Raw genomic sequence first — 71,879 nt, forward strand, 5'->3', positions numbered from 1 at the left:
TTATTTACTAATTATATATATATATATATATATATATATAATAAATAAAGATAGATAGATAGATAGATAGATAGATAGATAGATAGATAGATAGATAGATAGATAGATAGATAGATAGAACACCAACTGAGAATTGGTTAAAAGCACACACAAAGGCTAATGTATGAAAGACCTCATCACAGATAATGCTGAAATAAAAAGTTCTGAACAATAAAATTGATAAAAATTAGCCTTTAAATTCTAGACATTTCCAATGCACATAATGTACAGAAGTCTGTTCCACATGATCAACTGTCTGTAGTTGCTAATCTTTTCATCTGTACATGAGAATTTGTACAAATGATCTGCCATTTAATAATAACATAAAAGTACATATGTACAATACAAGATGAAGCCATTGAGTAGGGGAACATACTAAAGGCCACTTTGCAATATTAGTTTTATTGAAAGGGGGTTAAAAGCATCCAGAGCTTTTCATTTTAAAGTCATTTAATGCAGAGAAAGTCACCAAAACAAGCTGCGGTTTGCAGAGGGATGAAATGGACTCAAGTAGTGATTAAATACACTACTGCTTGTACCACTAGTCTTAGTATGGAGAAGAAATTAAATGCACCATGCTTCAGAAACAGGGGCAATACCAGTAATGAACAAATTATTGGTGATTGGATTGTTTAAAAAAAAAAAAAAAGGCCTGTGTGAGAGCAAGGTAGCTGTATTTACAATTTGCACATTTAAAACCAAAACATCAACCAATTAATGCAGGCCAAAGAGAGAGAAAAAAAAAAAAAAAAAAAAGAAGCAAAAAATGAGCACTTGCATGACCCCCCAGAATGTCATGTTAATGAGCTTTTCCTCAGCTCGTCACTTTACAGAGAATGGAAGTTCAAACAATGGTTCAGATTAAGGAGTACAAACTGGGGGGAGGGGGGGCATTAAAGCAGAACAAACCCTTCTGTCCTGTGTTCTAATGATAGGCCAGTATGACCTGATGTGCTCAGAGGCCAAATGGTTAAGTTTTGTTTTTCAAGTTTTATCAGGAAGTGCTTTCTCTGTTGTTCACTGAGGTTAGTACAGGATACATAGTTATGTATTGACGCCTGCAGCCACTATAAAAGTCTCGCCTGGCAGCTTAATAGCTTTCACCCAAATCTCATTCTTTGTCAGAGGATGCTGGATGCAAATATGATAAACTCCTCTGGGCAGATTTTGTAGTGGAAAATTGGTGTGGAAGTCTTCTGATATTTAGATGAACAAGTTCACCTAAAGCAATATTTTACTAAGGATTTGCCATCTAAAGGGCACTCTATGCAGATAAAGGCTTTATTTTACATTGTAATGCAACTAGAACTGGTCTTTCAAATCTATGACTAACTTATACAAACTGAACAACTTATAAATGAGGTCTATAGCTAGCTCTCCGGAAATTTGGGAAAAAAAAGGGAGAAAGGAGACCATTTTCAAAGTTAACACAACAAGATAACTTGAAGCCTTGACAATTAGCAAAATTGCTAATGCTAAAATATGGTTCAAAGCCAAAAATATAGTGCAGTTCAGAATTCATTACTTTAGGTACTTCAACATGCCGGAGGGCCATATTTAAACTGTCCATATCAGACCAAAACAGATTATGAAACAGAGACCCAAAAGCATCCAACCATTCCCCATTGTTTGAACAACCACTCACTCTGGGAAAACTTATTGCCAGCTGTGTCTTGTAGTATCTAAAATGTACTACAAATAAACAAATTGGCACAAAACCTAATTTCTAGGAATATTCCATTAGAGATTCAGTAAACATGAAAGCCACCAAAAGCCAGGCAAGCTAATTTTAAAAGAAAAATACAGACTTTACAGTCTGTTTCTGTTGCCAAACAGTGACACTTGGCTGACAGTCCCCATTGCTGGACAAGATAATGCTTAAAACAAACATCAAATTACATGAACCACCAGTCTGAGGCACCAAACTGGAGGCAATAGCAGCTGTTGTAGCATTGGGGGTGGGGAAGGGGAGAGTGAGATTGAGTGAGTTCAAGATGTACACTTTTCTATCCCAAATCTGTGCCCATCCAGAGTTGAGAGGTTTTCACTCAATATAACAACAATTGGCAGCAGTTAGACTGCAAGTGCTCCTGTGTACAAAATGTCTCTTCCTCCTAGTGGCTACTTTTTAGTAACAACAAAAATAGAGGGCTTGGTGAGGTGGGGAGGGTTGGTGGGACTCAGTGCAAGACATGACAAGAGAGATTCGTGGGGCAGGGGGCATAGAACACCACCAAAAAACCAAAAACAAACAAACAAAAACAACCACTTCTGAAAAAGTCTTTAAAAATTTAAATAAACAAATTACCAGCATAGGGGGGGGTCTGGATTGTGGAGGGTCACTGTGGCGGGAGTCATGGGAGCACAGTCATGGGAGCAGAGCCGGGTGTGCTTCCAGGTCACACCTGGCTGTCCTGTGCTGCTGCCGCCCTCCCACTGCTGCTGGGCCACTTTGCACTGGGCATGTTGTGCCCAGCCATGGAAGGCTGGGCTGAGTCTGGGCTGAGTCTGGGCTGCTCTGGTCCTTTAGTGGCTATCATGGCTGGCTATAATGTCATCCGCACGCCGGTGTGTTTCTAGGGCCTTTACTGTGGCTACGTCCTGAGGCAGCTCAGATTTGCGGCGCATGAGAGGGCGCGCTGTCCTCTGGTCCCTGTGAAGCTGCTGCAAAAACAAGCAGTTTGTGGAAGAAAAAAAACAAAACCTGGTTTTAACGATAAGGAAGAAAGGACAAAAAAAATCTATATGTTGGAATGTTATTCTTATGTAATAAGTATATATAAAATTTCAAGATTACAAACTGGTGCACAGAACTAAAATTGCAAAAGATTTTTGTTACTACTAGTTCCATCCAACTGTCTAGAAAGGTAATGCAGTGTTTTTATGTGGTAAACATCTCATCAACTGACATAAGAGGTCTCAGAAACTTGGTCATTTCCAGGATTAACAAAAACAATCAATGTACAAAATGTATATTCAGAATTTACATGCAATAACAGTTAAAAATAAGACTGGATTACACCAAGTTCAGTCAGGTTTGCAAATGAGATTTCCACGGGACCATTTTCGTCAAATTTTAACATCCAGTTTCAAAATGCTTTTAGTTATTGTCTAACCAATTTCAGTGTGCCTATATTGACTTCAAGTTTTTGTTTGACTGAGGTACAAAAGGCATCCTTCTCAGTAAAGCAAATAAAATTTTAAATGTTTCAGGAAGAGGTTTTGGAAGACAGTTAAAAGTAATTTATTAGGGGGAGAGGGTTTAAAAAAAAAAAAAAAAAGAAAAGGGAAGTACCTCTTCCAAAACAAGTCAGTTGGGCTGTGTAGCCTTTAAGAAATTGAAAGGGAGCCAGGTATTTACCTGAGTAGCCTCCTCTTCTACTGTCTTTTTAAGCATCATGACATCATCAATTACTGTGCCATCTGTTTCAATCTCCATTGGACTACACAAGCTGGTGGAGTCAATATACACGAGGAACTAAAACACAAATCAACACAAAAAATAAATGAAGTCTTTAAAAACAAACAAACAAAGATGGCCAGAAATCAAAACTAGCGAGTTCTCAATCCACACTCTGTGCCCACTTTTTAAACATCAAGTATAGTCAGCAAGTTATATAATTGGGCAGTAACAGTTTGTGTTTTTAGATCTGTCGTTTAACATACTGGCACATATGATATGAAGCAAAGACTGTGGTCAAAGTGATTTATTTAAAGGATGGCATTTTACATCTACACTGGATAAACTACAGAAATAAGCCCCTTTTATACACAAACGTATAATATAAAACTTTTAAAGATGTCATTTAGCACTTATTTGCAACTTCTTCGCACTTCATAACTACCGTAAGCCTGCAATCCACAGACATTTCTATAAGGAACATTTCTAGACACCGAGTATATTCCCTGGTGATGCTCTGCCAGTTCGTGTTTGTTTCAGGGACATTTTAGTTTTGGTCATGATTAAGTGAACCTTACAGTGTACAGTGTGTCACTGAGGTGTTTGGTTGGATCTAAGAATTTTGAGATTTTTCTGTACATTTCAGAACTACAATTCAGCCTACCACTGTTATCAAATCACACAAAATTCAAATGTAGCTGATTTTACAGGGGGCTGGAAATACCCATGATTCACACATGCAGGGGCATGCTTTGGATCATGAGTAACACCTTTCTTCCTGTGGTGAAGGCAGAGGGCAGCAACCCCACCTGGGATTCGAACACGGGTCCAACAGGTGATAAACATGTACCCTAACCAGCTGACATGCCCAAAGAGCCAGCTCCCTGGGATAGCAGCCAGAGCACCCATATCACCACACATCCACTCTCCATAATCTTTCTTTTTTTTTGACTACCTTTTAGCAATAATAAGCTGTTTTGGGTCTGAAGGCTTATCATTGATTTACATCAGTGAGAAGTTGATGAAATGTGACAATGACAGTGTCAATCACTGCTCTTGCACATGCATGCTCATGCTCTCACTCGGTCAAGCTCAGTCAGTGAGTGCCTTCCAGAGCCTTGCAAAGGCAATGATGGATAAACAACCACCATCAAAGAAAAAACTGCTCATCCCTCCTTTGCAAACAGTTGCTTAAACGGAGACAAGTAAACAGAAAATGACAAATGAAGAAAATCGAGTTAAAACAAAAAAGAAAAAAAAGAATTAAGCCAAGCCAAAGATAAAACAAGGATAAAATCTGAGTGGCTTTGCAGATTCAGGGATGAAAGGAGCCATGTGATCTGATAAGATTGAAAACTGATGCATAGCTATATTTCCGCTTGACAGGTAATTTACCTTGCTTGACTCATTTCTGATTTGTTTAAAACAAACAAAAACAAAAACAAACAACCTCTATAAAGTATTTATTAGCTTGCACCCAATGCTAAGGCTACTGGTTAGTGTTTTATTTAGATGTTGCTGAAAATATCTTTGTCAAGTGCCTCAGCACTGGTATCAGTTTGGTGTTTGTCCTGATATTTGTGTGTGCCTCTGCTCTCAGAACCAAATGTTCTCATAAGTGTTTTACTGCTTATTTCAGACTATTCATGACAATTTCTGCTATCAGACAAACATCTATGCACTGAAATAGTTTTTACTAAATAGATATTGCTGTAGATTACTTTTAATGTCAAAGATTTCTTTCTGATTGTTTGTTGATCAGAAATATTGACACCACTACATTCACGTCCAGCCTCTGTAGGGAGGGGCTTTGGAGGCGGGGCTAGAACATAGAGAGAGGACAGGCCTGAAAATTGAACTCACTTGAATTTTTAAACCAAGTCCATTCACTTCTCATTCCTACCAACTTCAGCTTTAATGTACCAAACAGATGAAACTGCCAGTCCACTCACTGAGCTTTTCTTTTACATCTCATGATTATTTGGTTTACTTGCATTGATGCTTTTTTGGTCTTCTTTTTGAAAGTCAATAGCAGCAGACTCCATATGTAAAAGCCACATTTAGAATGAACTCTAGACCTTAGTTTTAACCATACAGTACTTTACATATTGATCCAACAGCACACTTCTGGCCAAAATCAACCAAACAGCCAACTGTGCCATTATTTCTGATCCCCTGAACTTGAGACAACTGCTGTGTATAAAAGAGGCTGTGATTCCAGAACAGATCAGCGAATACTCAAATTCTACATTTTTATTTTATTTCAAATCTGTTTTCTAGTACAGATCCAAAAAACTGTCACTGTCCTTAGTTACTCAGTGGTTGTAAATGATGTCTCTCTGACAGGCACACTGAACTCTTTCAGCACCACTGTGACAGGTCCCATCAGACAGCCAGTACTATTCCTGAAGCTATGAATCCTGACTTTACATATGAGCAATATACAGAAAAGGCTCCCACCTGTGGGTTTGACTTGGCAAGGTTCTCTATCTTTATCCAAGCTTCTTCTCGCTCCTTCCACTTTAGTTTCTCTCTGACAGACAAAAGATAAAAACTATTCAGAAACAAGTTTGTGTATAATTTTTCAAAGGAGTCTGTGCTTAAAGACATACTTGTTTTTCTCTGCCCTGAACTGTTGTGTGCAGTCATCAAAGAGTTTCTGATTCATCTCCATAAAGAGTTTCAGCGCATTGTAAATCAAACCATGGATTGTCCTGAAGGAAATACACATGATAAAGAAAAACTAATGGTCATACTTTGACCACTCTTTACATACAATATTAGGTAAACTGTTCAACAATTTGATAACAAAACTAGGGTCAGTAGTTAGCTATATCTTTCACACTGGAAATACATTCATTGCACCAGGATGAATAAATACAACTGCACTGAACAGGCATGGAGCAAGTAAAAGGAGCAAATGAACAGCTTATTTTCCATAGCTATAGCCCTTGATCATCTTCAACCCTCTGAAACATGTGTTACAGCAGAAATAAGCACTCACTTAAACACACAAATGCATCCATTACCAGAGATTTTTTAAATATTGACCTTCATATAGCTTTCCAAATATAAAATGTTTTTCCCCCTCCACAAACCTATTTTAAACTGTGTGAGCAGAATGCCCAAGTGTTTCCTCATCAAAAAATAAGTTTTCACTTATTGTAACAGAATATGACTCACTTGTTCCAATGGGTTTTGGAGTTACGGTATAGAGAGGGGAACATGATGGGCAGGATTCTTGCTGCATTGTCACTGATAAGACTCATAATGTATTCATTGTTCCAGTAGTACAAAGCCCTCTCAGCAACCTGTGGTAACACAGTAAATCAATATCCATTTGTAGTGAGATGTTTTATATATGCCACACAAAAACACATTGCAAATCTACAGTTGAATCAGAACTACAATTTTTGTGCATTTTTGTTTGCCCTAGAGACAGATGTTTGAAAAACCCTTTTTATAAGGAATAAGAGTATGATGTCAAATTAATCTCTTTACACTTTTTTTTGGGGGGGGGGGGGGGGTGTCTGGTCTCTGCACTTTAAAACACATATTTGGGGGTTTGGGAGCCTTTACAAATGGAATAACTTCCAATACACCAAACTGACAATTCCACCGCTTTGCTCAAACATCAGTATACCGTTTTAACCATTCAATGTTCAATTTCTGACCAACAAAAAGGTCTGTGCCTAAATCCAGTTTTGGTTCTACTTACCTTAGAACATCGTTACAGAACTTTTAAAAGGGTATTTTTTAAAAAAGGAGTATAATATTTCATGAGGCATCACCTAAAGGAAGGAGGTTTCCATAGCACTGATGCGGACATAGAGCTTTTAGAAATTGCATAAATCAAATTTCACAACCATGGCTCAGCCATAACGTACTACAATTACAAAAACAAACAAGAGCCTGAAACAGAATAATGTTTAACAATTCACAAAAGTCTTCCCAAGGCAGAAGTGCATTATTCCGTGTCTTCCAAGTTCACCACAAGGGAGAGCTATCTTTGCACAGATGTTTTTGTGTCTTTTCCCCACCCTTTTACTAGTGCCACCCACCAAAGCACGTTAGAATTCAATACTCAGAAACTGAAACAAGGGCAAACATATTTAACAGCTTTGCTCTTACAGTTTCCCTTTATTCAAGAATTCTGCAAACAGCATCGGCTGACCTGAAAGTGTGGACTGGAGACACATTTTGCTAGCTGCCTGAAGAGTGGCTCCATTACTTTGACAAACTCAGAGGGTTCAATGACATCCAGGATCTCCTCCAGCTCATTGAGGAACATCACCTCCTTTGGACTATGGGTCTTTGGCCAATACTTCAGAAGAGCCATCACCACCTGTTTAAAAAATATGGTATACGGGGTGGAAACACTGATCATATTTTGTTGTTGTCTTGTAAGAAATTTCAAACGACTTTTTTTTTTAACAACTGGAAGCACCACTACAAAAGATCCTAAAATGCATTTGTGTGTGTCAAAGTTTTAGTTATACCGCAAACAGAGGCATAACATACCGGCTGAGTGAGTGTGCTGTCTTTCTCTAAAAACTGCACTACACAGTATGCCAGCTAAACAGAAAGCACACAAAGAGCACATGTTTAGTGTTACCATAATGACCAATAATTCCATCAGTTTCTCCTTTCTTTATGATACACAGCTTCTCTGCATTGATACAGTAATTAGACCATGTACATTTAGCACTATTTTAACATTTCATTTGTTACCTCCTGAGTGCTGGCACTTGTTACAACTAAAGAAAAGCCTATTCCCACTTCCCACCTCACCATCTAGTGTCAATCATTTTTGTACAAAAAAAACCTTTTTTTTAATGGAAACTATGTAAACTAGAACTGTCTTTTACAGATAAAAAGGCAGAGATGACACATAATTCATACCTGTGGGTGGTAAACACTGAGAGACTTGACTTTATGCAAGGGCAATAAAACTTTCAACAGGAAAATCTTATGCTCTTCTTTCAGTGGTAAGGCAAAACCATTGATTATGCTTAGGGAAAAAAAAGATGGCTTCAGATAAATTAACATACAAGCTTGTTTAATACGTGCTGTAGCTTTATTGCAGTGTTTATCATATGAAGTGTCTCTTTGCAATACAACACATTTTCCTAATATCAAAAATCTTCAAGACATCAGCTGTAATGGATTTTCTTAACAATAAAAGGCATGATTATTGTCTATAAAAAAAGAAAAAGGTGTAAGCATACCTTCCTAATATTTCCAGCAACTCGGCTATTCCATTATGATGTTCTGTTTCATAAATGAACCTGAAAACATATGGTTTAAGGGGATCTTTAGTTTTTCAGTGCCATTATCAAACACAAGACAATGCTGGGTAAAGCAACTTTTAATATGCATCATATATACATAGAGTCTCACCTATAGAATATGTTATTAATTTGCTTCCTGATGTATGCTCTGAGGCCTAGAAATTTGCCATAAATACGATGGAGAGTAGTCTTCAGGAAGTCTCTTTCTCGAGGGTCTTCACTGTCAAAGAGTTCTAAGAGCTGAAAAGCAAACTGAATTACTGGGCTTCCTTTTTAGCACATGATAATGCACAAAGAATATGCATGGCTGAATCTTACCTGCATGACAAATTTCTGGTCAATGTACTTTTTGGCTATGTTTGGTTGGAAGTCTGGAGACTCTAAAAACCGTAGGAAAAATTCATAGACGAGCTGAGGAAAGAAAAAGACAGCATGCAGCATAATGAGTGTGTATGCAGAGTTCACTGCGTATGTGCGTGTGTGCGTGCATATACCTGTAGGTGTGGCCAGGCTGCTTCCAACGTGGGCTCATCCTCCTCTGGGTCAAATTCGGCCCCCGTTGGGTTGGATGAGGGTGGCAACGTCCTAAACATGTTGACTGCAAACTAAAAGGACAATATTAACAAGTTAATCATAAAATGTTACATTTGAATAATTCAACAGCACTACACTTTACATGGCCGCAATCAATAAACCATATTTATTATTTAAGCATTTTCATAAATGAACATGTTTCAGTGGTACGGTTTTACGATTTTTGCCCAAATAATGTAAATTACTAGAACAACAACTAAAATAAAGTAATGTATAGTATAGGATGTATAGTATTTAATAAAAAAACTGGAAAACGGCATGTTTCAAAATTGACTTGGTCCAAAGTTGTTGATTGGTAATAAAATACCAAGAAATTAGTTAAGCTTAGCAGTTAATTGCAAACAACCTGGTAGATGTACATGAAGGTAAGAAAATTCACTTAAAACAATTGTCACGAAACACTGCTGCCATCCACAGGTTTGACAGTTAGCAAATCAGGTTTTTAAACAGCAGGATCTGAATGTCATGTGGCTCAGGGAATTTGATCACCACATTACATAGTATAGCAAAGCTGAAGTTACTTGAAGACTTTTATAGCAAATAGTTAAACATAAGCACATTATTCAGTACAGAAAATATAGCATGAGTGGGATTTACTGAAGCTATAAAGACCACTTATCAGTGAAAGAAATCCTCTCTCAGCTGAATTGGCTACTGCAATTTATTATTAATGTTTACATACATCATGACAATTTTATTATCCAATCTGACTATATACATGGTCCATAAATGTGGCCTACTATCTTTAGCACTTAATTGGCTTCTTTGCTACCACCCTGAGCCTTAATTACTGCCTTGTCACACAAAAGCAACATAGTATACACACAAAGAAAAACACACAAGATTGCACTCTCCAGGGTTCAGACACATCTCTATACTTTGATGATAAAAGAAGGGAACTTCAAAGTGTATATGTTCTAAAGAAGATAGGATGAGAGAAATCTAGGATAAGAGTTATGGTGATTTTGCAGGGTTTTACATTTTTTATTGTCCTGCACAGATTAAATATGAACAAAATTAGACAAATGAATCAATTTGCTCATTGGTTTTCCACTTAACAAAACTCAGTGATGTTCTTCAGCATTAAAAACAGCCAATGTTGGCACCAGAGAGTTTTGGCCAACTTCACTAAGCATGCCTCTTAAGTGAAAAGCACTTGCATACTCACACAACCCTAGGTCATTATTTAATATGTTGCAATCTTCCAGGTCACTTTCCTTGGCTACATTTAATCCTAATCTGCTATAAATGATATCACCCCATCCACTGGGGATTAACCACTGGAATTCCCCTGTACATTAGCCCTATGTTTCTTCTAAGACGAAGTGATATCCCTATTACTGATCATATTACCTATTACTGATCCCTATTTTACTGATTTTCCTACAGTGTGTTATAATATTTTCTCCCTTTGTCAAGGACACTACATGTGATCACTGATGTGGACAAATCTGTGAAACCATTTCTAAAAATCACCATGATCTAAAATGCCACTGCTCTGGTTTTCAGTGAAGGCACTCAGTATACCTGAGAGGAGAAATCAATACCTTAAATATAAAATCAAGCAGAACTGTTATCAGTTGGATTTCATGCTGGCAGAAGTCAAAGCAGAAGATGATGACAATATGCTCACCATGTGCACCACCTCTGGGTAGATGGGCTCTGTGATGACGTTTCTGTTGTGCGTGATGTACTCCACCATCTCACTGAGTGCTGCCCGCTTAACCTCCTTCCATTTCAAGTCGCTCAGTGGATCGGACACGAAGTCAAACAGCACACAGCACTGCCGCAGCTTCTGCACAAACAGCTTCTCTTGCTCTACTGGAGGAACATCTACAGGAAGAGAGCACATAGGCAGAAGCTGAAAATGCATTGTGACCTTTCAGTCATTTGTGTCAGTATTTACTAAAAAGGCTTACAGCCTTAATTACAAGGGTGGACGTCACATATGGAATAGACAACATATGACTGAAAATGAAGTACCCCTCAACAATACATGAAATGCTTTCATCTGTTTACAGTTCTGTCCTATAATGTTAATTGTTAAACTCACTGTATCAAGTCAAAAGGAATTACTGCTTCATGTTCTGCTAGAGCTTGTTCAATTCACACTATAATGAAAAGGTCATAAAGCTCTCACAGGATGATGGAACAGACATTCACAACTGACATGTAAATGGGAGTGGCCCATTTGTATAGTGTTACGTGGTTAACATGGTAAGATGGGATGGAAGTTGTTTTACACCACTTATAGATGTTTGAAGCAATATCTGTATTTAAATTAACTAAACAACCAGTGGCCTTCCACTTCACTAAGGCAAGGACGTCAAGAACACAAACCAGGAACCACTAGGGTTAGATTTCATAATACATTTCCACTGGGATTTGGCCTTGCTGTCTGTCACACACCTATAAACATAGAAACACGAATGCATTTGAAGAGACAGTAACAAAAGCAACAGCTCATTTACTTTAAAAAAAAAACAGCAGTAAAAGCTTTTGAAATTCTATCAGAGTAACTTTAATGGGTTGTCCTTTAAGCACAGAATGTAAAGAGCCTTCTACCCATATAACGATTTTCTCCTTGTTCATTAGCAACATCTTGTTCCTGATCATTCACCAATCCCCTAAACACTTCCATGAATTACAGTCATGTTTCTCATATCAATGAACTGTATTACATTACTTATATCATATTTATGCAGTAGAATATGGTCTAGGAACAAACTTTTAAAAAAGAGGACTTGACCAAAGTCCAAGACAGCGAAATTCACACTGTGGAAAAAGATGACCATTTAATGAGACATGGCATTGTAGCAGGCTACTATGTCACTTGAAAAATTCAAACACAGGGGGGGGATTGTCCTAAAAGATAATCCAAGATACATTTGGAAAATTACATACAAGTTGTAGCCATATTGCACTGAAGTGCTTTGCAGTAGTAAGGGTTTTAAAAATAATACATATAAGCCCTGGTGTGGTTTTATGTTACCTTCATGCTAATAGATTAATGCAAATAATTAAACACCCTAAATTAATAAATAAAAAGGACACTTGCTTTGATACAATATTTACATGATTCACATTATTCAAAAGCACTCCTGATTATAACCATGATGAAAATAAAGATTTTACTTCACTAATGTGTCAGAGTGCTCAACCCACCTCTATACACAGCAGTCTGACTTGTTTTTGCACGTTTTCCCGCCAACATACATACAGAATTGCACGAAGAGATGAGGGGTCTAGTTACAAACTTCCAATGTAGGGCGTGGGCTACATACCAAAGAATTCGAAGACTTGAATGTCTTACATTAAAGTGGCTTCATTTTTTTATTTTCTGTGCTTATTTTAAAACAGCATTTTTATTGTGTATATCTTTCAGTTAAACAAGTGATTAGTTTTCTTTTGCTGGAATATTCAAGAACAGATACAATACTTTTACTGACTTTTTTATTGACACAAGGAGAGCAAGACGACCCAGTATGTAAATGACAGGTATCCTGACAAATTTGAGTACAACCCTGTGCCGTTTGGTCATCAGAGCTCTCTGTATTGAGCCTGTTAATGTAGATTTGTCAAAATCAACTAGAACAACCTGCAAAGGGTCAGTCACGGATGCCTACTGTGTGCTTTTGAAAAGTGTGAACTGAGAGTAATGAGCCTTTTCTAATTCTGAAAAGCAATAGAGGTACACAGAGATGACCGAGAGTATCTCCAGCCATATAATATGCTCGTGCGCCCTCTCTCTCACACACACACACACACACACACACACACACACACACACACACACACACACACACACACACACACACACACACACACACACACACACACACACTTCCCTAAGCTCTGACCTCACTTCCTTTGACATCAACAGTCTCAGTGGGGGATGGGAGAGGCAGTAAAATAGTTCTCTCCCCTCCCTTGTACCTTTTTGCTCACAGTTTCAACTATGCTTCAACTGGGGCTTGTTCATATTTATTTGCAACATGCAATGTGCTCCCAGTCTCCTCTTACAAAAACTAACAAAACCTAAAAGGAGACAAAGAAAGCTATTCCTTTCCAGCCCTATTCAATGCATTTATTTCAAATCTCATGATACAAAAACACCTTTCTACTTGAACACACAGTGTGTGTGCATGGTAACATTCTACACACCATTCCCCTCCACGGACAATGAAACAGAACAGCTCACCTCTAAAGTGCATGAGGGCCACAGGCTGAAAAGGCCCATTTGAGCTTGGTGCATCCAGAACCATCCTGCTCTTGTCCTTAGAGCATGTCAACATATATAAGTCCAGGAGGGTGGGAGAAGATTGCTCAACTAAGGTGAGAAGCTAGCCTCCATTTCAGCACCAACACTCTCAGCAGAAAATGAAGCTCCACTGCCGCTGGAGGGAATCAGCTAGTTAGTGATGTCATCTACTTAGAGAACACTCATCATTGGCTGACCAGAATCATGTGACATGGCCACAGGACTGCAAGCAGAGAATGCTTGCGATTGGCTTATAGTTGTAATAGGGCGGGACATTTACAGATACTAAAGAAATAATTGCATTGAGAGGGCATGCAGATTCCAAAGGAAAGCACAGATGCTAACCTTTTTCAGTTCCCCTCACATTTTGGACAGACCTACCAACTTAAAGGATACAAGTAGGAGGGAAAAGGTGTGGAGAGATTATTCTTTACTAAATATTTGTATAGCAGAACTTTATAATCATTTAGGCATTTTGCTTAACACAGCACTCACTCATTTTTGATATACTGCTGCAGATCAGGTTAAGCTCATGCAGTATACATTTTTCTACCTTGCTATGATGCCATAAGTGATAAATTCACACTTGCACATGTGCAGGGAGCTCTCTTGCCAGAATTACCACTAATACTGTCACTGTGAAAGAAAAATGATGACAACATTTTCTGCCTGAGTGTCACTTCTGACATAGTTTCAAAGATGCATAACCAAGGCAAACCACACAAAAGCAGCAAAGCGCTGACAGGAAACCACATATCATCATGCTCTTGGCAGAAGATCTGAAGCTGCTATGTGTTGCTTATTTGAGCTGAGACACAGAGACAATCAGATGCAAAAAAAGACTCCCACTCCTAGCCACTGAGTGGCATAATAATTAATTATACAGCTCTATGGGATATTTCAGACGAATTGGAAGGCTAGAGTTTAACATCTGCAATGATTTGAATACCTCAACAACATCTACCAACAATAAAAGTAGATACATATATAAAAGTAAATCAAACATCAAGAGAATCATACATTTCACATTATCAGGTAGTCATTGTTGTTGGCAGTTTTTAAGGACTTAAGTGGTAGTCACAGTAGATAAACACAAATTTTCAAGCATCTTAGCTCTTTCTTGAAGTGAGAACAGGAAAATGAGAACCATGATGGAATCAGTGAGTGTACAAAGTGAAATGTACAGAACAGGGTTACTTAAGTTTTTTTTTTTCTGTTGTTTTTAAACAGCAGGTATCTTATAAGGCCAATGCTTTATTTGAAACCCAAATTCAAACTGCTTTAAATGTTAAGGAACTCCTAAAAATAAATAATATATATTTGAACCCATTTCAGGAAAAAACAAACAAACAAACCCAGAATTAGGAGAAAATTCACTGTCTCCACTAGAGGGAAGCATTTCAAAAAGCTACCCTAAATTAATTAATATTTAATATTTTTGATATTTAAAAATATATAAAAATAAATTAAACTCCAACGGTACATCATTATTTCTAAGGATCTAAAACAACTATACCAGTTTTACTAAATATCACTTGAAGAAAAAAAACAATTCCCAACAAAAACAGGTAGTACCAGAAACACAGGATAAGAAGTGGAATATGGAAAACTTACAGTACTCTGTTACTAAAAAAGGCATCTATCTGCTGGTCAAATTTAACAGATATGAGCAGTTAATTCCCTCAAGATCCAATTGTGAGAGGGACACTGAGTTATATGTTAGACTAAGCAAAATATAAAGCAACATAAAAGCAGGCTAGCACTGTATTCAAATACGTATGAACATGCCTATTTAACCAATCAAATGCAAATTCTGTTAATTAAATCACACTGCTATTCTTCCAACAAGGTTCTATTATATAGGTGTTTAAAATGCAAATGTTCAAAGCAGAACAGCATAAACTACAAGCAATGTGTTGTACAAGTTGCAAGTGACTACCCTTTATGAATATTTCATAAGGTTTACAATTAGACAGCGAGTTCATAACCTGCCACTTGTCTAAGAACCACCACATCCAAAACCACAATTATAGAATAAATAAAGTTATAGCATTGTTAGTCCTAAATATAGCTATTTGGGCTAAATCCAGGAGAATATCTTATCACTTATTATTATGATAATTTCATGAATTTGCATTACATAACAACAGAAAGGCATAAGCAAATTCCTCTGATCTAAAAAAGGGGGAAGCAAATCTAATGTGAATTTTTTTTTTAATCTAACCTCATTTTAAACCATTTCCTTCTGATATTGTTCTACTAGCATTAATGATGTAATGGTCCCAAAGAACTACATGAAACGCAAGGACAAACATTCTTTCTAATGGCAAGTACGTTCAAGTGAATGTACTGAAACACCACCGTGCTTTCACTGAATGCACCACAGCGTGCCTTTCTGGAATTTTTAAAGAAAAATATTTTCACAACCTTCTTTTAGGAACTAGAGCACATTATGAATATATCCACCCCATTTTAGCAAAACAAAGACACTGGGAAAATTGGCTTTGCAACCATTTCTTGTTAGACAGGTGTGTTCATTTGCTTACAATGCATGTACAGGCTAGTCATCATTGCTGACCCACTGGAATGTGACAACATACAGAACAAGAACCATATAAGTGACTAAACCATGCTGAATAACTAAATCTGGAACAATAGTATTACAAATTAAATCAAAAGCATATTTTTCAAAATACAGTCAGTTCTCCAAAACAACATAAGCTATATTCCAAATGATTAATCTATAATAGGTGGTAAAAATGTTAATTCATAGATATATTCTACCTAGTCATCTGTCAATATATTATTTCAAAGTGCAACAAAACTCAAAACTTTATAACTATTCAACCACTTTCAAAACTAATTGTAAAACCATGACACTTGAGTACCTTTATTCAGTTTGTCATATCTAAATGCATTATTACATACTCATAGAAAACCTTAAGTTTAGTTTTCAGGACAAATGTGGACAACAAATCTATTGCTTAAGATTAGGTATGTGTTTATGAGCCCAGTTCAGCATATCTTGTTCACGTCTGAATGAGCTCAAGCCTCATATCAATATCCTAAGTTTTTCAAGAGATAAGATCCTACAATGAGCCTAAATGAACATTCCTCAGCTCAAAATAACAAATCAATGGTGTAAAGCTCATCAACACCAAGACTCAACTAAATTTCAGTTCATGTTTTACTAAGAGCTGTTCAGAATTCTCTGTAGTAAAACATCTGTAGACCCATTTTCTTTCATCTCCACCCATAAAAAAATCATGCATGACAGTTATTTTGAGGTGATTTGAGTGTGTTCTGTGCCAGTTTGTATGCAGGCTTAATTGATGTGTGGGCACCTAAATGCATAGAGCAATACCTTTGAAGGCAGGCAGTTTCTGGAGCTCCCTGTTATTGCTAAGGCTGAAGCGAGAAGAGCTTTGCCTCTTTTCCTTTTTGACAGTGACCTGAGATCCAGACTGCTTCCCCTTCAGCAGTTGTGTGGTGGGTGGCATGCTACTGCTGCCCTTCCTATTTGATCCCTGAAGGGACAAAAAAAGGATTATTAAGACTTTCAGAGCCCAACACACCCTTCATCACCCAAAAGTGAAAACTAACTTTGGTCATACAAAAGAAAGATCATCCCAGATCTGCACCTGGTTAACCTGTATTTTAAGATAAGTCAAACCTAGACCATATTTTGAAAACGTCTTTACATTGTATTGAAGTTTGCTGTACTAGTTGTGCGTCCCCCCCAGCATATTATTTTGTTGTTCCTTCTAGTATTTTAGAGTTGATTAAATGTAGCTTAAGTGTCTAGGTCAAGGCTTCTATGACAACGAATAATGTAGTCCGATTCCGTTATCTGGTTACCATCAGCTTTTCTCAGTTTATAATGCTAACGATAGCCATAAAAGAGAAGGATTACCATTTGCCTTTTCTTCATAAGTCTCATTCCTGACCATTTTGTACATAACAGGCTTTGTCTTATAGACACGTTAAAATGATAAAACTTTAAAATAACACAACATATAACTATTATTATATGAAAAGCCTTTTAAAATGTAGAATATATAGCTAGATAGCAATCACCTAATTACGATAAACTTCAACGATGGGCTAAAGCTCAGTTCAGGCTCAACGACAGCGAAGCGAATGTTTACACGGTTATATTGCTCTTTTACTTCTTATAACTATTTAGACAGCTATCTAATATTAATATTATATTAAGTTACCTCATGATCCGAATGTTCTGGTCCTGTAGTTTTACCTACTTTTCCAGACTTCTGAAATTCCTGAAAAAGATCACAAGTCAGGAATTAAGTTTAAAGTTAGCTAACCACGTCCTTCAACAATGTAATGAAAATACACAGCGTTAGCTAGCAACTAATTTAGTAAGATAAACTGACATCAGAAATAAGATTGGCAGATAGCTAGCTGTAAAGTTGCTAACTGATGGCTGGCTAGCTATATGCCTAGCGCCTTCGCGCAAATGTACACCTTAATACTAGCTAGCTAACTGCACAGCTAGTTTGAAGTGAATGTTTCACCCAAATAGCTAACTAACAATATAAACTTCAATGTTATAGCTAGATAGATAGGTAACCTAGGTAAGTCTCTAGCTAACGTCTGCTAGACATCACTAATTAGCTATCCGGTTAAGTTATTCAGCAACTGCCAGTTCACCAAGGAAATCGTATCGCTAGGTTAGCTAGCTAATTAACAGACTACCGACCATGATGGGCTTTAGAAATATCCTGCGAAACTATTCAACTTATTGTGGGGTTTTGTCCAGTTTGGAGCCACCTGTAGTTCAAACTCAAGACAAAATTCAGTAAGCTAACGCAAACAAGTCATTTAGCTACATAACTAGGTAAATGTCAAACTAACTTAGCAAAATCTAACATTAGCTAGTTAACTTAGCATACTTCCCAACGTTCTGGTGAGAAGCCTACTACTTGTGCCTGATCTGAGCTTTTGTTTTCTGGTACATCTAAGATATGTTTACGAATCATTAAATTGTTTTCAAATGCAGACGACTGTCTCAAACGAAAGCTTACCTTGTCTTTTTTCGTTTTGTTCGGCATTGCATTCATATGTCTGACCCTACCCTCACTCAAAGCCCACTCCTCGACAGTAGCTAACTAGCGCCTTGTCATTCCCCTCATATCTGATAGCTGATAGGTTGGAGATAGCCAGCTAGGACTGTCAGTGTCGGGCTGAATTTTCCCCTGCTTGGCTGGTAGCTAGGTGAAAATATCATTGTGAACCTACAGAGCTAGCTAGAGACCGCAGGCTCCAGTGCTAAAATACTGTTTCTTCTGATAGCGGAACTGAAAAGGTCTGCAATGTAATAATTATTCTAGTAGCGCAAAATTAAAATGGAAACAGCATTGGGGTATCTTCATCAGTCGAATGATCTAGGAGATACATGAGGCAAGCTAGCGAACCCTGGACCGAGCAATTTATCCCACAGAGAACGAATCAAATTTTCCGTATTACGCTAAATAACTTTAGATCATTCCCCGCCCCACGCATCATTATGGTTGTACTTTTTTCATTAATTCATGCAACAGTAAAAGCATAAAAAATGACTTATTCTACCGGTAATCATTCCTCAGGGACAAGAAAACCTGCTGCCATCTGCTGTTGAAAGTAAGGAGCTCAAGCGAATAATTGATGTACAGTATTTCGTCTTAGGTCATTAGTCGGTTAATTTACCCAACTTGTGACAAGGTGCTGCAACAAAAGTAGCAGTGAAGTATTGAAAATGGGGGTTTATTTTCAGTAGTTTGATTTAAAAATTAAGAATGCATTGTGTAGGAATTCAAGCCAAGCACAAATGATGTAGTGTGGCAAACTTTATTTTCATGTTCAACCATTAAGTTACAATATCAGGTTTAAGGTTTTAAAGATGCACAACAAAGTTATTACATAAAAAAAAAGTGGAATGTAAATAAATACAAAAGTGCATATGCACTTAAATAAAAAGGGGATGCCAATGGAATAGTATGGGAATAGATCTGTATAACAAAAAGACCTGGATGACCAGTATCAACATCAAGTGGGCTCTATCTGCACCCATGTACATAGCCAGGTATGACTGCATAAAGACATGAATGACAACTCTCCCTTCCCCATATATAAATTCCTGGTGTAGCCATCACTAGCTTATCCTTTATACATTTGAGGTGGATTTCCAGACAGGTTATGTCTAGCCCAATATTAAACGAGATATATCTTTAATTCAAGACTACATTTGGTGTCTGGAAAACTGTACACTAGCCATTACTTCTTTGGATACATACAATCTTACTAATAGATGCATGCGTCTATTGACATAAGAAATCACATCTTTTCCAAAGGCCACACACAGTATACTCTGATCTCACTGTAGCCACCCAAGTGCAAGCCAATCCCACCCATTAAAACCCTGTAGATTTGTATAACTGACTTTAGTCAACTTCCTCCATGCGGGATGTGTCATCATCCCCTTCCAAGGGAGGCATGTCCTCAACTGGAGCAGAGGTTGGTTCTTCAATGGACAAGTCATCTTCATCAATGCCTGAAACAAGAATGTTATGGCTTTGACAGTCTGATCTTTAACTTTATTCATGTTCCAAATTCTGCATCGTTGGCATTTAAACCAACCGTGCTTTCAAAATGGACTTCTACTTACCCAAGCCCAACTTGATCATCCTGTAGATGCGGTTAGAGTGTGTCTGAGGGTCATCGAGTGTGAACCCAGAGGACAGCAGTGCTGTCTCAAATAGCAGGATGACCAGATCCTTCACAGATTTGTCATTCTTGTCAGCCTCTGCTTTCTGCCTAAGGGTTTCAATTATAGGGTGATCAGGGTTAATCTCTAGGTGCTTCTTAGCAGCCATGTAGCCCATGGTGGAGTTGTCCCTTAGAGCCTGGGCCTTCATAATCCTCTCCATATTGGCTGTCCAGCCATATGTGCTAGTAACAATACAGCAGGGGGAGGACACCAGACGGTTTGAGACAGTAACCTAGAAAAGAGACGAGTTAAGCCGTCAGGGGTTTGGTCATGACCCAAGTTTTTCAGTTACTTCTCAACCATTCCTCTCACCTTCTCAACCTTCTTTTCAAGAATGTCTTTCATGATTTTGCACAGATTTTCAAACTGTGACTTCTTCTCTTCCTGCTTCTTCTTTTCTTCCTCATCCTCTGGGAGTTCCAGACCCTCCTTGGTCACCGACACTAGGTTCTTGCCTTCAAATTCCTTCAACTGCTGAACACAGTACTCATCAATCGGCTCAATCATGTAAATCACCTCCAGACCAGCCTTGCGTAGGCGTTCCACAAAGGCAGAGTTTGCTACCTGATCTTTGGTCTCACCTGAAACAAGCACACACCAATATTAATAAGTTTACAAACGTTTCCTGCATGTCCACAAAAAGCTCATAGCACTGAAAGCTATATATAGTGTCATTAAACTTAGTTGGAGTACTTACCGGTGATGTAGTAGATGTGCTTCTGGGTGTCCTTCATGCGGGTCACATAATCTTTAAGGGACACCATCTCATCACCAGAAGCCGAAGTGTAGTAACGCAGCAGTTCAGACAGTTTTTTTCTGTTCTGAGAGTCCTCATGGATACCAAGCTATTGGGGATGAAACAGTACAAAACTTGAATACAAAATGTTTTTCCTTTAACCACTTTCAAATGTGTATTATGGGGATGGATTGCAGTTAAAGCAATTGTAGTCAGTTTTAGGGGATCAAAATGGAGAACAGGTGCCAAGCCAATAACATGCAGTTAGTGGGGTGTATGGTAATATTTTCTAAGAGCACTCTATAGATTAGTGTTTCCCTTGCAACCGCACCTAGCAAATACCTTGACAAAAAGCACAGCTAATGATGGCTCTGATGCAGTGAATTTGCATCAGGTGTTGGCAAAATCCACCTCCCAGTGACAAGTTTTATATAAACATTACCTTGATATTCTTAGAGAACTGTTCATAATACTTTTTGTAGTTGTCCTTGTCCTCAGCAAGTTCAGTGAAGAGCTCAAGACACTTCTTAACCAGATTCTTTCGGATGACTTTGAGGATCTTGCTCTGTTGCAGCATCTCTCTGGAGATGTTCAGAGGCAAATCCTCAGAGTCCACCACTCCTTTTATGAAATCTAAAAGAAACATGAGATTTTAGATTCAATACAAGTTTCAAGTAACAGGTGCACTGTAGTTATTTACACTGCCTAACAGTCACCATCTAGATTTAACTAAGCAAATAGGCAAGAGCCTCCCATTGGATAATTACTGCATGGGTGATTATGTTTCAGCTGGCAACAAGTTATTTAACCCTAACTGATGCAGTGAATAGCTTCTTATTTTCTAAACAACCATGTTGAAAGACACATCCTGTGGTCGTGGAAATGATTTTAATCCATTTCAGAAGGGTCAAAATTATTGGCATGCATCAAGCAGAGAGAACATCTATGGAGATGGCTGAAACTACTAAAAATCGGGTTAAGAACTGTATAACGCATTATTAAAAAGTTGAAGGACAGTGGGGAAACCATCTTTGAGGAAGGAATGTGGTCGGAAAAAAATCTTGAATGATCGTGAACGCTGATCACTAAACGTGCGATGAAATCAAATCGTAGAAAAACAGACAGTAGAACTCAGGGATATATTTAATAGTGAAAGTAAGAGCATTTCCACATGCCCAATGTGAAGGGAACTCAAAGGATTGGGACTAAACAGCTGTGTATTAGTGTGTTAGATTTTTTTTAACCAGGCAGTGTATTAATTAAATCTTATGGGGTGCTTGGTCCTCTTAATACCATTTGTGCTCCCACATTCAAATAGTTAAAAATTTGCAAAAAATATGAACTTACTGAGATATTCTGGAATAAGTTCATCACAGTTGTCCATGATAAAGACTCTGCGCACATACAGCTTTATGTTGTTCTTCTTTTTCTTATTCTCAAAGAGATCAAATGGAGCTCTGCGAGGAACAAAAAGCAGTGCACGGAACTCCAGCTGCCCCTCCACAGAGAAGTGCTATGAAGAGACAACATATAATTACTGGTCATAGCTGAAGTTCATAACATTCCATAAGACCGTGATGCTACTTTTCAACCAACACACTTAACAGGTGCTTAATGAACTCCTCTTGAAGGTAAAGGTCCATTTTGTGGACTAACCTTAACAGCAAGGTGATCTTCCCAATCATTTGTCAGACTCTTGTAGAACTCTCCATACTCTTCATTAGTAATGTCATCAGGGTTGCGGGTCCACAGGGGCTTGGTCTTATTGAGCTCTTCCTGGTCAATGAACTTCTCCTTGATTTTCTTCTTCTTCTTCTTCTTGTCAGAGCTCTTGTCATGGTCTTCATCTTCATCTGAACCAACATCCTCAATTTCTGGCTTATCTTCATCTTTTTCTACTTCATCTTTTTCTTTCTCCTTTTCGTCTTCGGCCTCATCATCGTCACTCACCTCCTTGTCGCGCTCTTTCTCCACCTTCAGTCAGAAAATTGAGTAGGATAAGTATACTGAATCACCCAAACAGAAAAACCTAGCACAAACGTATTTAAAGTTCTCATACCATCAGTGACAATAGATAACCAATGAGGCGCAGAAACTTTAGAAATATTAGGAAACATTAAATTGCAAGGGCTACTCACATAAAGAGTGATGGGGTAGCCAATGAACTGTGAATGCTTTTTCACAATCTCCTTAATTCGCCTCTCTTCAATGTATTCGGTCTGATCCTCTTTCAAATGCAGGACCACTTTTGTGCCACGTTTAACTGGTTCAGCTGAAGGACAAAATGAAGGTTTAGTAACATGACAATGGAACCCAAGATTGCAATAAACCAGTAATAAACCTATACAGAGTAGTAAATTTCACTTTCAACCTGGAATTTAGAATTAAAACAATTTAGAAAAAAAGTCTTCAGGTCAAAAATAATCCGAAATGAAAAATAAAAACTGTATCGCAAAGAACATTTTTAAATGTATGTCTCAAAGCACTTACAGTTATTAGTACTTAGCACTATTAGCACTTACAGTTATCCACTTTCACTGTGAATGATCCTCCAGCGGAAGACTCCCAAGCATACTGCTCATCATCGTTGTGTTTGGTGATGACTGTGACTTTCTCAGCTACCAGGTATGCTGAGTAAAAACCCACACCAAACTGCCCAATCATAGAGATGTCAGCTCCAGCCTGTAGAGCCTCCATGAAGGCCTTTGTTCCAGACTTGGCAATGGTGCCCAGATTGTTGATGAGATCAGCCTTTGTCATGCCAATGCCAGTATCAATGATGGTCAGGGTACGCTCCTCTTTGTTGGGAATAATTTCAATTTTGAGGTCTTTTCCTGAGTCCAGCTTACTTGGGTCAGTCAGACTTTCATATCGGATTTTGTCCAAAGCCTTAATTAATAAACAAAGCACTGAATAAAAACTGAAATGCGCATTAAATCTAAATCACCAACTACACTACCCCTATTAATAGCTGATGTACAAGTATAATCGTAAGCAACGTACTGCATTTAGATCATTACTTACGTCTGAAGAATTTGAAATAAGCTCCCTGAGAAAGATCTCCTTGTTTGAATAGAAAGTGTTGATGATCAGAGACATCAGCTGGGCAATTTCTGCCTGGAAGGCAAAGGTCTCAGTCTCTTCCTCCATTGGTGTGTCATGTGCTTCAGGCATCTGCAGAAGACACATGAGACCAGTGTAAGGACTATGTGTACAGATGAAGGAAACTCCACCTGATTTTTCACTGAATTGCACGTTTTTTAAATTAAAAAAAATAGAAGGCTTCAACACAAATGTTAGTGTTCACAGTGCCTCAAGAACTAATGCACTGCACTCAGGCAATAAAGAATACCTTTAACTCTTTTTGGGTGTATTCTACCTAGCGTTACATAATTTAAAAACCTTTTTTTTTTTTGCGTTTATTTAGGTCAAAGTCCCACCGATTGTTATTAATACAACTGTTAAATGATAAGCTGCTAGCTAATATATATATATATATATATATATATATATATATATATATATATACATATATACATACATATATACACATATATATACATATATATATACATACATACACACACACGATTCATAATTTTCCGAAAAAATCTTATAGCACATAGTTGCGTTTCTCGGGCATATGCGCCACCTGCTGGTTTCCGCGATTAAAAACAACCTTCTAGAACCTACTAACCTCGCCACAGTAAACCAATGTGCGCCGCACACACATAATTAAAGAGCTAATCACGCTGAACTGTTAACACTTAAAATCGATCAAATTATATCGTGCGAGATTACAGAAGCAACGGAACACTATATGATAGCCAGCTAGCTAATTTACAGTGAAGCGCCTTCAATCTAGTATTCCTGCCTAGAGAAGACATCAAACGTCACCACATATCATTTAATAGGTTAGGTTAGCTAACGCTAGCTAGCGCTTTTCGGAAGTGACAGACTAGCTACTTGAGCTTGCTAGGTTTCCAATCTTGGATAACGCTAGCGAGGCTACCTTGCTGGTTTAACGCCGACTCAGATCCAGGTATGCATTAGCTAACCGCTATCTATATTCATTCTTCGCCGTGTACTGCTGAGACCGTGCTCATTCAAGCAAAGGTAACCTAGCCATCTGATTGGTTGGCCGACAAGCGCACTCTAGCTAACCGCTAGCTAGTTAGCGATAGCTATGCCATCTAAAACCTCTTAAACTGACAGCTAGTGACGAGGAGTTTTATGACTAGGATTAGCTAGCTGGGTTAGTTGAATTATAGCTATCTTGTAGGATTTTTAGTTGAAGTAACTCTTCAACTAAATAGGTTAAATAAGCTATAGCTTACAATAACTAACAAACTTGTAGTTTGTACAATTATGTCTTGAAAGTAGTTAGCTAGCTAGATAACAACAATCATTAGCGTTAGTTAGTTAACGTTAAGCCAAGTTGCCTATCCAACAGAATTAATTTATAAAATGTCTGTTACTTTAGCTGTCACTTAAAGACCAAACCTCACTATCTAGCTGCTTACCTTAACTGATCATCGAGGTCGTGTAGCTACTTAAGGGAAAAAGCCTTTAGCTATATTAATCTCAACAGAAAATTGACAGTCGCAGATAAGCTTACACCTCCTTACCATGCAGGATAACTGACGAAAACCGTGAGCTGCTTTATATACGTCTGGCCTCAGAGTGTTCGAGAACTCTCATGTTCCAGAAACCTCTCGAATCTTCCCAATGTGCCTTGTTGTATGCGCGGGGAGGGACTTATGGTGTGTGAATCGGTTAAGAAAGGCGGGTGTGATTTTTGTTAACTAGTTGATTTTGCAGGAATGCATTTTATTGAAATGTAACTAGAGATCTTTTATAAATAATATTTTATTATAAATACGTTTGTTTTTATGGTTAAAAACATCAGACAATTATATTTTCCGATTATTGTCAAACAAGCACAAAAATGATTGAAACAAAAGTAAAATTTAAAAAGCAGAAAATCAACAGGCCATCTGTATATTGATTAGCACTAAGGCATTAACTGCTACTAATTAGAATGGTAAAAAGTAAAGTTTAAAAAAATGGTTCAAAAGGACTAAATACATTTTGTGCTATTTGCTGGCCTATTCAAAATCTTAATCAACTTCCTCCATTCTAGAAGTGTCGTCGTCACCCTCAAGAACAGGCATATCTTCCTCACTCGGCCGAATAACATCTTCAACAGCTGAATCGTCATCATCAATGCCTGCAAAAAAGCAGAATTAACATTGGAAAATATGACTTTCTCTTGTAAATGATACTTTAATATACTTCCTAGTTTGTTTTAGTTATATGCATATGCTTGAGTGTCATGTGTGTATTTAATTTTAACTTACCAAGACCAAGTTTAATCATTCTGTAGATGCGATTAGCATGTGTTTGTGGGTCCTCCAAGGTAAACCCAGAAGATAATAGGGCAGTCTCAAATAGTAAAATCACAAGGTCTTTCACAGCTTTGTCATTTTTGTCCGCCTCTGCTTTCTCTCTAAGGGTCTCGATAATAGGGTGCAGAGGGTTTATCTCTAGGTGCTTCTTGGCAGTCATGTATCCCATGGTAGAGTTGTCCCTTAGAGCTTGAGACTTCATTATTCTCTCCATGTTGGCTGTCCAGCCATATGTACTGGTCACAATGCAGCAAGGGGATGCAACCAAGCGATTTGACACAACAACCTTTTTGGGGGAAAAATGTGTTATAATAACAGTTTAAGTTACATAATGAGGTCTGTTGAATAGGTTTTTTACTCATGAGGGATGCTTTTACCTTCTCAATCTTTTTGTCCAGTATGTCCTTCATGATTTTACAAAGATTTTCAAATGTAGTTTTTAGCTCTTCCTGCTTTTTCTTCTCCTCTTCATCTTCAGGGAGCTCCAGACCCTCCTTTGTGACTGACACCAGGTTTTTTCCATCATATTCTTTCAGCTGCTGAACACAGTACTCATCGATGGGTTCAATCATATAGATCACCTCAAGACCTGCTTTGCGCAGACGTTCCACAAAAGCTGAGTTGGCTACTTGTTCTTTTGTCTCACCTTTGAGGAACAGATAGAGTTGTGTTTAAATTAACTGGTATTTAAGATGGAGTGTTTATTTGATATACACCCATTTACACCCATGAGATAATGTAAAGCTACTAACCGGTAATATAGTAGATGTGCTTCTGGTTGTCCTTCATCCGAGACACATAGTCCTTGAGAGACACCATCTCATCTGCAGAACTGGAGGTATAGTACCGCAAAAGCTCAGAGAGCTTCTTGCGGTTCTGAGAATCCTCATGGATACCAAGCTGGAATAGAACAGAAAACATGGACCAATTCTGATATATCTCTGTAGGGTTGCTCTGTGTGCTCATTTTGAATCAGTAATGCATATCTACCTTGATGTTTTTGGAGAACTGCTCGTAGAACTTTTTGTAGTTGTCCTTGTCCTCAGCTATTTCAGTGAAGAGCTCAAGGCACTTCTTGACCAAATTCTTTCGGATGACTTTGAGGATCTTGCTCTGTTGCAGCATCTCTCTGGAGATGTTTAGGGGCAAATCCTCTGAGTCAACCACTCCCTTTATGAAATCTTATTAGATAAAATATAAATTAATTAGGCAATGTTAATTCAGAAATGTATTTCCCAATATAAATTTGAAAGTAAAATAAATATATGATTTGGGTGTCTGTTATCCAAATGTATAGTTATAACACAGTAACCAGAGGTATATTAGCACACTTACTAAGATATTCAGGCATTAGCTCCTCACAGTTATCCATAATGAAGACTCTGCGAACATACAGTTTGATGTTGTTTTTCCTCTTTTTGTTCTCAAAGAGGTCAAAAGCTGCCCTTCTAGGGACAAACAGCAAAGCACGGAACTCCAACTGGCCCTCTACTGAGAAGTGCTGTATTAGAAAGTTCATTCATTAGTCTTAGTTAGTCAGTTATTACCAGAAACAATGCAAAGAATGATATTTATGCTGATATTTATTCTAACCTTTACTGCTAGGTGATCCTCCCAATCATTGGTAAGGCTTTTGTAGAATTCACCATACTCCTCATTGGTGATGTCATCAGGGTTACGTGTCCAGATGGGTTTAGTCTTGTTCAGCTCTTGGGCATCAATGTACTTTTCCTTGATCTTCTTCTTCCTCTTGTTTTTGCCATCATTGCTGTCCTCGTCCTCATCAGATCCCACGTCCTCAATCTCAGGCTTGTCTTTCTCCTCGCCCGCTGCTGCCTCCTCCTCCTTCTCGCCCTCATCCAGGTCCACCTCCTTTTCTCTTTGCTTCTCAATCTATACAAAAATGATAGGAAAAGGAAAGGAAAATGCTTACATTATAACTATACAAAACATGAAGGTGTAGAATTTTCTTTAAACAAAAGAGGTGTTCCTAGAAATTTCAAAACCTGTATAAACACTCACAAAGAGAGTGATTGGATAGCCAATGAATTGAGAGTGTTTTTTAACAACTTCTTTGATGCGCTTCTCTTCGGTGTATTCAGACTGGTCTTCCTTCAGGTGAAGAATCACCTTTGTGCCACGACCAAGAGGGTCACCTGCGAATCCCAACCACAGACAATATAATTTTACATTTTGAAACAGTAGAGTTCTTAAACACAGTTATATTCTATGTCAGATATTCTTTTTGATGTCCTACCATAGTCAGGCCTCACTGTAAAGGAACCCCCAGCTGCAGACTCCCAGATATACTGCTCATCATCGTTGTGTTTGGTGATGACTGTGACTTTCTCAGCTACCAGGTATGCTGAGTAAAAACCCACACCAAACTGCCCAATCATAGAGATGTCAGCTCCAGCCTGCAGAGCCTCCATGAAGGCCTTTGTTCCAGACTTGGCAATGGTGCCCAGATTGTTGATGAGATCAGCCTTTGTCATGCCAATGCCAGTATCAATGATGGTCAGGGTACGGCTCTTCTGGTCAGGAATTATATCAATCTTAAGATCCTTGCAGGACTCAAGTTTACTTGGATCTGTCAAACTCTCATATCTGATCTTGTCCAAAGCCTGTAGAAACAGGGTAAAACCAAAATAAATATGTGTTTAATTAAGGATAGGTCCCCTTTTGAGTGGATCTTGCTTCAACCAAGGTTTTCTTTTCCTTGCCACTGTCACCTTTAGCTTGCTCTGGTTCCTGTAAGGCTACTCTGAGACTATGTTAAAAGCAATAGATAAATAAAAATGTAATTAATACAAAAACTGTCATATAAAAAATAGCTTCAAATTGGTTTTGTTCCCGGTCTCCCTTCTTCATATCTCCAAATTGTTATCCAACCTCAAATGATGAACTTACATCTGAGGAGTTGGAGATGAGCTCCCTGAGGAAGATTTCCTTGTTGGAGTAGAAAGTGTTGATGATTAGAGACATCAGCTGAGCAATCTCAGCCTGAAAGGCAAATGTTTCTACCTCCTCTTCCATCATCGGCTGGGCAGCTTTCTCAGGCATCTATGTTAAAAGATGAAAAAAAAACAATTTTTTAAAAACAACTTTTTCATCCTTTTATTTTACTTAAGGTCATGAGAAAATTTATTATAACTGATATTTAAGATAATCTATTTTGGGTGCTACTGAGATCAAGCCAAAAAGATTATGTAAAATTGAAAACAAAAGTAACTATTTCATAGTTAGTTTATAGGTAGTTTATTGTTTCCCCAAGTAATTCGTTTTTTGTTTTTTGTTTTTTTTAATCAAAAGGCATGGGAAGGCATGAGCTTTCATAAGTAGGCTAAGGAGGCATGCAAATGGATTCCAGCTGCACATATATTTTCACCTGTTAATTTTTGAATTGGAAGAGTGTCAAGTTCTGCATTCAATCATAAAATTATAATTTGGTTTAAGTTATCCCTGCTAGTCTGCTGACCTAATTTGTCTTACTCATGTTTCATAGTACTGCGTGCAGCTGCCATGCTCTTTGTCAAGACCTCTGCCATGTGCTCTCTAACTAACCTTCTATCATGGAGCTATTCATGAAAGATGCAAGCATGTTTTCTCTTGCTAATGAATCTTTTGTTTATAGGATATAAAAGATTTTGAATTAGTTTTTGAAAATATCTTGAATGCAATGTGTGATTTTAAGAATTACAATGGGTCATCCTATTTACAGCATTTCTAATTCAGAGTTTAAGTGATTACCAGTGAGACTTAGAAAATAATGCCTATGATTACCAGTAAGACTGCCTAGGAATGTCTATGGCTTGAATGTTAAATTTTCTAAGAGAATCACAAGGCAAACATTTAGTGCAACATTTCTCAAAACCTCATAAAAAAAGTAGCAGTGGTTTAACAAGCAGTGGTTTAACAAGCCTCTTACCTTCAAGTGTTTTCTATATGTTCTCTATACAATCTAATTTTCTTGTCTTGTGTGTTGAGCTGTGCTCTCTGCAGTTCTGTTGAATCTGTCAAGCAGTAGGCCTGCTTCAGTCTTTTTATACTTGGAGGTCAAGATTCTCGAAGCTCCCATTCAGAAGGTTCCAGAAGGAAGATCCACTACGGTGGACAGTGTATATGCATTTGCGAGCGGGGGTTTGGAAGGTGGTGGTCTATGTCCATGCACCATTTGTCCTTTTAGGGTCAAGGAGTCACAAGTGGTGTGTGTCAATCACAGTGAGAACCTTCCGGATTGCCAGTGGCATATGGGTCTGTCAGCGTCATAGCTTGGTGCGGTTCTTTCCTCTCAACGACACAACGACAGCATCCTATTGGCTATAGGAGTCTAATCTTCTGCAAATTTTCACTAGTGGCTAAATGTGCTGTTATTCACAGTACAGACTGTACAGATATTTTAAGCACATCACTATAGATATATAATTTCAGATTGGTCAGTGTAGTACTGTTTTCCTCAAATTGGTTTTACTGAAATATAATTGAAGGAGTCATGCATTCTAATTGTGCACTAAACCTTGTCTAAGCACACTTAAAAAATGTCAGCACATATTCATAGCTACATTTGGCTTTTTACGAGATAGGTGAATGATCAAAATGGTTAGCAAAGGTTAAAGTAAATGAAACAGAAGAATCTTTAAACTTTTTCTAATGCAAAAAATATTATCAGTGAACAGTCAGTCTATGACTATTCTTTCATTTTTCACTTTTTGATTATGACAATACAGTAATAACCAAAACAGTTTGTCTGACATACATTTCCGTGTTAGAGTATCTGATCAATAAACTGTTTCTGATTATTAAAGCCTAAACATAACTATAAACCAAATGGAATTTACTGAGGCATGCTATGACCATATACTACAGATGTTTGAAGGATGTTCGCTATATTCTAAGGATTTTTAGTGCTTTAACGCACGTTTTTTTTATAGACCAGAAGGTGGCACTGTGCTGTTACTTAGGAGCTTGCCTTAGATAAACCGCGTTGTTGATTTCCTGTTGCTTCCAGGACTTCGCCAGTGTTCTAGAAACGATCACCTAATTTCAATGCAAAAGGCTTTGGCATAAAAATTCTAGGCTAATGCATGCAAACGGCCTCTTTAAAAAGTTTGGCACCATTGTTACCTGATGTCTCTGTGTCTTAACTTTCATTAATTCTGTTAATTCATTGAATTTGTTCATAGTACCATGTTAAATCTTGAAATCTGTTTATTAATATAAATTTTGAATTCAGGGTGTTTCATTTAGAACCAACTCATAATGTATTGCTTATGTTTTACCTCCTCAGATGAGGACAGTTGGCTTTAGGACAATTGACTTTACCCACGTTACCTCTAACTTGGGGGCGGGGGGGATTTTAAAAATTCATATATTCATATATATATATATATATATATATATACACACACTGACATAAGCCTATAGAGTTTATTTTCACAAATGATTGTAGCTGGAGTAAGTTAGAATATTTACACTCAGAAGTGTTCCTCAAATACGTTTTCCTCTTTGGTTCTGTAAATATTATTGTCTATCATCAAAATAAAACTAAAGTTAGCTGGCAAGTCCATGGGTTCTAGCTATATATCAAAGCATGCGTCAATCGCCACTGGGAGACAAAAATCAATGGGATGTACCACTACTGTTATCAACACTTGGGGAACAGGGATAAATGAATCATATCTAGTTATGTTGCCCGAACAGTTCTGCTAATGATAATGGAGCTGAACAGAGGCCACCCAGCAATTCAGCCACACTGTTTCTGTAGTCTCTCCATCAGTTCCTTCTACCCACAGGCATTTCAGAAAATTCATAGAGCTTAAAGCATCAAACCAAACCACTAGGTATTGAAAACAGGTTTGAAGGATGTAAATAGATTGCTTACCTCCTCATAACTCTTTAAAGGATTAGTTAATTTTTTTATTTTTATTTGGTGAGTTCTTCCCTTTGATAAGGTAAATTCTTCAAGAATGTGAATCCCCCTTGGTAAAACTTCTGTTTATGGAGCCTTGGTTGTCAAAGGAAATCTAGCCTATAGCATGACTTTAATTTAACCTTTTGCACTTTTGACACACCCACTTAAATTGGTAATCATTTTCTGGGAGGTGAACATGATCAGAGGTTCAAAATTAAGTCTTGTTGCTGTTGAGAATGCTAATTATGTTGCAATGAACAATATTGAAATGCCAGGGTATAATAAGCATCATTTTGCACACTGGTTGCATGGCCAGTTACAGCATTGGAAAATAGTGCGGAAATACCCCTTCACATCCCAGCGAGACAGAGAAGTCCCTTAGATGTGTATTGTGTTATTTATTATTTGTTTGTGTTAAAATGCTTTTTTCTTCTGATAATCACTGATTTACTTGCAATTCAAATTGTAGAATCCAAAAGCATCTTAACAAAGGCATTCCAGTTGTCTATAGATCAAATTATCATTTAGGCCTACAAAGAAACAAGCCAATTCTTAAGGCATATAATTATGCTCTGAGTGTAGACTACTTGATGCCCTTGGCTGCCAGCTACACTCTGAACATGTAAGCTTTGCTATGAGATGATTCTTTAGCTTTTATTTATATACACTAGTATATTCTACATATAGCAGCAAATTAGCATGAAAGCCTCTTTATTGCTGGATGGTTGGTAAAGGGTTAGCTTAATGTGCTTGCTTTCTCTAATGACCAGAAGTTCTTTGCTTGACATGTAATTGGAAGGTTGTCTGTTTAAGCCCTTCCAGGTTGTTGAGCCTCTTAGCAATGCCCTTAACCCTCAATTGCTCAAGTTGTATTCAGTCGAAAACTGTAAGTTGCTTTGGATAAAAGCTTTAGCTAAATGTCATAAATGTAAAATGATGCTCCATGGCATAATGAAACGCTGTTTAGGTGGCCTGCTGGAGGCCTGTTGTGGCTGTGGGTGAGGATGATGATGTGTCCAAGTAGTCATTTACTGTATGGTCATAGCCTGGGGCCATAAACTGTCATAGGTTAGTGTTGTTACTTTTGACATAACCATAATAAAGGATTGTGAAGAATCAGTAGCGATTAGTAGAAGCGATGAAGACTTCCAAGACCAGGATCGGGTCATCAGAGCTCAACACCAGGCGATTAGTACCATCAGGACAGTTGTACCTTTGGGATCGCATGAAGAATAAATAGAACTAAATTTGCATTTGGCAGTGTATAGTTTTCTAAAAAATCACAGATGACTAGAAGCTGAATGAAAATATATGTATTTTGAATATGAAATTGCAGATTACTTTTAGGAAATAATGCAAAAAAAAAAAGAAAAAAAAAAAAAAAAGGAAAAATCCTTTTTACTGTTTACATTAGACACTGCTAAAGACTAACCTACAATTATGAGTGAAGCATAGGTAAAACCTCTTTGATCCCACCAAAGAAAATAAAGTGTGTGGCTCTACCTTTCCCTCTGTTCTGCTGACTGTCTTCCGGTTATATGACATGAAACATGCTGTCCTGCTGTTTGTGCTTCCCCATGAAACTGCCCTTGCTATACTCCTGTTAAATGTTTTTTATTAATCAATAAAATGACTATTAAATTCATAGCATTGGACAGGTGGTTTCACTTATCCTTTTCATTTATCTTTTATCATATCATTTTTAGACTATTTATCTAGCTGAGACACAATATTAGCAGAGTAATTATGCAGCATGCTATTTGAAGTTTCTCATTAATCCTCCTAAAATCTGGACCTTGCACCATTTCTGTATCTGCTAATTACACAGACTTGCTCAAGGGAAAATGGGAATTCTTAACTATGTTAAATATAAATCAACTGCATAACCCCCAATATAAGCAAAAGTGCAGTTAATTTTCTGAGGATGTACAAATCCAGTTGAAAAATATACTGTGATACTCAAGTCATTCTTTCTGTATGACTTTCCGCCACATGCATTTAATTATTCATGAGAAACAATTGAAATGATGCAGTGAAGAGTGAAGGTTGTGAATTAATTAAACCCAATACTGCACATAGAAAACACACACTCAGCACCCACTATATTAGAAACACCTACATCACACTCTCACTGGCCATTTAATTTAAGTCTACATAATTAGTGTTAACATGCACAACGACCCTCTACCTTATTCATCCCTGGTCAGTTTCTGACTGCAGAATCACTGTTAAATTTAAGTTATTTGGGATGCCATTCTATGCCATGACATGGTAGCAGGTGTGGCACTGGTATGAGAATTACTGGGCTTTAACACATTAATGTCACTAAAACATAATAAAACATCCATTCCATTTGTCAGAAACTAACCATTAATGAAGAGATGGAGGACAGAAAATACAAACTGTACATGCCAGCAAATGTTTCTCTCTGAATGCACACCTACAAGAAATAAATGTTTCTAATATAGTGAATGGTAAATGTACATGTATATTTAGTATAATTTCTAGCTCTCCAAACAGGAGGCATTTCTTAGAAGATTATATGAAAAATATGTTCTCTAAAATGTGTCTCTGGAAAGTGAATGTCATACCATTCATATTATGATGCCAATACCAGATTATGTCAAGTGTTACCAAAATAAATTAGCTAAGACCAAAAATGCATCCTATAAATAAAATATTTACAGCAATACACAACACTCAAATCTGCCATTCCTATTGTCACATTGGCTATCACATTTAAGAATAATGCACACAAATTATGTGCACAGCAGAGACACAATATGTAATATTATTTATGTCATAATAATACTAATGAAATACTCACTCTGCAGATGTTTAAATAACAAAAAAATTCTAAGAATGCAAATTAGTTATAGTTAATAGTTGCTCTATGGATCAATCTTACACTTTGAAAAAAAAATCTTACTAGACTCAGCCTAATTAGTGAAGACATCTGAAGTCTCTGAATCTTGGGAGGGAAGCAAAATCAATACAACCTCTGCTGTGCCAAGACTCACATAGGAGCAGATTTAAAGCACTAATTCTCTCAATGAGACACAAGCATAAGTAGCATGATAAGGTTCCTTGTAGCTTAGCCCTATACATCTATTAAATGACATGTAATTGGCTGGTGTTTCACACTTCAGTAGAACTATTAGAACATGACGATCTGTTTCAATGCTAAATTATACCTCATGTAAATGGGGCAGGTGTCTCAGAGGACCTCATTTAATTGCCAAAGAAGAAAAGGAAAAAAAAAATCTAGGGGACTGAAATATTTCAGGCTTAACTATGTACTTATATCTACTATAAAGATGAAAAAGTAACTTGTATGCCTTCATAATGTCAAACTTCAAACTTAGATATACATCTGTTAGATGTTCTAATTGTGACAAAAAGGTTATATGTATGTTTATGAATATACTAGTGTCTTAGCCACATAAAGAATTCCTTTAAAAATAGATATTGACACATTTGTTCAATAAATAGAACAATACCATTGTGATCTTGTAATCAAATTTACACATGAAAGCATTTTGAAAACCGCTATAAGCAGGATGTCTTTTTTGGTCATACATGAGCTAGTTTTTGTATACCTGATCAATAACAAAAAAGAATACAAACCTTGAAAACACAAATGCTTAAAAGACAAGCACAAAACCCAAACCCCCGCATACCTTTTTATTTGGAACATTACAACAAAACAGGCAATATAAAGAGATTGTCCATTAAGAATTTGTAAAGGCTTTCATTAGAGGATGCAAAAAACAAAAAAAATATTCCAATAAACCAACCAACCAAACAAAGATAAGAAGGTCAATGTAATCGAAGATAGCTCTTGCAAAGTTCATGGTCCCTTATATCCCCCCAGCCTCCATTTTTAACATGAGGGGCCTCTCCACCAGCACTTGATGCAGGCAATCTCTTTGTGATGAGCAGTTTTTTGGGAAACAGCTGGTTTGAGCTGCTCTGTAAAATGTTTTCTATCTTTGTCTTCTGACTGTTGGGCATACAAGTTGACTTCTTATGGTGCATACCACAATCACCAGCATGAAAGATGCGAGGTGCTTCACTAACCATGACCTTCCAGAAACTGGGCAGGCAAGCCACAGTGAGGTGCTGCAGGGACCAGTCCCAGTTGTAGTCGTCATAAGTGCAGAAGGTGTCTGTGCACCGGATGAGTTTCTGGTATGTCTCCCTATTCATGGCCATGCCCATGTTGTGCTCTGTGGATTTCCAGGCCTTCACCTCCACCCTGTTGGCTTTGCTGGCATAGCCAATGTGCCCGTAGCTCCCTAGTGAAAGAATATCACAATCAGCGCACTGCTCCCACTTCAAAGATGTCATGAGCTTGAGAAGATGATAGAAGTCTGGGGCCAAGTAGTGATCCTCCTCAATAAGCAACACCAGTCCATTGTGATCCTTTAATGCACGGACTCTGTCCCAAACAAAATGCAGCTTCCACCACCAGTGGTGTTTTGTTTGGGAGAATTTGGCCTCACGGTAGTGGCCAAATGAGTCTGGGTACTCTGCATTTATGCAACCCAGTTTTAAGGCGTCTTTCTTGGAAATGTCTCTGGGGCAGTCTCTGGGGTCATTCCCAGGAAACTCTTGAGGGTAGAGCTGGATGCTGAAAGGAAAGAAAATCTGGAGAACAAGGCAGAAATCAATAGATGATACTACTTGGTTGATCTCGGGGGACCAGAAGTCATGGCTGAATATAAGCAGGATATTCTCAATACCTTTTGACTTCCTCAAGCTATCTACAAGCAGCCTCAGGTACTCTGGGCGGTTGTGGACCTGAACTACTACCACTAGATCATCCTTCTGTCGCACAGACCGGAACTTCTCCTCGTTTCTCAAGGTCTGGTCAAAGTTGAGCTGGAATACAATCCCCCGGTATACCAGAGTAGTATTATCCACCTCAAGCTTAGGAACAACTTTTTCTGGAAGTGTTTCATTGACTGGTTTTTGAGTTACTGGTACAGTGACCTGTGATTGGCTGCTACTGCTGCTCCTTTTAACAGTCTCAGCTTCTTTGGGGAAAAGGGCACTTCCTTTTTTTTGCTTCCCACTACTCCAAAAGGCAAATCCACAAATTACAAACACCAGAGTCAGTATTACCACTTTCCTCTTGTAGATTCGGAATCTCATGATAAGCTGTCACCCAGTGGGACAATAGCATAAATTATAGCAAAAGAAAGAAGCAAAACAAACACAAAGAACGGCAGATTTTATATCCAAGATCAGTGTGTGCTCCAGATTTGCTATGAAAACGTTTGTGGAAAGTTGAGCTTTTGTCCCTGGTTCTGTACTTCTGGAATGTAATGAAGAGAAGTCAATTTTGCAGAGGAATTATCCCATAAGGCATGTTACTTAGAGGCAGGAGAGTTGCATCTTACAACCTGTTGAAAAGACACAATAGAAATGTATAAAATTAGTCTAATTTTCAATAATTCACATTTTCCTTTTAATTTATCAATAATAAGGTTCCATATTAGTTCAAGTATTAACTGATTGCCAATTATACATTAATATACAGAATTATGCCAATTTACATTATTCACTATTAAGTATAAATACAATTTGACTACACCCAAATTGCCAACCCTCACTTATAACCATGACCCACAAAGAAACTACTTCATTTGATTTCTTTCAGCAAATATTATTGAATTCAGTTATTATCCTCATAAAATGCATAAAGAACAACTAGCAAATCTCAAATCATAGTTGTGTCAAAGTGTGCTTTGTACTCTAGACTCAAAGTTAACAACCCTAAAGAATAGTACTGACATGGCTATATGCTTTATTTTAAATAAAACATCAATAACTGTTTCAGTATATCAACTGCTCCTCTTTTGGTAGTATAATATTAATCATACCATACAAATACAACCCCATATATGTATATACATATATATACAGCCTCAAGAGCTAGAATTTGCAAGAAGTGCAATATCTGAGCTTGGCTCTTGGGTTCATCATCTTATCTCAAGAAATCAGCAACAGTAATCAACTGCGATCACCTATCAAAGTATTATCCTAGATTATTTAGCTAACTGTAGTGATTTTTTACGACGGTGTTGAAAAAGAATATGCTACACCAGCCTGAAATGCTACTTTCGATGGCATTTCCATCAGTGAAAAAAGCCGACCTCGTTAAAGGACTGCAAAAAACAAGAATATCAACATTCACGAGGTTGACTGACAGCAAAGCGATAATGATAAAGTGTGCATTTTAATATTACCAGAGTATTGCTTCATAAAACTAAAAGCTGTGTTGGTATCTTGTGGTCTTAAGTACAACCTGCATAACATGCAACCCTGATTGATCAGCGCCACTTGTCTTTTACGCTGCTCTGCAGGTGAGCAAAACACTGACCAGTATTAGCTATCTAGCTAGCTAACTCTAATAGCGTTAACCTATATGTCCAACAGTAATCGAGAAATACATTCTACATTGCATAAATAAATGTATGTATAATAGTATTATATGTAGCTAATGCTAATTTGGATTGTCTGTACATTATAGGCTACTGATCATTTAGAAATACAAAATGTACCTTGAGCGAGACAGCTGTCGCTACGGGATTGCGAGGACACGTTAATCGGTTGGTGAGCTAAGGGCTGCAGAACGCCAGACGTTAGCAAAAATAGATATCTAGCTAACTACCAAAGCAATATTAGCTACATCGCAAACGTTAAATTCGTTGTAGCTTTTCACAGTTTTTGCTGCTACTCTAGGAAACAATATCGGTAACACGACTTGTTCAAGAATTTATGGTAGACAGCGTTAGCTAGTTAGCTATCTAGTTAGTCCGCTTGCTAACTAGCTAGTAGTTCCAGATGTGCAGTTACAACGTTAGGGTTAGATAGCTAACCTAGCTAACTAGCCCGTTATGAACCGGCCAAAATAATGAAAACGTGTCGCAACCAGTTCGACTGGAAAGCTTTCGTATGCAAATACATTTTGTCGAATTACTTACAGCTGACGTGGACGTGCACTGCAGCCATAGCCAGAGACGTAGCAGCATAGTCCTATAAATTAATTTTCTTCCATTTTCATTTCAACCTTCGCGTTCCTCCAGCTTGCGAGCGCTGGCTGGAACATAAGATTCATAAAATTGGAACCGCTGACGACGTATGTCCCATAATGCATTACATCTCGGGATGGGGGGGGCTTCTGTGTTATGACAGGAATGATGTCCCTGCTTATCTTACATTTTTGTCCAAATTCAATATACAGAACTAACATTTCAGCGTGCATACACTCATTGGGACACGGGATTACTAGAATATGCCTAATATTTAAGAAAAACGTAGCATTAGGCAAGGTTAATTAAAATTTACTTCAGAATTCCACAGCATAAAATGTATGTGCTGTGCTGGGCAACGTCTTGTATTGTATTTATATTTGTGCCCTACTTCATCTCACAGAAAAAATCTTTCTCACATAATTTAAAATAATGTGAAAAAGAATTTCACAATACAAGACTTGCTGCTGACACATTTTAATTTGTGTATGACTAGGACAGTAGGCTAATGGCTGCAAAGTAATGAGACTTACATAGCTATGGGTGGCTATTGCTTTTTTAGACTCCATTTTACTGTGCTGCCCAAAACTGCAACAAGATTACCATATACTATGTAAGTATTAAATGTGCTTTGGGTTTTTAAACTCAATGGCCACTTTTCATTCAGTGACTAATAATGTTAAAGTGGCACAAGCAGAAGTAAAAAGATCCAAGTGAATCTTGGCAGTGCACACAATATGCCTAAAAATAATACAAGGAACAGTTGTGTAGCAACAGCTATAGACACATCTATAGACACAGGTCATTTGGATACTAACAGACATTTGGCCTGTGCATCTAGGGTGCGCTAAATCTTTTACTGGCGATAAAGACAAATTATTTGATCATTTATATTAGTGGTACTTTTGGGCCTTTATTAAGTATCAGAACTTTCTAGCTAAAAAATCTAGCCTCTTTGAAATTCCCACCTTGATTGATAATGCCCCTTCTAATATGTCAAGCTGCAAACAAACACAGTTTGGCAACAGCCAGCTTCTGGTCTGATTTTAAATCCCGATTAAATCCAATTACCTGCAAACGGAATCAAAGTGAGCAATCCATAAATTCATGGATATGGCTAAGTTGCCTGAAGGAATGCTTTGAGAATGCTTTCCTGTTCTGAGCTTTTCAGCAGAACCTGTAAGATCAATCAGCAGCTTTAGAGGAAAAATAACATTACAAAATAATTTTATATAAAGAATTTCCTATATGTTTTAGTCAGAACTTATTTATTTATTTATTTATTTAGGAATTTATATATATTTTCTTAGCATATTCAAGGGTATAATTACACTAATGTAATAATAATTACAATGTCAGATATGAAAGTTCAATAATATTACACAACAGTCCTGTTCAGCGATTTTCAAGAACAGTGAACATCTTAATTGCCCTGTAAATGTTTGGAATGTCGTTAACAATAAACAATAAAACTGAAAAACCCCACTAATTTTGCTTACTTTTAAAAGTACGCAATTGCTGAAGTTCTGCGTTCAGGTTGGTTCCTCGCTGGGACCGCAGGGGGGAGAAACTCACATTTCAGTTCAAGAAATTGAGTGCTCAGAAGAAGCGCTCATCTTATTCGCGCATGCGTGCCTTATTTCCTTCCTTTTCGACATCCCGAGCGAAAGAGACAACATGGGTCACCAGCAGCTCTATTGGAGCCATCCAAGAAAATTCGGTCAGGGATCTCGGTCCTGGTCAGTAATATAACAACATGCCTTGCTTATTTGTTGGCGTATCATTTATTAATTGGAGGATTCCGGAATTATTATATTTCTCATCTCACAGGCCACATTTAGACCACATGAAATGTCGCGCTGAAAGTAACATGGCGGTCGTGTTTGCGTTTAACGACACGGCACAGCTAGTTAACACTATCTAGCGAAGTGCTCGTCTATTGAGTTTTAAGTTGTAGGTGTTTTGCACCACGAAGTGTGGCTTATAGGACGAGCAAGATATTTTTGATGTACCGGGAGTAATTTCCTCTTCCTTCTTGATTCCGATTTATTCAACTTGGCCACTTCGCTATAGCGAGCTAGCCACCGCTACGGGCTAGTCTCGAAAGGTTCCGGCTAGCTGCTTACTTTGGACTGCGCGTTACAGAGCTAGCCAGAACAATACCACCTAACGGAGGAGAATGTTTTCAGGGGCACGTAAATAAATGAGCGTCAGTAACCACCTAGCTGGCTGACCGCCTTGGATTCTTTTGCATAGCGTACCTCATTAACCGCAAAGTATACTGTCGAATGCTGTTTTGTCTGATCTTTCAACAGCCGTGTATGCTCAAACAGACATGGTCTGATCCGCAAATACGGGCTGAACATGTGTCGTCAGTGCTTCAGGCAGTATGCAAAAGACATCGGCTTTGTTAAGGCAAGTTACTTGCTGTTTTGTGTGGGTTACTTTTGGTAGAATGCTTATCATGGCATTATCATGGCATTTCTCTTAATGTAACATTCCATAACAAATTTATTTTGAAGCGAGTGCCAGATTTATGCTGTCCCATTATTTTGGATGTATTCTAATTATTTGTTTTATTGCAGCTTGATTAAAGACATGGATTACTGAATTTCAGACCTGTGAAAATGTCATCCTCCTGGCAATCACAATGAAGTCACCTAGAAAATTCCAATAAATTTTTTTTTCTTCTGTTTGAAGCTGTAGTAATTTTTTGTGCACTTATGGTGAACCAAGTTTCCTCACAATGTAGACTTTCAGATTCCTGTCAGGTGACTTGTTTGTTTATATCTTAAATCAACTTGGTGATATAGGCATGCTCTAGTAATTATTGAAGCTAACTGTGATGTATTATCACTTAGATGTTTTTGCTGCATCCCTCTGACAGCATGTAATTGTAATCCAGAAATATTAATTTGGGGTGTGCTTTTGTTTTTACACTGCTCTTGATGACAAATTTAGTGAATTCTGTAACCGACCACATCCAGCCTCAAACCTGGGTCATCCAGGCAGCAAATTGGTATGCTGACAAGATTTTCAAAATTGGTTGTCATATTTATTGAGAACACAGGACATTTATAAATACAGATAAATTCTAATACAACAGTAGCATGCTTAACATGAACATACATAGAAGTGCATGGGTGTAATTAGAGGAGGGAGAAACATACTAAACATATGCCAGACAACTTACTGGCAGTGGGAAATGGCAGTAATAACATTATACCTTAAAAATGCAATATGTAGAATAAAACAATGTGGCTGCATGGTGGGGAGTACAGCATGTAAGTTATTGAATAATTGCTGCAATATACACAAGAATGTGAAACTATTTTCTATATTCAATATTAGTGTGTTACATTGTGTACTAGTGCAATGGGAATGGGTACAAGATGCAGTACAATATAAGTATAAATAGGGGTATAGTTGGCCAGTGTTTGCTGTTAGGAGCTCTGATGACCTGAAGGTAAAAGCTGTTTCTGAGGCATTTGTTGCCAGAGGGAAGATATGAATGTGTTTAGGGGAAGCATCCAACATGATGAACTGAGCACTTGTTCTGCAGTTGTGGGGGTTAAGTGCTTATGTTTCTGGATCCTTTAGTAAAAAGAATGAAAGAAATTTACATTAAAAAAGGTGTGTACACACGTGTGGGTATTGCTGAAATGAGCTAGCTTTACCAAGAGTGGGATATCCTGTAAAGTTTTTGAAACTACTGCTACATGTGGGCATCACATTCTGTTCTTTGTGTGAGCTCAGAGTGTAATGTTTTCACAATGCAAGAATGAAGTGAATCCTAGCTATTGGAATACTTCTAGTCTAGTGTTTTACGTATTACAACTAATTGTGTGACCAATTTAGGTATTTCTGTAAGGTAGGTCTGCACAATGTTTTGTACTCAGCATATGCTGAGATCTACATATTTTACAGTTTCTAATGTTGATCATGGTTATGAGTTTTGATATATGGGAAATTTCTTTTACGTAAAATAAGATCAGAATGTCTGATTTTCTCTAATACTGGTTTAATCTTAGATGGAATTATTATAAAATGATTCAGTGCTTCAGGATTTATCTTGAAAACAGCAAAATGGATTATACACAAATTCACCAAATTTATCAGAAACGCTTTGGAATGAACTTTTGCCTATATACAGTGGTTGCTTTATTAGGTACAACTTGGAGGTGTACAGGTATAAATTGGTGCGTTGATACCATTTACTATTTTAGCATTGACAAACATGGTGATGAGACTTGTGCTGCCTTGAGTGGAATAAGGCACAGCAGTGTTGCTGAGTCCCCCCCCCCCCCCCAAAAAAACAAACAAACCCTGCATTGTCAGTTTCCTCCTATATATGCTGATATAATGTACTCTAGCCTACAAATTTGTATTTTATGCTTTGTTGTCTGAAAACGTTTAGGACTAGGCATTCAATTATATTCATAATGCAAGGGTGCCCAGGTCTGATCCTGATTATCTGCCCTGCAGAGTTCAAAGTCTGTTCTAACACACCCAATCCTTCAATAGCGTCTTAATATTAGAGCATGGTGTACTCTAATCTATGGTGTCTAACTAATCTATGCAGGGTGGTAGATCTCCTGGATGGGAGCACTTTGGTACTACTGTCATAATGCATAGGTCATTATAGTAAACCTTGCATTTAACACTAGATGGCACAAGTGTACAACTTTTAAATAGCTGGTCTGAAGTCTGAATGTAGAATACCTTGTATATAAATATCACTGTGTGTGTGTGTGTGTGTGTGTGTGTGTGTAAAATAAATAATGTGAATATATAAAACAAGAGCTGCAGTAGCAATCACACATGCCACATTTCTAATGCAAAACACATGACTTATGTGTCCTGTGCAATGCAGTTGAAAGCAGGCTTACCATGAAAAACACTCCTCACAGCATGGAGGAATAGATGATCAGATGGCACCATTAAGTTGTGATTACAGCTGACCTTACCCTCAACAGCAACCAATACAATTAGACATTTTAAAAATACAGTCTTCTCATCAAAATATGCAAAAGTGTGCGCTATATCTAAATAAATGCATTCAGACTATATATTCAGAGAACAATGTAAGTATTCTATATTAGATTTACCTTCTTATCATGAATATTCAGAGATGCTTTCATTGGAAAAAAGAAACCATTTTAAGTGCTTTAAAATCTACCACACTAGGCTGTATTCAGGTTGCGTGCTCAGGTCTATGGGAATGAACTGATACATTTAGAATGGACAGCTGAAGGGATGCCCAGAGATGATATACAAGAAAGATTTGTTAACAGTAACATTCAGTGTTTTAAAAGTTTTAAAAGGATATAGTGATCTACCGTATGTCTGTGGCTTTGAGCTCTAGCTGCAGTGAGGCTTGGAGCAGTCTGAAGGATGAATGTAAATGGAGTAATGATAGAACAATTAACAGAGTCCTTTGGCACATCTAGCTTGAAATCTAAAAGAATTCACCATTACATTATTTACCATTGCAAAATGCTTATATGATGTGTTTATATAAAACTGGATTTTTTTTGTCACTAAAATAAAGCTCATTAAAAGCTCATGCAGTGACATTGGCTCATGCAGGCTCAAAAGAGTGTTGTGACTTGGGTTCCTATTGAGGCTGCAATAAGGTATGTGGTATTGATATTCAGAAGGACTTATCTTATGTGTGTAAAGCTGCAGGGTAATGTGCACCATGTTCATAACTCTTGAAGGAAGTTTTCTGCTGGGCTGACAAAGGGGCAGGAAGTGCAGCAGGCAGAACTGAAAGATTTTGAAAAGTAAAAAATATACCATTTTAAGTTATTTTTGATACCTGGCAGTTAGTGTAGAATAGTAAGTCATAAGATATCATATCTGAAAATACATTTAGGTTATTCATATCAAATCCATTTTGTTGGACCATAACCTTTAAAATGAACTTCAGAAAAATATATCTATCCTAGTCTTATGTACAATGCTGGGGGCCTTTATCTCTCATGGATAACAGCTACTAACATTCAGCATTATCCAGTCTTTTTGTCTATAGCTACTGCAAATGGAGAAGTGTTTTCTCTTTGAAACTGCTTTTGAGGGCATTTGTTCATGTTCGTATTTTTTCCTTTGATGTTTTATTCACTTACGCTATTGGACCAGATGAAACCATGAGCTATCTTATGCTTACAAACTATGAATACATGGTGCACCCAAATAATATAATAATGAACATGCCCTTTGTAATAACTGATCAATTGGCTTTTGTCTGATGGATATTAATAACATCTCGACATTTTGCACAAAAAGTCTCTGTCAGTGTTCATATTTAATATTGATGGTCTTGTTACCAAAAAGTCCCTACACCCTCTAGTTGACATTCTTGAAAGTCAAAGCTCATTAATGGATTCTCTCAACCATTGTGGGAGGGCTAGCAACCTTACTGTGGACAGGGCCACCCATATAAGCGCAAGTCAGCACAGCCAGATTCCAATGCATATGGAGCTTGCCACTGCTTTTCTGAATTACCATGCAGGGTCGTAGTGCTCCATAGCATGCTTAGAGAAGAATGCTAAGTCAACGACTAGATCATGTGGACACCAGACTGGTGCATTGTAGAATGATGGAGAAGAGATGAAAACCGTTTGTGAAAAATGCTTAAACCCAGACTTAGGACAGGAGGGACACAGAAGTTGCGTGTCCTAGACCCCAGCAGGCAGATGTTTGGAATCAACTGGTTAAAAGCATAGTCTAATAGTAATTGGAAGAAGTTTCTCTATGTCTTCTCAGCCATGTGTTATGTACATTTTTATTAGCAAAAATATTAATTTTAAAATGGTCATGACGCCTACCATAAACAGCGGTCAATGAACAGGATAGTTTTATTGTTTTAATGTCAGTCTTATGCGGTTCAGAGCAGAGGTTGGCATCAGAGCTTCTGTATAGCACTGATATTTCAAAAGAGTTGCATGGAGAGTGGCTCCAACACACACAAACAAGCCTTTTAGACTGGACTTCTCTCAAACATTTGCCTTGCAATATAAATAATTGTTATAATGGCACTAGGGATAAATTAGCAATGACTCTTTTCCTTTTAGAATCTGCCCTTTTTTGACAATAAACTATACTTTTAGCATGCAAATGTTTGACCCAGCTTGGACATCTCTTAATGTTTGGTCACTGCAGGTGTGGCATTTGGAACACAAAACATGTGTAGTGTTTTTATGAATCTGACGAGAGTCATTCTGGTAAGGACATTAGAAAGACTTTTCAGAAGAGAGAATTAAAAAAAGCCATGGTTGCAAAGGTTATTTAGTGATTCCTGTTTACTATAGGTAACTGATTCATTATCTTTTAAAATAAAATTTTATGTTAAAATAATGTTCCTTTCTTTAATGAGGTACGTTGTCACATGCATGCAAACTCATTTACAACATGCAGAACTGCTATTAAAATGGTTGACAAGTATGAATCACTCACTAAATGATCTATGTTGATTGACAAGGAAATACTGTGAATGCTTGAAAGCAGGCACAGAAGGGGATTGATGCATAGTGTCTTTTGGTTGTGATCCAGACTGCAAGGCACATATGTCTCTCACACATCACTCTGCTCATCTATTTTCAAGATTACAAAATAAACGAATTTCAAATGGTCTTCCCTGCCTGGTTGGCATGGTAACGTTTCCTAGGGTTTATACCTCCTCACTACTCTTTCCTTTCAAAGCACAGACAGATACACTTACTGCCCCAAGTTCCCCCACAGGGCTTGACCTTTGTGCACATCTTTGTGTTTTTCACTGACTCAGAAAATGCAAACATATTTCTGGCAGGTTAACAAGAGGCCAGGCTTAGAAAAAAACCTTTCCTCAGGGCAGTCGCATTAAAACTGTTCACAGCCACCATCACTGAATTTAATAACAATCCCTCTCTCAAGTTCTCTCTCTCTCTCTCTCTCTCTCTCTCTCTCTCTCTCTCTCTCTCTCATTGCAATTAATTTCTTATTGCCTTGATCTGGTAATAATAGAGCAAAATGTTTTTCATCGATGCTAATTCCACATAACCCTTTTCTTTTTTTCTTATTATCTCACTTATTATATTTTACACTGTTTGAGACCATGTGTTTACCATACACTACACATTCTCAAAAGTATATGCCTACTGTAAATGTCCAAATCACCTTCATGGTTGTTTATCTGCAGCTGTCTATTTTGAGACAATACCAATGGTGTCCTCAGGAAGCACTGTTGTATCATGGAAACCTGCCAAAGTATTCAGAGGTATGCTAATAGTGTGTGGGTGGATGGTGCTGAAGATGTGGGGAGGGTGAGCTTAAGGGGTCTGACTGCTTCTATCCCCTGAAGAGAGCTTCTGAACCTCACTGTTAAAAAAGACATGCAAATGGCCTAAGAGTCAGCCACGATAACGCTATCAGCAGAGGCAGAGCTAATTAAATATTCCATGCCATTTGAAGTGTTCTGCACGGCTAGAGAACAGGGCAACCAAGAGGAAAGTTCACCATAGGGAGGTAACCTAAGTGAAGTCTGTAACTGTAAACAGAAGCTGAAAGTATCTTTGTGTGTGCGTGCGTGGATGAAACAGAGAGTGCAAGCGAGTGAGAGAGAGCAAGATGGTGTGCTCACGTGTACGCTTACGTGTATGTCTGAGCAGCCGGCGGAAGGGGCAGATTTAGACTCCTCGGCAGCAAAATTGAAATATGAAAATTAGAGGACTCAACATGGGCTCCCTGGGAGTGAAAGCCCTATGTGAAAAACAGTGGCATGAAAATCCACATGAATATTCAAAGATGATCAAGTGAGAGGCCCACAACTCAGTTCCTACCTTAGCACTATAACAGATGGTGAATGCATGGCAACACACTACATATTGATCACACACACACACACACACACAAACAAACAAAAGCAAACAAACAAACAAACACTATATTCACCAAATACTGTATTAGAAACCTTGTTCTGGCCATTTTAGTTTGACACAGGCCTATTGCCATACACAATTCCTCAGTAAACCCATTCATCACTGGTCATTTTATGACTACAGGACTGGTGTTGGCTAGTGCTGGTACTCGTGTTTTTGGTGGTGTGGTTGTGTGTGTTGGCCTGTTATAAGTTAAGCACACATGTGTTGCTGAAGTTTTACATATATCAGTGTCACTGCATGGTTTTGAGTGGTCTGCCACATACAAATATCCAGTCAACAGCATTTCTGTGGTCAAAACTGATCACTAACAAAGGCATAGAGGACATAAAATGCAAATTGTGCATTACAGTACACAGTACACAGAGTTTTAATTTTAAAATGTATTTCACTATAGATTACCGAGTACCTATTATGGTTTGCCTGTTATAATATTATATATTATGAATACGTATTATATACATTGCTTATTACCTACTACTGATTACCTAAAATGTATCAGCAACATAACTCAAAGGATTACTATATTAAAGTTATCTGATTACTTTTCATTACTTTTAGATTACTTTAATCCATTAACTTCCAAACTGTTTCAGAACCAAGTGGCTGATAAGTGTTCAACATGATTCTAAAGTAATATGCCTATCTTAATGACAGCAGCAAAAATAAAATACAAATTTCACCAGCTGAGGGCTCCCAAAATAATTCTTGAGCCTAGAAAAACATTAAATGTATAGACAGATTTAAATTATAAACTTATAATTCAAACGTTTCTAAAAAATAAAAATCTCAAGACAGCTCAGTCTTCAAATTCCAGTGTACTGTTTGCTTTACCTGGGGTAATGCATTAGAAAAGACCAACCTGAGAGAGGCAGCTGCAGCTGCAAGAGATGGATTAGAAAAGGTGTATTTTGTCCCAAAAGGTATGAGGCAGAAGCATATGACAGAGAGCAAAACACATTTATTTCAAGTGGGTGAAATGAAATGATCAGAACCCCTCTTCTGGCCTTTTGTCTCTGTCAGATTGAATCAAGTTCAGATGGAATTGCTTGATTTGAATAGAACCTGTTTATTTTGTCTGTCTCTCTTCTTTGTTCAATGACAAAACTGTGGTGAGAAGCTGAAACAAAATGTATACAGTTCCATTTGTTGTTGTCTTGCTTATTGTTGATATTTTTGGAACATAACTGGTTATATGTACATTATTCTGCACTGTGGAGGTATACATTAAATGAAAATATTAATGTTAATAATATTTTAATTATTTTTCTTATTTTGGTGTGTGTGGTCCTGGTGAACAAATAAACCAGTAACACAATTGGTGTTTTTAGGTACATTATCATAACATTAAACTTTCTTTTTACCCATTTGGTAACACACAAACAGAATGTTAGTTCCTCACATTGAACCAAACCTTACTCTGCAATGTCTTCCTGAGAAACAAGAATTGATTAGGCTATTGAGTGACACTTCAGTCTCAAACACAAAGCTAATCATAGCTTCCAATGCAGGGTACAATGTCCTGATAACCTACATCCACAAGTGCCATAATCACTTTTAATAGCTCTGGCTCTGACCTCCAGTGACCTTCCACAGTAAGAGGCATGTCCCAAATGTGTTTCAGGCTTATCTGAATATAATCCCAAATACTTTACCAAACTCACATACTACTTTAATCACTCTTGACATGAGGCTGAACTTACTGTCATAATTCCTTAACCTTTGTTCAAATAATAGAGTGGTAACTCCACACTCATTTCAAATGCAGATTGGTAGCAAGTGAAAATTCACTTTTGATCACTTAGTAATGCGGTTTTGAAATATATGTTATGCCTTTGCTGGAGTATCTGGAGCAGGGGTAGCTTTGGCAAGTATAGAGTTGATAAAAAAAATGTGTGTGTGTGTGTGTGTATATATATATATATATATATATATATATATATATATATATATATATATATATATATATATATATATATATATATATATATATATATATATATATATATATATATATATATAATCATATATAATCATCTTCCATTCAGCCTTCTCAAGCCCCATAATCAGTGTAGTTCATAATACTGGACAAAAAATTTGACCACAATAAATAGCCAACAGGTGTCAGGAAATTTTGGAGTTGTTTATAATTGAGATTAGCAGATACATAAAGGTTTAAATATAAGGGGAAAAGATTTTTTTTAAAAACAAACAAACAAACAAAAACTGGTAAATTCTCGCAAACTATGTACTTATTAATTTAAGTCTAGCTAGTCAACCAATCTAAGAAAATAATGATCATGATTTCAGTTCATTTTAAACACATTTAATAACTTTGAGGTAGTAATGGTGTCACGAGTCCTTTCCATGCCATTGTGGGTCCCGTGTCGACGTTCTCCTCGTGGGCTTAGTTTCTGTGTTGGTTTTGTTCGGGTTCTGTTTTCATTTTCATTGTGCCGCCATCCATGGTTATTCCCAGCTGGGTTTAGTTTCCCTTTGTTACTATATCTATTTAAAGCCCGTTTTCCTGGTTCTCGTTGCTGGTCATTGTAATATGTACTCTGTGTCTGTGTGCCGATTCCCTGTGCTTGGTTTCATTGTTCGTTTCCATTGCTCGTTTCTTTGTTATGTGTCTACGTTTGCCCACTTTGTTCCTTGCCTGTTGGTTTGAGTTTAGCCTCCTTGTTTCTGGATTGCTTTTCTTTTTTATCTGACTCCCCTGGTATTTCGACCCTGGACCGTACTAAAATTAATGATAACGGATTTGCCTTAATAAACTTCGAGTCCGTTCGCTCATCGTCCCATATGTCTTGGCTTATTTTAGTTGCTTATTTAGTATTTGAAATTCATTAAAATGATAGCCAGCAGTAAAGGTTATTTGGGCCACAAGTAAATGTGATGATAGTGCACCTACACAATGGTGCATCAGGTGTGTATCCTATGTAGTTGTTAATGATTAGTCTTCACATCAATAATACTATCAGCACTGCTGGGACAATATGCAGTGACTTCAAATATCCTTCAAAGGTTCTGAAATCAAAGGAGATTTACAAATTAAAAACAAATAAACAAAAATAAATTATTATATATTTGTTTTCTGCCAGGCCCGCACACTACTCGAATAATACAATGGCTGTTATATTCTATCAGGCAAAGCTAATGATCAAGCACAGATCATGGCAGAGAGTGAAATTTAAGCCATCATCTTTTATACCTCAAAAGCTGAAGCAAATGGCCAAGCGGCTGGGCCCAGAGCAAACACAGGGCACCCTGAGGGCTGCCGGGTGAGGCAGAGTGTACAACCATAGAGGCAAAACACACAGCTCAAGCACGAGATAACACTTTTACATTGCCGTGGATGGTGTGAGGGTTCCATAGGAGCCTATCAGCTCCTGTCAGGGTGTATCAGCATCTGTCATTTCTGAAACCAAGAAGCCTCACCTCATCATCAGTTCCTGCCCTCTAGCTGTTGCACCATCAAGTATGATGTGCCCGAACAAACAGGTGCAACCATCCAACATACAAACAAACAACTGCAACCCAGACTTCTGTCAACCAGGCTTTACAGATGGTTAGAATTGTGTTGTCATGACTATTTCTACATATGAGAGCAGATATTGTACAAGGTTTTATTTTTGATGAAAAAGATCCCAAGGGCCAAGTGTGGGTCAACATAGTCCCAGTATGTAGTTACCGAAATGTGCCCACCGGCAGGTTCAGGTTTAGAACCCAGCTGTGCCATGTGCTATCCATGCAGGCAGGTCCTTGAGGACTAGATTGTTCATGCTCCCACTGACGTAAAAAGAAGAGTCCCTCTTAGACATCATTATGTGTTCAGTGTCTGAGTGGTCTAACTCAGTAGTGTGGCACTCTATGTTTTCCTCTGTCACTGAAGTGTTTGGCAGTGAGGCATGCTAAAATTGATGGCAGGCTTCATACACATCTGAGAGGAAAAAAGCAGACACTATTTTAGGTGGAGCAATTCATAATTCTGTAGTTATACAATCATTTATAAATTCTCTCAGCCATGTACCAGATGATGCTTGCATTCCAATGGTTCACAATAAATTTAGGATCCAATATGGCAATATGACTGTGGCCATTAATTTCATAAGGGACATGAAGGTCAAATCCCCACCAAGATGGCATCCCCACCATGCAAGGCATTTTGACTTTTGTCTTTGTACTTTTATCTACCCTCAAAAAGGTAAAACAAAGAGTTCCTATTTAACCTGGGATAACTCAAATTAAATTGGAAGGTTTTTTTAATCATGTTGTAACTAGTTTGGAACCTATTGATAACACAGGCTAATTACTGTAAATTGTACTCAGATCATAGCAGGTAGCAGGTGACCATCATTTTCATGGTTTATAATCTTTGAAATCATATTTAAAATGTGCTAGTACTATTATGTTTCTCAGTTTGCTCCAGCTGAATAAATGAATGGTCAATTTTAATTAAATAAAAAAGTCAATTTAAATTATATTGCTCTAGTAGCTAGACAATATAACATCTATTTCACTACATCTATGGTGTGTTAGAGAGCTAATAAATATCTAGCTTTGGGAATGACATAAAAGAACTAAAAATAAATTAGTGATATAGATAAACATTTAATTTTTTAAATGCAACATAGCATGCAACTGTTTTATTAATAGCATCCACAGTAGGCAGTAGATAAACGTGGAAAGACAGGAAGGGTACAAATGTAGGTGAGATTTTATCGCCATATGTCCAGATAAAGGCTTTAGTGCATTGATGATTAACCTAAGATGTGTAGGTGGTAGACATCAGGAGCCTAATGTAGCCATCAATGTATTATTTTTAAAATTATAGTGACAGTTTATAGTGACAATTTTATGTTAACAATTTTAAGCAATTAGTCTGAAACATCTACATATGAGGCATATGAGGGCGTTTTAGATCGTATAATATATTTTAATATTGTATCAATATTAACCCCAATATTCAAACTAAACCGACATTCTCTTCTGCAGCAGTGCAATAATGACAAAGTACTTAAAATTTAGAAAGACAGTAGGTTCAATCTTTTGAAAATACATTTAAGGCATTTATATAACGCTTTTATCGAAAGCAACTTCTGACTGAACACAACTTGCAACTGAGGGTTAAGAGCCTTGCTCAGGAGCCCAACAGTAGCAACTTGGCATTAGTGGAGCTTGAACTGGCAATCGTCTGATTACTAGTCAAGTACCTTAACCACTGAAATTCCAAAGAAAGAGGATTAAATGTCAGCAATCTGCATATTATAATATGTCAGCATGTCCTTGCACTATATTCTGTTGTTGTACCCTTTAATAAAGCATGTCCCTCAAGTCATGCCGATTTATAGATATGAGTTTTATATTGGGGTTATGGTTGACAGATCCCTTCAGTACTAGGTTCTGCTTGAGGTGAAAAAGCACAATACAGTTCCACTTGGAGCTTTTTCATGAGTGCAGTGTTCATAACATGCCAGTACTGACTGAAAAAAACAGAGGCAGAAGCACAAGGATGATCCTCAGAGCAGCAAGTAGGCTGAATCATAAGCATTAATCACATGAGTGTTTCAGTGCAAATCAAACACATTTCATCCTCTCAAAAATTCACAGTACATCACTAAGTTGATTTATCTTGACAGGTGAAGCCTGACATAATGTTTGGCTTTTCAAAACATGGGCTGAAACTTTTTGCTCTAAATAATTGTTTGTCACCAACATACATTTGTTAATACTGGAAACATGCAGGGACTGTGCCAAAGAAATCTTCTCCATAAAACTGTATGTGTGCACCACATACGAGTTAGCTAATTAATTGCCTCATATGCTAGTGTGTAGTTCATGCATGCATGTGCAATTAGATGCAGATTGTGATCTTAAGCATGTCTGTGCTCTGCGGGCAAACCTACAAATAGATACCCTGACATTCCATTGCTTTTTATTAATTCATAAATGTCACGGATGATCACTGTGCTACAGAACTAGTGACTTGTTTTTGGAATTTAAAAGCCACGGTCACACACATAGTCACACACAGTCACATATGGTTACACAAAATGTGAGCAGCTGAATAAAGATGAAACCGACTGCTTGGACCCATTCATGTTGGCCTTTCTAGTTTACAGATAAAAAAAATAAATAAATAACAATTAAAAAAAAAATAAATAATAAAAAAAAAAAAAAAAAAATATATATATATATATATATATATATATATATATAAATATATATATAATTTTTTTTTTTTTTAATTTATTTATTTATTTATTTTATAGGTTTTATTCTTGAATTATTATTCTTGACTTTATTCTTTTACTCTTGACATCTTCAACTCATGAGTTTATATTAAAATCAGTGTATTCTTTTCAATGAACAATATGTCTAGTTAGGAGTGAAAGAATTTTGCTTAGTAAAAATGAAGTCTTATGTAATTCTAGTCATGAAACAGTGCTAACTACAATGATGCTATAGATATCAGATGAAACAGTTATGATGGCATGCATACACTATGCCTTATGAATTTATCAAGCAGCTGCCAATAAATGCTCTGTATGTACCATAAACCTCTTTCACGCAACAGCTGCATGCTGTTAAATATTGTGCTGAACAAAGTTGTGAAATACAATACCATGTGACCTGTATCTTTATGAGATGTATTTCTTTGGAATGTAAAGTTCATGCACTGAGGAAACATCTTTTGCATAGTTTGGAATAACACTGAGGTTGCAGGAAACAGCAGCACCTTAAAATTTCTTGTTACTCTGTTTTAAGATATTCTGGTGAATGATTCCTGGAGGGTAAATGGTCACATTATACATGTATGGAAATATTAAAAATCTTTCACTTCCTCAATAATGAAATATGAATTATTAACTGGAAATTGACATGGAGATGTCTTGGAAAATCATGCAAGACTACAACATGTAATTTCTGATTTATGAAAGGCTGGATGTCAGACAGCTTCTCCTGCATACTGTTCACCTGAGGCACTACAAAAAACAAAGAGGTTTGGAAAATGGGTTGAGCAGAAAGAACTATGAAAATCTACTATGAAAAGATACTATCTACACAGATATTGCACTGATGTAAGTTGTTATGGACAAGAGTGTTTGTGAAATGCTGTAAATGGACATGTAAATTAACTCCATTATGTGCTGCAGATGTGGGTAATCATCTGCAGCAAGCAAACTCTGGAATGGCACAAACTGGAGCTGTCCCTCCCTAACTATTTTAGTAAAAGGCTTTCAGCATGCCTCATCTTTTCAACCTACATCATGTATGTGCACTTGTTTAAATTCTGACTTAATGCACATACCTCTTTGGATGGTGCACTATATAGCAATAGGATAAAAGGGTGATTCTTTCTTACCATCCTCAAGAGAACATGGCTGTGTTCTTCATGTGAAAAACAACACATGAGTCAACTGGGTTTCAAACAAATCTGGGCTCTCCAGGAGGGTGGCAGGGCAAGCCCACAGGGGCAAAACACAAACACTTAGGTTTACAATAGGAGGCAGTGATTTTAAAACCATTTGAACATACAGTTGATGACAGATTTTCAAATCCTGTTTTTTTTTTTGTATGTTCTTTATATTTGTGCCTGTGAAGCTGCTCTTAGTCTGCAAACCTAATGAAGTGGATTAAAAGATGGATAGCGGAGAGGAATAGAGACATTGTTTACACTTTGTGATAAGAATAGCTCAACACAGACAATGACTTGAATTCTCGATTAGAAAACCATTTTGAACACAGACAAAAACACAAGTGACCTTTAGCAGCTATAAATGAAATTCTTCTTGACATGGATGTTGTAACGTTGTTGCTGGCCCGAGTGGCTACACACACGGGTGAACGGCAGGCCATGTGACCTGTGACAGATGTGATGATCTGTGTGATTGTTTATAGAACTGCAGGGAAATATGAAAATGGTTATTGCTCTTTTTCCAAAAGTGGATGCAATAAATTAAATTGCACTTTTATGCCAACTGGCTCTTAGGATTGTCTGTGTACAGACAACTCTGTGCATCTTTATTTTTGGGGGAAAATGCCATTATTAATATAATTATTACTAAACTATTGAAAAACTGAAATATGGTATTCAAATAGTCCAAGTCATAATTAAAATGCCAATAATTGCTAATATCTCAGTACATTTTAGCCATATCCTGCTTTTGATAAGTTTCTTGGTGAGCAGCAACAACTTTTAAACCCTCTTAAAGACCTGCCACCTGTTAATTTTATATCATTATCTTGGTTTGGAATATAATATAATTATCATTTTCAGAGACCATTATTATTACCAGTGCGAACATGTGCAGTCCATTTTCAAAGTTAACATGTATAATGCAATACATCTGACTTTGCTAACCACGGGATCAAACACCTTCCAAATATCTGAAATCCTGCCAGAAGGTATAGTGTTGCAATATGTTTATTTATAGTATGCTACAATATACTTTCAGTAATGTTTGAGATACATATGGATGTTCTCTGTGGCTCCCTACCAAGGTCTGAGATTAGGACTGTATATAAGAGTTGTCCAGGGCAAAGACTGTAGCACCACCTCTGCTGGATTCCCATACATTTCCTTACATCCACTTGAATCCCCCCATGCAGTGCAGCATTAGATCAACTCCAAACTCTCTCCTGGGTAATTAATTCACGGTGAGCTGTGCAGTGGGCCAGCTGCTTTAATCTGCCAGAGATGTCGTTCTGTTTGTATAAGTAACAATGCTAAGTCTTCATTTGCCACTCTCTCCAACCCCCTCATAAATAAACTAATTAACTTTGACTTGCCAGGGTGGCTGGAGGGGGGAGAAGTAAATTGTCTCCTACGGCTTCTCAGAGCATCCTCCTCCACATAATGCAGCACCTTACATGAATACCAATCGCCTCTCTGCCTGTCTCTTGGCATCATGACACAAAGACATTGTGTGAGCAATATAAACAATCAGGGTCACAAGTGAGTGGCAGACTCTTGCTGCATTTATTGCCAGGAACAGTGGTAACATTTGAATAACAATAAAGAAAATCATGTTTAGAACTGTCATTGTGTGCCTTTTTTAGGAACTGGTATTTTGGTCACTTATGCATAACTAACTGCATAACTAACTTTTAGGCACAATGATTTTAAACATTGGTCACCAACTGGTTGGCTCTTATGCCGGTTTTGTGGTAATGTTAAATATTAAGACTGCAAAAGGGTGCTAAGATCCCAGATCTATGTATCTCGAAAGCTTCTTCAAAATTCAGGCAAACTGAGCAGTTGAATTCTGCTGGTGAAAGTTATAACAACTGGATAAAACAGTAGACACTGAAAAAGGCACTCTGAGAAATAAGGGTCAAAGTGGCAGTGATTCATGACTAGCTATGTACCTGCACGTTTTCATTCATTTTAGTTTATGCATTTTCTCTCCTTGTTTCTGTTTGGTCCAGAAAACATAAGGTCTGTAGCACCCTGAGTGAGTATTTGACATAAGAGGATGCATTCTTTTTTAACTTCCCCCCCTTTTAACAGACTCAGATTCCTCATGGAAGATATACAAAGTAGTGTGTTCCAGTGTAATAAAGTCATTCCTGTGTTACTTGCAACATTTCTTCTCCTCTCCCGTTCAGTTTTATATGAGAAGCCATGAGGCCAAAAAGGGTGTGTCAGCAGTATGTTGTTGATAATAAAAAAGCTACAGCAAAGCAAGCTGATTTCAAAATAGATTTAAGAGGAGATAATATTTATTCCCTTTAATGATTACGCCCTCAATTGACTTTTGGAGAAATCTAATATTCAGACTGCAGGGCTATAAGAGTCATCCCCTCACAATGCAATCTCAGAATGATCTCTAGGATGATAAACATTTAGAACCTTCCACACAGTTCCTATTGTCTACCAACAAAGGTCCTTTAGATCATTTCTTCTTGTGGACCCAACTCTAATAATGGGTGTGATCTCTCTAGCCCCTGAGTTTACCTCTATCTCATGTGTAGAATAAAACCTTTTTTCTTTCTTGCAACTGCTTTTATTAATTAGAGAAAATGGCTTCTTTATTGCTTCAATGTCATCAGAAAACTAAAAGTATGGTAACTATTAGACAAAACATTTGTAGGTGCAGCTTTGCAAAACAGTAGACCCTGCATTACAAAACCATTTCTCCTAGTTCCTCATTGTTATTGTTGTTTTACTGTTCTGTCTTTTGCTGCAATGACCTTGTTAGCTTGGCTTGACAAAGCTTATGAAAAAAAGCTTGATATTGTAATGGCCCGAGTGCCGCAGGGCGCAGAGCAGGACGCACAGACTCCCTTGACATGGTGAAACATTTATTGACATTAAACACGAACGACAATGGTGGCACTCACATAGTGACGACATTGAACATGAACACAAACAGTTAAACACTAACAATGGCGACTATATAACCATCAATGTGACATAAGCAAAGGACATTGGCATCAACATCATTGGCATCGTGCAGGTGCGTGCCATCACGGAGGGCGTGGCTACAAACGATGGTGAACCCCCCCCCCCCCCCCCCCCCCCCCCCCGCACGTGGCAGGCATAGTGTAGGTATGAAGCTCCTATTGTATTACACACTGATGTTACATACTGATGTTTCAGTTCCATGTTTATAGGCACTTTAAAATGTAAGTGATATTTCAGATCATTTAAAAAAATATTTACAGGAAAAGATTCTTAAATAAATTAAATCTATGACGTGAACATATTTGATACAATAGTGATTATAGCTGTGTTGTATGGAAAAAAATAATAGTTTAGCAAAGGAAATAGTTTAGGGAATAGGGAATAATTTAGCAAAATAGGGAATAATCTGGCAAAAATTATTTTCCATTATCCCCCATTGTAGTTTATTAGCCAAGACATTTGATGTATAAATATGGCTTTTTAGTTTTGTACTGGAGCTGCTGTAACTAACAAGTAATACTCTTGCCCACCAAATGACAACTCACTGAAGTCAGTACCTCAGTATCTTAAATGTTACTGAATTCTTAAGTAATCTAGAATAGACTTTGTTGTGTGGTTTCTGGCACTATATAGAATACTGTTATCTATAAAGTCTGTCAAAAGCATGGACAAAATTGAGCTTCAAGATGGCTGCAACTATTGTTTTCAGATATTTGTTCTACTTTTTTCCATTTTTATATTATCAGTGTGTCTGAATCAGTATGTCCGACTGAAGGTTTTATGATGCTGTCATTGGCACCCAAACCCTTGAGTAGACTAGCGGAATGTACATTGCTGTCAGGAGAAGCACAGTGCCTCGGTCCCTTCCTCTAATCCCAGCTCTCTTCCAGAAATGTTACATATAGTTCTATTGGCAACTTCATTTTTTGATCCTAATCGATTGAATTAGTCAAAGGATGTATGCTGCCTGGAAGGTGTTTATTTTGGATTTTGGCACAAAGAGACAGGGTTGTACAGCTGTTCACTGGCAAATGCTATGATAAAGAAACAAGCTCTTTCATACTGTGACATTGACAGTGTCACTGCAGCAGACTCAAATATTCTTTCTCACTTATTTGGCATTTATTTTGATGTCATGTTTCACTTTATTCTTTTTGTCTTTGGTCTGTTGAAAGCAAGAAAATACATAGTGCATCTTGGTGATTATTTTATCACCTCAAAAATGCACCTAGGCTGATTACTCTGAAAGAGGGTCTCTTTCATGTGAAATCAGTTTAACAGCTTCAAAACATCCAAGACTTGTCTTTAAAAGGTTTCTAGTAGTTTTAAAGTTGTTACACAAACAAATCAATCACAGCTGAATGTATGTACACTCAAATTAGAATAACTAGTCCAACAGGGAATATCTTTAAGACAGACTAAATTAATCACTAATAGATGATGAGATATTTAATGTCATTTATGCTCTTGCAACTAACTGATCAATAAAAAGTAGAGAAAGAATAATGCCTCATCCTAAAGAAAGCTAAAGCTGCTTACCTTCATTGTGCTGCAGTTGCAAAATGTTTGGATACCTTCAGGATTTATGAATGCATCTGCATTTTACACAAAAGAGCATACCTATGATGTGCCACTGAGAAACAGGGGCTGTGGTCTATGCTCAGTGCTAATCATGCTGCTATTCTCCCATCTGTGTTCCATTTTTTGAATTGTTGTCATGCTGTGGCTCAAATTCACACCAATGAAAATGCTCCCTGGGGAAAGAGTACATATCAGCCTTTTAATGCTGCCCTGGATGACTTTCTCTGCCACACATTTATCATGCCGGTGAGGGAAAAACAAACAATTTAGTTCTGCTAATGTGCATACTTCATTTACCACAAGCTTACACAAAAGGTGATAAGTCACTAAAATAGGAAAGCTTGTTGTTGGGCTGTTAACATGTAATAAAAAGGTTTGAGATTAACTTTTAACACATTCCAATGGATATATGATTAACTGTGTTACACTGTCTTTCTATGGCTCATACATCAGAATTACTGTATACCCTGGGTTCCAGCATAGAATGGAACCTGCATTGGTGTAATCCCAGCTGATACTCGCTTTGTCTGCCTCCACTGTGGGGCTAACAAATCCTCATATGCTTGTCAAATAGCCACAATGTAATAATGTGACATTGCCTTGAAAACAGTGACATTAATTCTTAATTTATTCAGAGAAGGGGAATATATTAAAATTCATAGGCACCCCTTGCTCTTTCCTAACAGAAATGCATGCGAAAAGAAATGCAATTGGAATAGTGAAATAGTGTAGGAAATTACATCTATTTTCAGACATCTTTTTCAGAGATCTTTATCTCCACTAGTCTGATGGCCTATGCACAATTTTCTTCTATATAGTAAAAGGTTTGTATGATTGACCCTAGATTGGGTGCTACAATGGATATGGGTCAATATGTAGAATGTAGCTATATATTATTTCAATCAGGGTGAACAGCTTATTCATCTAAGACACTGCTGAAGAAAAGGAGTTGTATACCGGCTCCTCAAAGTCAGGCCCTGAAAAAAAATGCTGAAATAAGTTTTGAACACCAAAATGGATTATGAATAGGCAATGTTAACCATGATTTAACATTGGCCAGATCATGCATAGACTGCTTTAATGATACTTGGGCAATGTCAATCTCCTTTATAAATACACTGTGTTGACTGTTATTTCCCTGACATGACTGACAAGCATTATAATTACTTCTGATTGAAGACAGCTGTTGCATGGAACATTGCCTAATGTCAATTGTTGCAATTTGCATAAAATGATTATTAATAATATGTGACTGATTTCCCCCCCCCCCCCCCCCCTGTCAATTAAGATTCCTCTCTGTTTAAATGTACTTCACCTGTTCTTAGTATCTAGACAGTTGTTGTGCCTGGCTCAGCTAATGCTGTGCTGCTGGAGAAGAAGTATGTATTTATGTGTGCTCCCAAATGCAACACACAGTTGCATTTGGGAGATGTCTGGAACAATGGGGAACTGATTAAAGCTGGACCATGCTTAATCCCAGGCAAACTGGTCAGGTTTATTCAAGACTCTTCACTAAAAAGTCAAACCCATTAATTTTCATAAGCTAATGGCATACTTTTCACCTCTGCAGAACATAACCCAGCCATCTGCTTGAGGGAGCTAATTTACACTCCACCACTCTGGAACTCTGGAACTGAGTTCAAACAGCACAAACACAACCTGAGTGCAGAGCTGGACAGCTGAGTACAAAGCTATGTATACACACACACACACACACACACACACGCACGCACACACACACACACACACACACACACACACACACACACACACACACACACACTTTTTTGTTTGCCCTAGCCTTTGGGGCATCTCTCATAAATAGTTTATGTGTATACTGGTCTCATCTGTGCTCATACTTGCAATCACACATTGCTAGTCAATAGGTAGAATCTAATCTTTTAGCATTAAACAGAACTACACATAATAGTTCATCTACTTTGCTCTGTCTACTCAGTCAGCAAGTTTAGGGGGTTGGATGTTAAACACTCTCAATCCATATTATTTGGAACAGAAACTGGTATTTGGACAGACACTGTTGACAGACATGCGAAGCCTACATATTAGCTCTTGGACATATTCTGCAATGCCTAAAAATAATCCAGAGTTGAGGGCTAAAATGGATTTAAAAAATCTCGTTCAAAGCATAGGTTATTATAGGTGAACATTTGTGTTAATTTGTGATTCATATTCATAAAAGCCACATACATATCTAAGGGGAGAAAGAATGTAAGATTTTGTTTCTGATCTAGAGATTGGACCTGCTCTGTCTGCTAATGTGCTGTGTATGAATTTCCATTTGTGATATATTTTTAAACTTTGTTTTGTACCTTTTTTGAACCCTTTTATAATCGTTAGTGACTATTATTACTCCTGGAAAACAGTTTGATTTGTGCATTTGAGTATTGGTTTATGTGTGATGTTATAGACTAAATTTGGATTCTTTCATATGAACAACATTATTCCATAATTACAATTTGGAATGTTGCCTAAAGTACTTGAACATTGTTAATTTTTGTTATTAAAAGCAGAAGCTGTCCATGCAGTAAATCCTATTAGTGCCAAAGATATGCTATAATGCTTAACAAAAAACCCAATGGCCAAAAGTATTTTAAGCAAAAGTTAGTTCTTCTGTCCAGATACTGATTCTAAATGTTAATTCAGAATAGAAACTCAGGCTTGAATATAGACTATAGAGAGAATAACAGTGTGACGGGGAGGTTAAGCAGGATGCGGGGACGAGTCACAGAAACAAGAACATACATTTATTTAGAACACAACACACAACATAGCACGCAGGCTATTTGGTTCAAACACCGACAACCACAGACACATAAACGATATACATTTATACATGTATACTAATGTCATAATGAGGAGCAGATGTGAGACACAAGGAGGGCATGGCCACATTGACGAACACACACACACACAAGGAGACGTTCGGGGAGAGGGGCTGTACCGAGAAAGAGCCCTTCCCCAATGGCGCAACTCCCGGCACGCCAGCTTATCAGGCTGTGGCCCTGAGACCAACGCCGAATGGTGAGGCCAGAGGACCGAACGACCCTACACGGGCCACTGCGAGCAAGACAGAAGGGGCAAGGACAAGGGGGGACCAAGACAACAACAGTTATAGGGACGGACACACTAACTGGCACAGGAACAGAAACCAAAGGGGACAGAATGACTGGTACAAACAACGTGATAGGGACAGACACAGTGACTCGGATGGTTACAACATTATTCCACATATTAACAAGTCCAGATAAGCTGGCGAGAGCCCCAGGCTGTTCCCCAGTTGTTGGCTGGGCCGCAGTCCAACCCACCCGTGGGGAATCGCCCCTTCCCAATTTGGGGGGCAGCAACTTTTGATGTTCCACCTCAGGAGGTGCACCAGCCACCTTGCCTGTCTGTGGAGTGGGCACTGGTGTTACCTCCTTCCTGCCTTTATGAGGCTTTGGTACGGGCGCACGAGTTCCGGGACTGTGTGCCCTAGCGAAGGGAGTTTCCTCCTCGAATGAGGTCGCCTCTAGGTGTTTCGCACGGGCTGGCTTGCTTGCGCTTAGGCAAAACCTCCTGGGCGGAGCCTTGGGTGGTATCGTAGGTGCCGGAGGCTCGTCATTCCCAGAGACGACAGACTGAACGTCACTGTCCACGAGAGAATCCCCATAGAGGACCTCCTCCACTTCCATTGGTGGACCCTCCACATAATCGGACCCCAAGTCTGACCGCAGACTGATGTCGCTGTATCCCCCTTTCTCTCCATAATCAGCATAGCCCTCATAATAGTCCATGTAGGGGTCAAAGAACCCAGCGGCGTACACTTCCATGTGCCGATTCTCATAGTCTGGCTGGTCTCTGCAGGACTCCGCAGAGTCTGACCCTGGACCATATTAACCCCCCCCCCCCAAATTGTCTAGTGGCCTCCTCCCCTGTTGTGGGAGTATGGAGTGAGGCCAGGATGATGGAGGGTCTCTTCGCGGGGTAGTAGGACCCTACAAAGTCTGACTCTGAGTACTGGACATTATTGTACTTGTCCCGGTAGCCCGAAGTGGGTCTGTACGACCCCACCGAGTCCCCACCTGGACCAAACTCCCCAACTCCCCCAGTGGCACTCTCCCCTGTTGTGGGATTCAGGAGTGTGCCCAGGAATAAGGAGGGCTTCCCTGCGAGGGCTGTGGGAGGGCGTTAACGTCCCTTCTTACCCTTCCTTTTTTTCCCTTTCCCAGGCATCCTTCTTTGGTCGGTATTTCTGTGACGAGGAGGTTCAGCCAGATGCAGGGACGAGTGGCAGAAACAAGAACATACGTTTATTTAGAACATATAACACACAACATAGCAGACAAGCTATTTGGTTCAAACACCGACAACCACAGAAACATAAATGACAGACATATATACAAGTATACTAATGACACAATGAGAAGCAGGTGTGAAACAGAAGGAGGGCGTGGCACGTTGACGAACACACACAGACACACACACACACACACACACGAGGAGATGTTCAGGGGAGGGGCCGTACCGTGACAATCAGGTCTACTTTCCCCTGGTCAACATGATATAATTTCTGTCCAGGCATAAACGGATTCTGTGCACAAGGTCATTCATACAATTTCCTGCACACTGACATTACATGCAAAGTATGTCTCAAAGATTACCCTACTGAGTTGTCCTTGAACAGAATGGTTGTCTGACACATTTAAAAATGTATACATACATGAATGCCAATAATGGAACTGTATTTAATAAACAAAGAAAAAATTGTTTTAAAAAGTATGCTTGTAAATATACAAGGATGAGACTTCAGCTCATAGATCCATGTGACAGCTAAAACAGAGATTACTACCAGCAGTTCTTCCTTCCATGTTCAGACAAAAAGAGATCCTACTTGTGTCTGTTAGTTCTGCTTCACACCCTGTGTACATTATTCAGAATAGGATAGGGTAGAATAGGAGAAGAACAAGCAGCAGGGTGAAGGAAAACAGAAGGCATGTTTCCATCTGATCACTGCACAACAAGATGCGATAGTCATTGTTCGGCTAATGTTGCATCGACCGCAGTATAGTCTCTGCAGACATAAACACAGAGGCATCTGCTAGTAGGATCCCCACGGCTGCATCATACACACTTAGTATTCCTCAAAGGATTGAGCTGGCACCAGAAGTCTGCTTGGCCTGTCTCAGGGTAATGCACTAGTAGCACAATGGAAGCCTGATTGGCTGGCTAGCCTGATTTCATATGCAAAAGATAGAGCTTTGTTCCACTACTACTTAGTGGATTGGCAGGCTGTTTCATATTTTATTTTTCTAAATTTTTCTACCAGACACAATTAATGCCCATAAACCATGAATAAATTCATTAATTAAGGACTTAACCTAAATATTCTGAAAAGAACAACACTATTTATTCAAATGCAATCATACGCCCAGGTTTATGTCCTTGACTTGTAATTTTGCTTCAATTTTTCGCCTTTATCAGACATTTTCACCATTTTTTATGAGATTCCTCCTCTCTGTAACAAGACAGGTTTTATCCAGAATAGCAGCACTGGAAGATCCCCATGGGAAAGAGGCTTTTGATTCCTCTCAACACTTTTGCTTTTTCTGCTATGCCGCTCCACATGCCCAACGGCTGCTCCACAGGGATGACAAAGGGTGAGGTGACAGGTCATAGGAAATAAGAAATGAATGAAGCAATTTAGAGCCAGGGCCAGTTATAGACCCCAAATATCATTGAGATCCTCTCATCCATGTATAAAATCTAGGACTGTGTTTCAATGAATCAGAACTTTTTGACAATTGCAGACCACTGGAAGAATTTTAACTCCTGAAAGCTTTTTAACACCTAAAACCATATCCTTCCAGCTGTGTAAAAAAAAAACAAAAGGGATAAGTTTTCCACTGAAGAATGGGAACTGTAGGTTCTTTTGAAGAAGAATGTAGATTTATTTTGTACTGTTTGTTATTTTGACTTGAAATCAAATTAGAAATCAGATGAATTTGATTTCTTGCTAAAGCAGGAGCACATAGTCCTGCTGCTTCCTCTGTACAGAGCTTTCAAATTCATGAGCAATTCAAACCCAGTCTATCACACCTAGCTTTAACATACAGATGCTTCTTGAGTCTTTGTTTAGCTAGGTTTAGCTTTAGGTTTACTAAATTAAAACTGACCTAGAGATAAATGTCACAAGAGTGTATGTCCAGAAACACAGTGGGACATATCTTTCAAGAAATCTTAAGTATGCATTTAGTGAAGAATTAAATATACTGGCCAAATGTAATAAGCAAAGATATTCTATGAAACAACTAATAATGAACTATGAACATTGACATAAGACTGAATTCAGTGCATTTACCTTTTTTAAGACTTTAAAACCACCAAAAACTGTTGGATCTAGTTGCATATTTCTTACTATTGTAATTGCATGTTTAATGTTAGACTTAATTATTGAATACTTCACAGCACTTTTTGAATAATAATTATAACTTTACAGATAGGGATAATGTGGAAAATGGCATGGTAACACTATTGTGAGTTGTACATAAAGGTTAAAAAACATGCTTATACATCAGTGCTTGTTCATGAAGATTATGTTCCTTGTACCCATGTAACACAATGGAACTTTCATGGAATTACAGTACTGATTACTTACTAAAGGACATCACCACCTGCCTAAGACAGTGATGTGTCCAGATGAGTTGGACTTCCTTATATGGTTTGAAGCTCAGCTGAGACTACTGGGCCTCAGCATCATCCTCTACAATTGCATCATTTCAATGCAGTGAGAACTGTCATAGCCTTCTACACCTTCAGGGAAAATTCTAAAAGTAAAATTTTAAATACAGTATTTTAATATTTCATCAGTTTTAATTTTATCTATTCATAATTTGACAAGGAACATCTAAACAAATATAAATTTAAGCAAATAAATCATTCAAACCTGTCTATTCCATTTGTGTTGGAATGTGAAGGATTAAATGAAAGAAGCCCTTGTCTTATTATCAGAATTTTAGTGGAATGCTGGTGATTGGTGGTCCAGCTACACCTTTACAGAGGGCCAAGCAATGGTAATTCAATGTGAAACTAATTTCAAATGACAATAATATTGATCAATCATATCTTCCCTCTAAATGGGTGCTGTAATGTGGTGTGATGGAGAGGCGGACGCAAATGCTCAAAAGAACGAGGTTTACTGTGGGCAAATCCATAATCATAATCTATAGTCCATTCTAGGGCCAAATAGCCAGAATGTATACGGACAGTAAATAATCATACATAATCAAACAAAGAAACAACACATGGGAAAAAACAAATGAGGAATAACAGAATACAATTCCGAACACAATGGGGTAACAGAGACCAGAGAATGCAGATTAGAGTATACCACAGGATAGCAATTGATTACCAAACAATGGAAAGAATGACTGTACCTTCTGCACCAACATGTACGTCCATGGACCCCTCAGTCAACATCCTGAAATTTGCAGATGATACCACATTCATCGGCCTCATACATGACGGTGATGAATCTGCTTACAGACAGCTGGTTGACCAGGTTGTCCTCTGGAGCAGCCATAACAACCTGGAGCTGGAGTGTATGTGTGTGCTGTGTGTGTGGTGGAAATGTCTCTTGTTGTACTATGCATAAGCAACGCTGCTTTGTGAGCTACTGTTACAAAGAACAAATTCCTTGTGCATGAGCATACTTGGGCAATAAAGCCTGATTCTGATGACCAACAATGAGGAGAGGAAGCATGGGCCTTTGAAAGTAATAATGGGCAGAGAATAGAGGCAAGGAAAAGTGAAAAGAACTGGAAACCACTGCAGCATAGTCGCTAAACAGAGGTGATCCCTTACAGGTGGGTTTTGTTATCTCTTACTTTATGATATGTCCTGCCCACTGTGGGGTAAATATAATGTTTATACCACTCAAAAAAACAAAAACAAAACAAAACAAAAAAACAACACTTAATCATCACATTATAATAACCACTGAATTAAACTTCAGGGATATAATTCTGTCCAGTCAGGAAGCATAAGAAACTGTGAATCAATTTCACTTGCTTTGGTACAAATGAAACTGACAACAGGTGCACATAAGAAGCAACATCAAGACAACCCCCTACATACAGTCATTCTCTCTGTATCCATCCTAATTGATTATTTTCTACAGTACTGTAGTTTTGCATTTTGCTAGTGTCCTTGTCACTGCTGGTAACATGAGGCATTACCTGTAGCTCATTCAGACTACACAGGTAGTGCAGTTCCACCAGGATTGTACACCCATACGTGCCTTCAAAAAAATGCTTGCTGTGTCTCCCAGCACAGTCTGGAGAGCATGGAGAAGATACCAGGACATGGGCCATTAAACGAAGAGAGCTAGACATGGTCGTAGAAAGGCATCAACTCAGCAGCAAGACCAGTATCTGCTCTTTTGTGTGAAGAGGAACAGGAGGATTTGTCATGCATTTTGTATGGTGGCCAAGAATACAAGATACCCATCATGCTGCAAATCAAAAAATGCATTGCAAATAAACAAATCATTCATAAAATGACAACACGCATGCTTCAATTTACAACATGATGCAAATTCATGAACACTATACAAATTCAGAAAGCAGTTTATTCCAAAGACGTGCACTACATTTTGGAAATGCGGTGCAATGCCAGAAACGCTGCAAATCCAGCCCCAACATAACAGTGTTGTTTCCAGGGGAAAGTAGGGTTGGACATCTATGAGAACAGCAGCAACTGAGCAACTAGTGAAAAGTAATTTATATTTGTGATTACTACTATTTTATCATTGGTATATGGTACAGAATGAAAAATTAATCTCTCATCAGTCACGTCGGGGTCATCAAGATACTCTTTCAGTTGAAACTTAATATGATCACTCAAAGGTCTGGTGCTTACTGACCTGAGAAATCTCCTCATTATGAGCTCTGGGCTGTATTGCTCATCTGTGTATACTTCTTTAGCAGCCACTAAAAGCCTTTCTTTTAACTCAGCTGCTCTAAACAAAAGGTTCTGGGGGGATTCTTGCACCTCTTGGGTTATGTTAACTAATTTGTGAAATAAATCAGTGGAGCTATCCTCTTTAAAATGTCATTTGAGAACTGTCTTGAGATGGGTCAGCATCCACCTACTTTTTGCTTCCAACATATCCCTGAAGCTCAGGCTAGGACCGATAGCTTTCACAACAGCTTACACTATTTCAGCCTCACCATGGCCCTTCCAAAGTCCTGTGTCAATTTGATGAATGAGGTTTGTGTAAGATAGCTTATCCTTTGCCCTCTCTCACCTATTTGGCCATTAACTCGAAATTTAAATCTAATAATCACCTCTGGAACCTTTGAAAGTGGTTGATGTACCACACTGATGGACAGAAGCACTGTGCAAGGGTTCAGCACAAACTAGCAAGTGTCCAAACTATCTGATCAACACAGGGATGTCCACAACAAATTGTCATTAAACTTGCTCATCAACAACTCCCAAGACACAAAGAATTAATGGTCCAAATGCATGGCCTTGATGCACCAGTAACTCACAGGATAACATTAGCCACTTCACTAAGTTTTTTTCACTCTCCTATCTCACATATAAGAGGGTGTGAGAGTATAACTTGCCACCTAATGTCTGCCTTTTAGAATAAATTAACTGAACAGAACCATATGTTGTATGGAAAAGATAAAGGAAAAATAAGAAAAGAAAGAAAAAAAAAGACATGTAGAGCCCCCATTCGGTGGTAATACCCTCATAATATCCAGATTATATCACACTAGCTAAATTCAGTGCGTTACAATTTTCCAATGGTATTCAACCTAATGAGTTACTGTATAATACAACTCAGATTCTGTCTATATTTAGAATGTGTTATTCATTTTAAATAATATTTTGTGCGCATTTAAAAACATGACAAGCATGATGAACTAGACCAAACTGGTCAATGTACTAGTAGCAGATCAGTTAAACTATCAAACCTGAATGAAAATGTAACCTTTTGTTGTTGTGAATTAGTAACACACTGAATGTGGCTAGGTGTGATGAGGGGAACTTCTAGATAAAACGGATGGGATGCATGTGCCTGAAACAGAAAGACATTTAATTCAAACCAAAAGTAAAACCGACAACAAAGCACAAACCGCAAGAAACATTCACAGGACAACACAGGAGATGTTGGCGTACACAGTACATTGACAATGAATGAATGACAAAGAAGCGATAAACATATGTACAAGCTACTTGGCATCGGAGTGAGGGGCAAGTGCAGCAGGTAACCTTGTGTCATAACACCTAGCAAGGTGGCTTAGCCACAAATGAGGGGAATGTAAACTCAAACACCTGGGGCAATGTCAAAGACAACAACAATACTAATAATAACACGTGACTGGGCTGTAACACTTGGGCTAGGGTTGTATGGGACTTGACCTAACACTAGGTATTTATACAGAAAGTAAGTTGTGTTGAATGGAACTTTTATCAGGGCTCTTTAAGGCTGCATTCTGTAGAATCCAACAACAGTAAATACATAAGAATAGATTAATTGCTAATTGCAAATATAATTACTTTTTGCTGGTCTCAAAGGAGTTGATCCCCTCTTTTTGCCCTCTGGAAACAGTTATCTTTTGTAGTGGTCCTCTTCCGTTGTGTTGTGCACCGTGTTTTGGAAATGTAGCACATGCTTTTCATTCTGATGAATATGCATGGTGTATTTGCAGCTGTAATGTTTCAGATAAAGCCAGACAATTGTGTCTAAAAAGAGTGGTTTTATTCACACGTGCGAAGTGCCGATGCCTTGCATGTTACGTGAAACGGAACTAACGAGGGAAACCATAACGATCGTTTTATTATAACGATTTTTATCATTACAATAAATTATATAATAAATCGTTATCATAACGATTTATTAAAACAAACACACACTGAACAAAATCAAAGACAGACAACAATAGCGGGTAAACATTAACGGGAAAGGCAGCGTAGATGGCAAACAGAGGGAGAGTACAATGAGAGCTAAAACAAAATAGGAGCAAGGTGTAACGCGGGTTCTCATCACAAACAATAAAAAACATACTCTTACCAAAACAAAGCGAGACTAAGACTGACGAGAACTAACCAACAACCAAGAGAGATATTATCAAACACATATCAACGAAAGCACAAGGTGAAACGAAAGCTAACCAGAAGCAAGGAAAAACAATAACCGACAAACAAGATACGTAGGGACGGGGTTTGTATAAGACTATAATCGGGGCTAAATTAGAAACAGCTGGAGACAAAGGGGAGGAGACAGGAAACCATAGAGAATGACGAAAACCCGGAAGTTACTAGGTTGCTGTCATGACTCCAGAAGCGTGGAACGAATCAAAGAGGAGTGCCAGAAAAGGAACCAGAAGACGGGACAAACTGAGAGACAGACGAAGGACCAACACCAGCAGTAGACACAGGGGCAGAGACAGGAGTAGGGAGGGATCCAGGGGCAAGACTATAAGCAGGGTTCATGGCAAAATTAGAGAC

General features: G+C 37.9%; 5 protein-coding genes across 9 annotated transcripts; 1 reads left to right on the forward strand and 4 right to left on the reverse strand.

Annotated features, from left to right (window-relative positions):
• Nucleotides 1–422: 422 nt before the first annotated feature.
• On the reverse strand, nt 423–19,126 carry ppp2r5cb (protein phosphatase 2, regulatory subunit B', gamma b). 2 transcript variants are annotated; one of them, XM_026997670.2, is made up of 16 exons: nt 18,631–19,126; nt 17,806–17,865; nt 16,950–17,112; nt 10,958–11,157; nt 9,225–9,335; nt 9,049–9,141; nt 8,840–8,970; nt 8,668–8,727; nt 8,342–8,450; nt 7,961–8,014; nt 7,614–7,784; nt 6,623–6,750; nt 6,052–6,153; nt 5,900–5,972; nt 3,401–3,517; nt 423–2,703 (listed from the first exon to the last, which is right to left on the reverse strand). In XM_026997670.2, the coding sequence occupies exons 1-16, from the start codon at nt 18,664–18,666 to the stop codon at nt 2,566–2,568; spliced, it is 1,746 nt and encodes a 581-aa protein (XP_026853471.2). In that variant the 5' UTR covers nt 18,667–19,126; the 3' UTR covers nt 423–2,565. The 2 variants fall into 2 exon arrangements, with proteins under 2 accessions (XP_026853471.2, XP_026853488.2); XM_026997687.2 differs by lacking the exons at nt 16,950–17,112; nt 17,806–17,865; nt 18,631–19,126 and adding an exon at nt 13,526–13,720.
• Nucleotides 19,127–19,413: 287 nt separating this feature from the next.
• On the reverse strand, nt 19,414–25,824 carry hsp90aa1.2 (heat shock protein 90, alpha (cytosolic), class A member 1, tandem duplicate 2). Of its 3 annotated transcripts, none has more exons than XM_026997539.2 (11): nt 25,716–25,824; nt 24,112–24,261; nt 23,610–23,976; nt 23,226–23,359; nt 22,744–23,061; nt 22,435–22,600; nt 21,530–21,720; nt 21,049–21,196; nt 20,664–20,932; nt 20,250–20,583; nt 19,414–20,135 (listed from the first exon to the last, which is right to left on the reverse strand). In XM_026997539.2, exons 1-11 carry the CDS (start codon nt 25,716–25,718, stop codon nt 20,026–20,028), a joined length of 2,190 nt encoding a protein of 729 aa, XP_026853340.1. In that variant the 5' UTR covers nt 25,719–25,824; the 3' UTR covers nt 19,414–20,025. The 3 variants fall into 3 exon arrangements, with proteins under 3 accessions (XP_026853340.1, XP_026853395.1, XP_026853409.1); XM_026997594.2 differs by lacking the exon at nt 25,716–25,824 and adding an exon at nt 25,611–25,709; XM_026997608.2 differs by lacking the exon at nt 25,716–25,824 and adding an exon at nt 25,100–25,185.
• A 114-nt stretch (nt 25,825–25,938) lies between these two features.
• On the reverse strand, nt 25,939–30,729 carry LOC113569657 (heat shock protein HSP 90-alpha 1). Its single transcript, XM_026997619.2, has 11 exons — nt 30,424–30,729; nt 29,406–29,558; nt 28,753–29,119; nt 28,518–28,651; nt 28,089–28,388; nt 27,831–27,996; nt 27,486–27,676; nt 27,248–27,395; nt 26,873–27,141; nt 26,448–26,781; nt 25,939–26,317 (listed from the first exon to the last, which is right to left on the reverse strand). The coding sequence occupies exons 2-11, from the start codon at nt 29,556–29,558 to the stop codon at nt 26,208–26,210; spliced, it is 2,172 nt and encodes a 723-aa protein (XP_026853420.2). The 5' UTR covers nt 30,424–30,729; the 3' UTR covers nt 25,939–26,207.
• A 5,321-nt stretch (nt 30,730–36,050) lies between these two features.
• Nucleotides 36,051–39,547, reverse strand: mgat2 (alpha-1,6-mannosyl-glycoprotein 2-beta-N-acetylglucosaminyltransferase). Of its 2 annotated transcripts, XM_026997854.2 has the most exons (3): nt 39,399–39,547; nt 38,976–39,039; nt 36,051–37,814 (listed from the first exon to the last, which is right to left on the reverse strand). In XM_026997854.2, exon 3 carries the CDS (start codon nt 37,561–37,563, stop codon nt 36,226–36,228), a length of 1,338 nt encoding a protein of 445 aa, XP_026853655.1. In that variant the 5' UTR covers nt 37,564–37,814; nt 38,976–39,039; nt 39,399–39,547; the 3' UTR covers nt 36,051–36,225. The 2 variants fall into 2 exon arrangements, with proteins under 2 accessions (XP_026853655.1, XP_026853646.1); XM_026997845.2 differs by lacking the exon at nt 38,976–39,039.
• A 1,527-nt stretch (nt 39,548–41,074) lies between these two features.
• Nucleotides 41,075–42,145, forward strand: rps29 (ribosomal protein S29). The gene is made up of 3 exons (XM_026997631.2): nt 41,075–41,185; nt 41,762–41,861; nt 42,032–42,145. The coding sequence occupies exons 1-3, from the start codon at nt 41,124–41,126 to the stop codon at nt 42,038–42,040; spliced, it is 171 nt and encodes a 56-aa protein (XP_026853432.1). The 5' UTR covers nt 41,075–41,123; the 3' UTR covers nt 42,041–42,145.
• The last annotated feature ends 29,734 nt before the right edge of the window (nt 42,146–71,879 follow it).

This window comes from Electrophorus electricus, chromosome 3 (assembly GCF_013358815.1).
Source record: "Electrophorus electricus isolate fEleEle1 chromosome 3, fEleEle1.pri, whole genome shotgun sequence".
Classification (NCBI taxonomy): domain Eukaryota; kingdom Metazoa; phylum Chordata; class Actinopteri; order Gymnotiformes; family Gymnotidae; genus Electrophorus; species Electrophorus electricus.

Bases quoted from the DNA above. Each gene is read 5' to 3' on its own strand.
- mgat2 (XM_026997845.2), bottom strand. From the start codon at position 37,563: ATGAGATTCCGAATCTACAAGAGGAAAGTGGTAATACTGACTCTGGTG.
- ppp2r5cb (XM_026997670.2), bottom strand. From the start codon at position 18,666: ATGAATGCAATGCCGAACAAAACGAAAAAAGACAAG. The intron at 17,113-17,805 runs GTAACTTAATAT...TTGTCCCTTCAG, and splicing joins CAGAACATTCGGATCATGAG to GGATCAAATAGGAAGGGCAG. The intron at 8,451-8,667 runs GTATGCTTACAC...TTTTTCCCTAAG, and splicing joins TTGCTGGAAATATTAGGAAG to CATAATCAATGGTTTTGCCT.
- LOC113569657 (XM_026997619.2), bottom strand. From the start codon at position 29,558: ATGCCTGAGAAAGCTGCCCAGCCGATGATGGAAGAGGAGGTAGAAACA. The intron at 27,142-27,247 runs GTTAGTAGCTTT...TGTTCCTCAAAG, and splicing joins GCACATCTACTATATTACCG to GTGAGACAAAAGAACAAGTA. The intron at 26,318-26,447 runs GTAAGTTAAAAT...GCTTTTTTGCAG, and splicing joins AATGATTAAACTTGGTCTTG to GCATTGATGATGACGATTCA.
- rps29 (XM_026997631.2), top strand. From the start codon at position 41,124: ATGGGTCACCAGCAGCTCTATTGGAGCCATCCAAGAAAATTCGGTCAG. The intron at 41,186-41,761 runs GTCAGTAATATA...ATCTTTCAACAG, and splicing joins GGTCAGGGATCTCGGTCCTG to CCGTGTATGCTCAAACAGAC.
- hsp90aa1.2 (XM_026997539.2), bottom strand. The intron at 20,933-21,048 runs GTAAGTACTCCA...TGCTTGTTTCAG, and splicing joins GCACATCTACTACATCACCG to GTGAGACCAAAGATCAGGTA. The intron at 20,584-20,663 runs GTGAGAGGAATG...TCTCTTTTCTAG, and splicing joins TTGAAAAGAAGGTTGAGAAG to GTTACTGTCTCAAACCGTCT.